This window comes from Erinaceus europaeus, chromosome 12, assembly GCF_950295315.1.
Source record: "Erinaceus europaeus chromosome 12, mEriEur2.1, whole genome shotgun sequence".
In the NCBI taxonomy this organism is placed as follows: domain Eukaryota; kingdom Metazoa; phylum Chordata; class Mammalia; order Eulipotyphla; family Erinaceidae; genus Erinaceus; species Erinaceus europaeus.
In genome coordinates, this window is record NC_080173.1 from 68279277 (window position 1) to 68351365 (window position 72089).

The window sequence follows — 72089 nt, forward strand, 5'->3', positions numbered from 1 at the left end:
CCAAGGAGTGTTTCTAATATGCCCTGAGTATGTGTTCCAGCTGTATAAACTTGGAGGGGGGAGTGGTTCACCTAAATATAGGGCACCCTGAGAACCATTGCCATGAATTTGTAAATATTACTTATCAAATAGGCTGCCCAAACAAGGAACTGAGAGCCACAGCTTACATGAGCTTTCTTTCTACTCCCTCCACCTACCCCTCTTATTTCTCCATCTTTCTGCTAATCCAGGACCAGGACATACAATGAAACCTGAATAAATCTTAGATCAGTCTTAGCCTAGTCTCATAAAAGAAAATAAAACAAAGCCCAAGTGCTTCTTAAAGCACTGATTTGCAACAAAATCTTTACCAGACTCTCTCAGGCAGGCAGCAAGTTGGGAAAAGAATTTATATCACAAAAAAAAAAAAAGAATTTATATCACACAACAGACAGCAAAACACTCCCAAAAATCATTAGCCCTGCCTTTTCTCTAAGTCTCATTGGACACTAGGCTTCTATACCCTTTTTTCCTTTGTCACCTAAAACTCCATCTCTAATTGTCTCTACTATTTTCCAGCTAGACCAATTCTATTCTGATTCAGCTTTTGTTGCTGATAACTTTGTGCTCTTTCTTGAGCAAGAAGAGTTTTTGACTCTGTAACTGTTCCTATCACCCTGCTTAGCACAGGTATGGGAACATGACGGTAGGGGAAGGAGAGGCTGCAGATGTTTACACCTTAATATTTTGGTCTCTGTTCATCAGAAGCTGTCAAGTTCCTCATAGCCTCATAAGGGTAAGAAGAGAGCATATGATTACACCACACCATCATGACAAACTGGCATGGAGTCAAGTCCAGGAAATATGCAAAGGAGCAGTCAGATACCTTCAGCAGGGGAGTACAAGAATGAATGAAATTGGGAGTCTGGCAGTAGCACAGTGGGTTAAGCGCACATGGCACAAAGCTCAAGGACCAGTTTATGAATCCCAGTTCAAGCCCCCAGCTCCCCATCTGCAAGGGAGTCGCTTCACAGGCGGTGAAGCAGGTCTACAGGTGTCTTATCTTTCTCTCCCCCTCTCTGTCTTCCCCTCCTCTCTCCATTTTTCTCTGTCCTATCCAACAACAATGACAACAATAATAACTACAATAATAAAACAACAAGAGCAACAAAAGGGAATAAATAAATAAATATTTTATAAGAAGGAAAAAAAAGAATAATGAAATTGACCCAGCACTTGAAGAATGAATTGACTTCACCTGATAGGAAGATAAACAGGAAACAAGGGGCCTGGTGATGGCACACCCAGTTAAGTGCACATAGTACTAAGCTCAAGGATCAGCACAAGGATCTGGGTTCAAGCTTCTGCTTCTCACCTGCAAGGAGAAATTTTCATGAGCTGTGAAGCAGATCTGCAGGTGTCTCTCTGCCTCTCTCCTGTCTCCCATCCCCTTTTAATTTCTCTCTGTCCTGACCAATAAAATTGGAAAAAAAAAAAAAATACGGCCACCTGGAGCAGTGGATTCATAGTGCTGGCATTGAACCTCAGCAATAATCCTGGAGGGAAAAAAAAGGAAACAGAAAATGGGGGGGGGAGGAAACAGAAAGTAATGAGCAATGATGGCACACATCTTGGCATATTATATCCATCACCCCCCACTTTGATTTTTACTTTATTGGGCAGATTAATGGACTATAGTACAATTGTTGACACATAAGTACAATTTCTTATCTCCCCATGATAAGTGTCTGCAAAACAATCTCACCCCCAATTTAAGTCCTTTCCTATCATCATATACCAGGACCACAAAGCCACACACACATACAACAACCTCCCCAGTCCCCACTTTTCCCAGAGTTCCATCCTTTGGTACAATATACTACTCCCAGTCCAAGTTTTACTTTGTGTTTTTCTTTTCTGTTCTTGTTTCTTAAGTTTCACTTATGAGTGACTATTCATATTACCCAATATTTTTCCGTCTCGTTTTGGCTTACTTCCCTTAGCATGATTCCCTCAAACTCCATCTAGAATAAAATAGCTTTTACCTTTTTTGTTACCTACTCAGTCCCAGTAGTCTTGTGAAATAGATACACATTCATGCTCCCATTTTTTTTTTTCTCCTCCAGGGTTATTGCTGGGCTCAGTGCCTGCACCATGAATCCACTGCTCCTGGAGGCCATTTTTTCCCCTTTTTGTTGCCCTAGTTGTTGCAGCCTCGTTGCCGTCATTATTGCCATTGTTGACGTTGCTTTGTTGTTGGATAGGACAGAGAGAAATGGAGAGAGGAAGGGAAGACAGAGAGAGGGGGAGAGAAAGATAGACACCTGCAGACCTGCTTCACCGCCCGTGAAGCGAGCGACTCCCCTGCAGGTGGGGAGCCGGGGGTTCGAACCAGGATCCTTACGCCGGTCCCTGCGCTTTGTGCCACATGCGCTTAACCCACTGCGCCACCGCCCAACTCCCTCATGCTTCCATTTTTTACTGGCTTGGAGAGTCAACAGAAAAATGAACTTGTCCAGGCCACCCACAGAGTTGCTGGCTTATATAGAACTTGTACTCTGGTCTGTAAAATTTCAAAACCTTTATGGTGGACAGGTAAAGAGATAGGAAGAGATATTCAAATAGCCCCAATATTTTGGGGGTGGGGTGCAAGGAGATATTTTTACTCATACATGCCATATGAAAACAATAGGGTACAGACAGAAACTTGCAGTACACCACCATATGTGGAAAATTCAGGAAAGACCATTTTTGCTTGGTTGTACATAAACAGATGTCTGGAAGAATACCCACAAACCTAGGGGATTGTGTTGCCTTTAGCATAAGAACTAGAAGATGAGACCAGGAGAGCCAGTACTAGAGAACTGTTCTCTGTCTTTTGTGTGTTTTTTTAAACTTGAATCATGTAACTGTTATCTGTTCAAAAAATAGATCATGGGCCTGTGAGATCACATAGCAGTAGTGCACAGGACTTGCAAGCAAGTGGTCCTAGGTTCAATCCCTGATATCACTGATAACCAGAGCTGAACAGTGCTCTAATTAAAAAAACAAATTAAAAAAAAAAAGTTTAAATAAGGCTGGAGGGAGAGATAGCTCACTTGGATAGTGTGATTGCTTTGCCATGTGCACAACTCGGGCTTGAGCCTGTCTTCCGTAACATTGAAGGCAGCTTTGATGGTGTAGTCTCTTTGTCTCTTTCTCTCTAGGCTTGGCTGTTTTTCTATCTGAAAAAGTCACTCTGGAGTAGTGAAGTCCAGTAATAGCAAAATGAATAGTATAAATAAATGTTCTTTAAAAATAAAGAGATGGGGTGCCGGGTGGTAGTACAGTGGGTTAATCACACATGGTGCGAAGTGCAAGGACTGGTGTAAGGATCCAGTTCGAGCCCCCAGCTCCCCACCAGCAGAGGGGTCTCTTCATAAGAGGTGAAGCAGGTCTGCAGGTGTCCGTCTTGCTTTCCACCCTCTGTCTTCCCCTCCTCTCTCTCTGTCCTATCCAAGAACAACAGCAATAACAACAAGGGCAACAAAATGGAAAAAATAGCCCTCAGGAGCAGTGAATTCATAGTGTAGGCACCAAGCCCCAGCGATAACCCTGGAGGCAAAATAATAATAATAATAATAATAATGTCAATATGACCACATAGAGCAGGGTTTATTCCCTCCTCCTATTATCTAAAGCAAAGCCACAACAATCTATGGAAAAGCACACATATAGGGGATCAGGTGGTTACACACCCAGTTAAACACACATAGTACTATGTGCAAAGAAGGACCCATGCAAAGATCCGGGTTTGAGCCCCTGCTCCGCATCAGGGATGAGAAAAGAAAGGAAGGAAGGAAAGAAGGAAGAAAGGGAGGAAGAGAGGGAGGAAGGAAGGAAGGGAAGGAGGAAAGAAGGAAGGGAATAAGAAAGGAAGAAAGGAAGGAAGGAAGGAAGGAAGGAAGGAAGGAAGGAAGGAAGGGAGTTGTTAAAGTTCAGAGGCTCCAGCTGGCCGGACTAGCGTCGCGGTGGTAGACAGAGACAGACTCGAGGACACACAGCTGGGCTGGGAAGCTGTCTATCTTTATTCACGAGCGGGCAAATCACCACACCATGTGCTTCCCCATGTTTCTTCCTCCGCTGGTGCTGCTGGGACTCTGGACGTCCTTAGCATACGGGGCGGGCCATTTCTCTCAGAGGTAGGGGGAAGGGGACCAAACCAACACGAAGAATACCAACAGAAGGAAAAAAGGAAGGAAGGGAGGGAGGGAGGGAGAAAGGAAGGAAGGAAGGAAGGAAGGAAGGAAGGAAGGAAGGAAGGAAAGAAGGAAGGAAGGAAAGAAGGAAGGAAGGAAGGAAGGAAGGAAGGAAGGAAGGAAGGAAGGAAGGAAGGAAAGAATACACATATACAAAGGAAACCTCCAGGGGCTGGGGTATGGCGCACCAGATTAAGCCCACATAGTACTAAACGCAAGGACAAGATCAAGGATCCCGGTTCCCCACTTACAGAGGAGTCACTTCACAAGTGGTAAAGCAGGTCTGCAGGTATCTTCTCTCTCCCTCTCTATCTTCCCCTCCTTTCTCAATTTCTCTCTATCCTATCCAATAAAATGGGGGAAAATAGCCACCAGGGGCAGTGGATTCATAGTGCCTGCTGGCACCGAGCCCCAGTGATAACCTTGGAGGCAAAAGAAAAAAAGAAAGAAAGAAAAGAAGAAGTTGGGAGTCGGGCGGTAGCACAGTAGGTTAAACGCAGGTGGCGCAAAGTGCAAGGACCCGAATAAGGATCCCAGTTCGAGCCCTCGGCTCCCCACATGCAAGGGAGTCGCTTCACAAACAGTGAAGCAGGTCTTCAAGTGTCTTTCTCTCCCTCTCTCTGTCTTCGCTTCCTCTCTCCATTTCTCTCTGCCCTATCTGACAACAAGAATAACTACAACAATAAAAAACAAGGGCAACAAAAGGGAATAAATAAATATAAAAAGAAAAGACAAGAAGAAAAAAGAAAAGAAAATTTTGCACAGCAAGAGACAAACATGATCACAACCCAGGTGACAAGACTCAGAAAGATGCCCTCTCACAAGAAGATATCAGTCTCTCTGGAGAGAGTCAGCAGGTATAGGATCCTAAACTAAGGAGCAAAGGGCAGGCTATACTGAAATCCCATAAACCCAATCCTATTTCTATGATATGATATTGGAGATTAAAAGCTGAAAAACTAGTAGCCCAGCAGGTGACACAATGGCTAAGACACTGGACTTATGAGCATGAGCTCCTGAGTTCAATCCCTGATATACCATGTACCAGAGTGATGCTCTAGTTCTTTCCTTTATCATAAATAAATATACTAAATAACAAACAAACTATAAAAGGGAGAGGGGGAGAGGAATTTGAAGCTACAACCCTACCAATTATATGGAAACATAGCAGCTTTGGGAACAACATATTAGGAATCAGTTTTCACAGTAGAAGACAACGGGGTGAGGCAGATTCCCAGCTGAGAGCCTGTCAGAATGTAGACCCTGTCTGACTCAGAGTGCACACAGCATTGTCACTGCCTAGACTGAGACTTCAATACCTATCAGAACTGAACACCCATGCACAGTTCCTCTTCAATTTCTGTCTCTATGCAACAACAACAACAATAATAATAAATATAAATACAACAAAAATAAAATTTTCCACTAGAGGAAGTAGCTTCATTATGCAGGCACTGAGCCCCAGCAATAAGTTGGTGGCCAAATAAATAAATAAAGGAGTCCGTCCACCAGCAGAAAGACAGAAGTCAAGTATCAAAATGGTCATCTAGAGGATAGTACAGAAGAAACCATAACCAAAAGCCAGCAAATATTTTTTAATTTTATTAGTGATTTAATATTGATTTACCCAATTACAAGACAACAGGGGTACAACTTTGCACCATTCCCACCACCAGAGTTCTTCCATTGTAAGCTACAGCAGTTTTCCTAAGTTTGCAGATACGAGTTAATTGCTATTTCTACAACTGTCTATATTTGTATATATTTGCCCTTTTTTTCCCATGGTCCCATCTTCTCTTTCTTTCCAAGTCACACATACACCTATTAATACATCCAAATGTCCCTCCCTTTTCCCTCTTCTCTCTTGAGGTCCTGACAGAGTTGGAGTTCAGAGCCCTCTGATCATCTCCCCCCTATCATTTCTCCCCCACTGGGATTATGGATCAAAATTCTTTAGGGGTGTAGAAGGTGGGAGTTCTGGCTTCCATAATGCTTCTCCACTAAGCCAGCAAATATTAAAACACAACTCAAATAAATGAAGATAATATAAGAGAGTCGCTGAGCAATTTAAAGAGGAACAACATTTGTATCATGGTGTGCCAGAATGAAAAGAGAAAGGAAGATAATTCTTTTTAAAAAAATATTTTAAAATATTTTAAATATTTTAGCTTTGATCACTATCACATTAATTACTATGTGCCTTGATGAGCTTAGGTTTGGATTTATCTTGTTTGCAACTTTTAGACCTTCCTGAATCTGAAAATCTATCAGCTTCTTCAGTCTGGAGCAATTCTCAGCTAGTGTTACTTCAAATAAGAATTATCTTCATCAGAGGACCTAGTGGGGGTTGTACTGTTAAATGGGAATCTGGGGAATGTTATGCATGTACAAACTATTGTATTTACTGTTGAATGTAAAGCATTAATTCCCCAATAAAGAAATAAATTATTTAAAAAAAAAAAAGAAAGAGACAAAAAAAATATTTATTTTATTTTAATGAGAGTGAGTGAGATGTAGACAGAAAGATACAGAGAAGGAGAGACCAGAACACTGTTCAGCTCTGGCTTATGGTGGTGTTGGGATTGAACCTGTGACTTCAGTGCCTCAAGCATGAGAGTCTTTTGCATAACCATTATGCTGTCTCCCCAGCTCAATTTTTTTCTTTTTTTTAAAATTTCTTTATTGGGGAATTAATGTTTTACATTCAACAGTAAATATAGTAGTTCATACATGCATAACATTTCTCAGTTTTCCATGTAACAATACAACCCCCACTAGGTCCTCTGATGAAGATAATTCTTATTTGAAGTAACACTAGCTGAGAATTGCTCCAGACTGAAGAAGCTGATAGATTTTCAGATTCAGGAAGGTCTAAAAGTTGCAAACAAGATAAATCCAAACCTAAGCTCATCAAGGCACATAGTAATTAATGTGATAGTGATCAAAGCTAAAATAATTATAAAAAGCAGCAAGAGAAAAACAGTCACCTATAAGAAACCCCATAGACTATCAGCTGATTTCTCAACAAAAATTCTAAAGACCATAAAGGACTGGAAGATAACAAACATATGAGAAAATGCTCCAAGTTATTGACTGTCATAGAAATGCATATAAAAACAACAATGAGATATCACTTCACCCTTGTGAGAATGTCATACATCAGAAACAATAACAACAGGTGCTGGAGAGGTTGTGGAGGCAAAGGAACCCTCCTACACTGCTGGTGGGAATGTAATTTGGTCCAACCCCTGTGGAGAGCAGTCTGGAGAACTCTCAGAAGGCTAGAAGTGAACCTACCCTATGACCCCGCAATTCCTTTCCTGGGGATATATCCTAAGGAACCAAACATACCCATCCAAAAAGATCTATATATCCCTATGTTCATAACAGCACAATTTGTACTAGCCAAAACCTGGAAGCAACCTAGGTGTCCAACAACAGAATGGCTGAGTAAGTTGTGATATATATATATATATATATATATATATATCAGCTATTAAAAATGGTGAATTCACCTTCTTCACCTCATCATCTTAGATGGAGCTTGAAGGAATCATGTTAAGTGAGATAAAGCTAGAAAGAGAAGGATGAAAACAGGATGATTCCACTCACAGACAGAAGTTGAAAAATAAGAACAGGAGGGAAAACACAAAACAGAACTTGGACTGGAGTTGGTGTATTGCACCAAAGTAAAGGACTCTGGGGCAAGGGGGTGGGGGAGTGTTCAGGTCCTGAAACATGATGGTAGAGGAGGACCTAGGTGGGAGGTTAGAGTGTTATGTGGAAAACTAAGAAATGCTACACATGTACCAACTACTATCTTTTACTGTTTAAACCACTCATCCCCAATAAAGGAAAATAATAATTTTTAAAAAAATGAAAGAAAGGACTGTCAGAATATATTCAAAGTTTTGAGTGGAAGATATTTCCACTCAAGAGCACTTTATCCAGCTAGGTTATCACTCAGTCTTGAAAGAGTGATGACCAGCTTTCCAGACAAGCAACAGTTAAAGGAATCCACTACCACTAAACTGGCCCTACAAGAAATACTAAAAAGACTTATGAAAACATAAGATAATTTCACCTATATGGGGAAAGGAAGAAATAAAGCAAGGAAAATCAGCAAAGTGAAACTGAGAGACAAACATTTGGATTTGGACTGCAGAACTGAGGTTACCATAAGGGGTTTGGGGAAGGAGGAGAACTGTGTTACAATGACGAAGAGTTTCAATGGACTTCAGTGAAAGGATATTGGCATTTTAGAAGTGAGTGTGGTATAGTAAAGAAGAAGTATAAAATTGTACTTCTAAAATATTATCATCTTGTAAGCCAGTTTACCTCAAAAACAACACTTCAGCCTGCTGCCACCAAGGATGTTCCAGCTCTAGTATGATGGGGGAAGGGCTGTCGGGGGGAGGGGTGACAGGACAGGAACATTTGGGCAGTTGGGGCCGATTTGTTGCCATTTTCACGGGCAGACTTGGGAATTAAGTGCCATGAAATTGAGTACAGACCAGGTTCCCCCCAGAGAAAGGGGCAGCCCTCACCCAAGTGGGGGAGAATGCAGAGAGGGCGGGAGTGGGAGGGGTGGCCAGACCATGCTTGGCTGCTTCTGGGTGCAGATGGAGGGAGAATGGAAGGGGGCTGGGCCGGCCCCTCCTCCGTGGTCCCTCCCTGCTCTCCACTGTCCTTCCAAGACAGAGGGTCTGCCAGACCCCAGTCTGAGTCTGCACTGGGCTCCCATGTGCCCTAGGATCCCTGGCAGTCAAGGCTGCCAAACTAGACCCCGTTCAGGGGCCTCCAGGCCCTTTTACGTATCTCAGAATCCCTCTGATTCCACATTTGTTTAGAATGAGGGCTAATGGGAGGCAGAGAACCTACCCCTGCTTCCTTCCTGGGGAGGGGAGGAAGTTTTTGTGCAGAAGAGAAAGGGGAAGAACATCTACTGGAAAGATAACAGGACACGGGTTCCAGCTGGGTGGACTTGAGTGAGCTAAATGTTCTTTTGTGGGCCTTTATCTCTTTATCTGTAAAATATTAACAGTCATCAGTTTTGTGCCCGACACTGTCCTATGTCTTTTGCATACTTATCTTGTGGCAGTGCATTTGATATCAAAAACACTGCATCAGTAGGTAGTCAAAGATATTCCCATTATACAGATGATAGTATAGATCATGGGTTCAGTAAGTGGTGAATTCTGGATTTTCTCTTTATTATTCTATTGTCACAGAGAGCAGAAGAGAAGACAAAATGATGTATCAACAAGTTTATAGTTTAACACATAGTCTATGTGTACCCTGTCTGTCCACCCTGCCCCACTTCTGCCATAGAGCAAGACAGGAAATTCAAATGCATAGCATTAGAGCTGGAAGAGTCCAAATTACCTCATGTGCTCTCCCATGGGCATGCCTGATAGAAAAGCAGAGACCCAGGAAAGGGAAGTGACTTGCACAAGGTTACACACCAAGATAGTGCAGGGCTAGAACAGAAGAGTCTGTGACCTGAGTCCTTGCTCTTGCTCTTCCCAGTCAGAAGGGCAATCCACTTTCCTTTTCCAGGAGGACAGGCATCCACTTGAAATTGCAATCCCCTTGAGTACTGAGTCCTCCCTCACTGGATGGAATGAGACCTAGCCCCCGACCTAGTGGGGTTGTGAGGACTAGACAGGCTCAGTCTGCCAACCTGGGCACCTCCTCCTGGGCAGAGCTTTACCCTACAATTAGGAAGTCTATGTTTGCCTCAGCACCAGGCCCAACAAGCCCAGGAAAGCTAGGGGGAGCCCTGCAGGTGGCCAAGGGGAGGACAGGCCCCATGGTGCTTAATAGCACCTAATCTCTGCCAGTGTTGTCAGAAATGAAAATGAAAAACAGTCTCAATTTTGTGGTCTAAAAATTAGCATGTGTGCCTACATCATAAGCCCCTGGCCTGCATTACCATACAGATTTATCCCAAACCCAGCACGCGGCCAAAATATGTAATTACACACAGGCTCACGGTAGAAAAGTTGCTCTCTTCTTTGCCATCTATATAATATGGATTTCTTTTTAATAACAGTTAGATGTGGAATTTTGTGAGAAGACTTCTTCATGAGGGATGCTGCCTGTGATGGGCTGGAAAGAGGAAGGGGGTCGGCCCCATTCAGCAGTCCATGGGGGGGGGACACAAACCTCTCAACTTAAGAGTTGTCTCCCTAAGCTGAGAGGGAAGATGGCAGGGAAGGAGGAGTGTTGCTGTAATGTACTAAGAGATCTCCATCCTTCAAGTCCCATTCAATGCTCTCAAATACACTTTCTCCTTTAATTAGCACAAGAAACCCGAAAAGTAAGTATCCTTAACCCCATTAGAAAGATGAGGAAACTGAGGCTGGTATGTGAAGTATAAGATTCAAACTCATGAATACAGTCTGTGCCCTTTCTGATATGCTGCATAGGACCCCTAACTTCATTAGGTTTTCTCCACCTAGGTGATGACCACAGACCTTAGCTGAAGTCTTTAGGAGAGGAAGAAAGGAATAATAAGTGCAGGAGGTCAATGTGCAGATAAGCAGATGGAAGGGGAATCAGGGTCTTCACATGGTGACTGATGGTAGGAAGAGAAAGAAAAACACAGATCTTAATCAAACATTGACATATAGTAGATGTAGCAAATGTGTGGACCAAAGTTCTAAATAAAAATCAGTGTCTTTATTTAGGGTTGCTGGGGCAGGGGTGGTGGTGGTAATGTCCAGGCACTGAGAGAAAAGAATAAATCAGCGTCCCAACATGGGATCAATAATCCAATCCAGGGTTGAACAGGAAAAGAAGCCAAAATTCCATTGTAGGCATCAATACTCCAATGAAGATCCGGTTGAAGTAATGAGTGTCCCATGTGGGAATCAATGTCCCAATACAGAACTGGTTGAGAGAAATCAATGTCTCACCATAGGGATGAGCATGGGAATCCACATCTCAATGAAGAGATCAATGTTCCAAATCAGTTGGTAAGGAGGAATCAATGCCCCAATATGAGGATCAATAGCAGTCAATGATATACAACAATGGGTATTACAGTCAGTGTCCCAATGCAAGATCAATGATGATTGAAGTTCTACTATAGGAATCAATAGGGCTACTTGTCCCAGTATAAGAACGAGCTCATCTGCATGGAGAACAATGAGGGGGAACTCTGTGCTCTCGAGGTATCCCACGGGATTTTTTTTTCTGCTCTTTTTTGCTCTAAAGGAACAGTTTTCAGGCTTCCTGGCCCTTTCGACCCATTGGCTAAGTCCTCCACTGCAGAAAAAGTTGGCCTGAGGTCACTATTCTATCTGCTACATAGCTACATACTATCCACAGCAATTCCTCTTGGAAGAATCCCATCCTCTATCCTGTCTACAAAGTCATCTTGCAAGCGTATCCAGAGAATCCCAGCAGCCTAGAAGATGACGTTTATTTTCCAGGGATACTGTCCTGTGGGAAAACTAGGCCCTGGGCTTCTCCAATTTCAGCCCAAACCAGTAGCTGGTAAGATACTGTCCAAACTAGTTATTTCTTGCCTCATAAACCTAGTACAGACTAAAAGCCAATTATTCATGCTATTTAGCTTTGCATTTGTCATTTGAATGACTGCTTCTCCCCATTTTACAGATGAGAAAGACAAGGCCTGCAAGTGTGAATTAAATGACTGTAGAGAAAGAAGTATCAGGTATAGATCTGGCAGCCTTATTTCTGACTGCCAGTCCATTTCATTCCCTTTCCAGTTGCACCCTATTGATGTGACAGGGTCCCCCCACCTCCACTGACATCACCACCCCTTGACATAAGTCCTTTCTGGGAGTTTATTACATGGCCCGTGGGGTTCAAAGCACCTCTCTCCTAACCCTTCAGCTTCCCCATCACCCTTTCAGTTCCCTGAAGTTGGGGGCGGGGGGCAGGATGAAGACCCCTGTTGCCATCCAGGATTAAAGTTAGAGCTGGAGGATGGGATGAGGAAACCTCCCAGCCTAGGCAGCCTTAGGGGCTGAATGGGGAGGGTGTGATTTTTCTCTTGCGCAGACAAAGGCCAGGCTGTGGCATCTGTCAGCCAACTCTTGTGTCTCGCAGCTGCTCAACAGTCAGACCCAAGGCAGGTGCCAGGGATGGGAGGGAGGGGCACACCCCCCCACTTGCACACTTGCTCTTCTCACACACCCCTACACACACAGTGTTTCCTGTTGCTCACCACAAAAAACCCACCCTTCACCCCTAATACCTTTGGGGGATAGAAGCCCATCCTGTTACCCCACTGCCCTTTCCCCATGTGCTTGACCTGCCAAGCCTGCTGCCCAGCCTACAAGAAAGTGGTGCTGGTAGGACCTGGAGCCCCATGTGCCTCGTGGGATGCCTTGCACTCCAGCTTCTCTTTCTGGGGTCAGGGATTTTCTACTGACCTCCGAAGAGGCTGGGGGAAGCTCCAGGAGGCTCCAAGAGGCACACAAGAAACTCACAGATATTAACAGAGCAGAAAGGGGGAGCTGGAGTGTTATTTGTCTATGTGAATTGGGGAGGAGGTTTTTGGGGAGGGCTCACATTAAAATGCACCCAAATGAACATGGGCCCATATGCGCTTTCTGCATACATGCAATCTCCTACACACACACACACACACACACAGAGAGAGAGAGAGAGAGAGAACAGTGACAAGTTAGAAAAGTGCTACCGGTGCCCAAAATGTCAGAACTCTGTGCTGTCTGTCTGTTTTGAAAATATTGTAGTAGTAGCCTGGGAGGTTGTGCAGTGGGGTAGAGTTTTTGATATGTGAGCATGAAGTTCCAAGTTCAATCCCTGGCATCAAATGTGCCAGAGTGGTACTCTGGTTCTTTCTCTCTGTCTAACACACACACACACACACACATACACACATTCAGAAATGATAAGAATGAATGAATGAATGAATGAATGAATGAATGAATGAATGAATGAATGAGTGAATGAAATTTAAGCTGCCAGAGAGTGCCTTATCTAGGATAGGGATATGACAGTATGAAGCTTTGGTTTAATCCCTGGCATCACAAATGACTGAGAATTCTCTGGTTTCTCTCTCTCTCAAAAAAATATATAATCTTTACAAAATATTCTTCTGACAGATTTGTTTAAATTGCATTACCACTCCACTCCCCCCCACCACCACCACCACCCCTCCAGAAGAAAAATATTAAGGTAACTGAGCTGCTTCCGTTTAGGCAACTAATTGTAAAATCTATTTTATAGCCCGCATGTTTTTGTTTTAATTCTGTGGGAGAAGATAATGTGGTAAGGGTGGGGGACTCAGAAGGGGTGAAATTTGCCTGATTGAGAAGATGATGCAGGAGGAAAGGAACCTTTCAGTGAAAGCTGGTGTGGGAGGGGGCATGTATAAATGTGATATAGGGATACTGTCGAGCCCCTCCCCAGAGCAGGCCTCTTGACCTCTTCCTCCCCACTCCCAGTCCTCTAGCCTCCTCCCACCTCTCTTTTCTGCCTGCCCAGGTCATTCCTTTCCTCCCTCACAATCCTCACCCCTCCCGAGGGCCCCCTCCTCAGATGCAATCCCCCTGCTGTAATTTCTGGGGGAATTGCTTCATCTCGGGTGCAGATATATTTGTGTCAAGGTGCAGCTGCACAGATAGCCTTCCTCTATGCATAGTAAGAGGGTTTCAGAGAGAGAGGTTGTGCCCAGAGCAAGGCCTTATCAGAGCAAGCTGCCTGCCATTTATCTGATTCCCCATCAAATAGGAAAACGGGCCTCAGGCTGCTGCTTCCACTTTCCTTGGGAAAGCCATGGGGGGAATAATAATTTACTCCAATCTTTTTGTTTCCAGCACTCACCTTCAGCCTAAACCAACTCAGGGTCTCTCCACCACCACCCCATGCACCCAGTCACTCCAGCCTGGAGATACAAGGTTGGGCCCCAGACCTCAAGGACCTCAACCCAAGACACCCCCAGAAATGCCCTTGCTGGTTGAATGCACCTTCATAATGAATTGGCACGAACTGGAGTAGATACCCTTTGGCATCAGAGAGTGTAGACACAAGGGCAGGGTGTCAGGGGCCCAGCAGTGAGTGAGGGAGTTGGCCTAGCTGCAGGGGGCCTGGATCCCAGCCCAGCGCCCACACATATGGAGATCCCCCACAAAAACTCCTTGTGACTGTGTGTGTGTGTGTGTGTGTGTGTGTGTGTGTGTGTGTGTGTTGCATGCATGCACCTGTATTTGTCAGGCTCAGCCCCGTGAGCATCCTTGCATGAGGACCTAGCAGTACCTTTATCAGTGTGTGTCTGTCCATCTGTCTATCTGTGTCTGGGGTAGAGATGAATGGAGGGCTGGAGGCGGTTTCTGTTCTATGTCACAAACTCTGACCTCCCATCTCAGTTCACAATCCCAACAGTCAAGAACAAGCGCAAGACAGGATGACAGGGACTGTGTCAAAGGGGGTGACAGTAGGAGAGGGAGGGGTCCGAGTGGGTCTGGCACAGTTGTCTCGCCTCACCCTGCCTGGCGGAACTGCTCCAGGGACAGCAGGCAGCCCATCTGGTGTGGGAGCCATGAGGGGTGGGCGGTGGGGAGGAGACGTTCCCCACAGGCCAGCCATAAATCACAGTTATGTGACCAGGGGGCAGGGGGTGGGTTGGGGCCAGGGGGCAGCCGTGGCAGCACACACAGGATGGGGCAGAGAGGCCAGGGTCAGGTGCGGCTGTAAATCGTCACCTAAATGCTTCCAAGCAAAGGCTAATCAGGGCATAGTGACAAAACACACATGGCCCTTCCTGGTCCCAGTGGGAACACTCACATCCAAGTGAGCACACACACACTCACAGATAGAACTCCCCTGACATGTTTTGCACACAGTACTGCATGTGCAGCAGCATTGCACATATATCATGGAAGTGCAAAGACTGAATGCAGCCCCATAGTAACTCTTGGGGTGTGTCTGTGTGTGTGTTTTACCTGGGGTGTACCCAGGTAACATTTACCCCTTTGTACTCATTTAGACCCAAGAACACCAAACTACACACACACACACACACACACTCATGCACAAGTATACACGATCAGACATACAAAGTGGTGGAAAAACTGTACCACACCTTGAACAAGTATGACTTATGGGACAGCCCTTCCCACCCACCCCCACAGGAAAGAGATGAGAAGTATCAGAGGTAGACATGATAGTGGGGCTGGGCCACCCCCAGTTCTGGTTCCCCAACACCCAGTATCTTCTCCCCGCTGGTCCTTGGCTAGGTCGTCATCCCATTCAATTATCTTTCTTCAGAGGTTCATCTGTCAGAGCCAAAGAGATATATCACTGGGTAGAGCTTTTGCCTTGCCAAGTGCAAAGCCCAGATTCAAGCCCCAGCACCGTATGGGAGAGGTTATGGAACCAGTGGTGTCCCTAATTCTGTCTGTCTCTGAATAAGAAAGTAGCCCAGAGCGATGAAATTGTGCATATAGGAGGTCCCAGTTCTGAAAAAACAAACAAGCAAAAAAAGGTTCATTTGTCTTCTTTCAAGAACTCAATATTGTTTGATCTTTGTCAGGGTAGGGGAGATAGCATGGTTGTCTTAAAAGACTTTTCATGCCTGAGGCTCTGAAGTGCCAGGTTCAATCCCCAGTACCACTACAGGCCAGAGCTGAGCAGTGCTCTGACAAAGAACAAAACCACAACAAAACCTCTCTGCTCTGTGCTGGGGTAAGACCCACTCATTCATTCACCAGCATTCATTAAGCACCTACCCTGCTCCAGGAGTTGTACTAGGCTCTAGCAACAGGACTGCTACCCTCAAACTTAGAGCAGAGGAGAGAAATGAGTAGCCAATCATAGCCTGCAATGAGAGCAGCCAGGTCAGGACAAGAGGAGCACAGAAGAGAGGCTCCTGGTCCAGTGTAGAGAGGAACATGGAGGGCTTTCTAGGAATGCTGAGGCCTGGTGCCAAGCAGGAACCCACCAGGTAGAAGAGTGGAGTAGGGGGAGTCGGGCAGTAGAACAGCGGGTTAAGCGCATGTGGCGTGAAGTGCAAGGACCAGCGTAAGGATCCCGGTTCAAGTCCCCGGCTCCCCACCTGCAGAGAAGTTGCTTCACAAGCGGTGAAGCAGGTCTGCAGGTGTCTATCTTTCTCTCCCCCTCTCTTTCTTCCCCTCCTCTCTCCATTTCTCTCTGTCCTATCTAACAACGATGACAGCAATAACAACAACAATAACTACAACAACAATTAAAATAAGGACAACAAAAGGGAGGGGAGAAGAAGAGTGGAGCAGGAAAGAAAATAACCAAAGAATGTTGGAGGTAGCATCCAAAGCTGGCAGAAAAGTAACAAAACTTGGTCTTTGTGATGGGACACACTACAGAGCTCTCCCCCCTCCTTTGAGTTTTGGTGTAAGCTCTAAGAATAACTCACTGCCTCACCTGGACCCACAGGGACACCAGCTTCACTTCCCAGGTGTCCAAGGTCCTGAAAAGTAACAAAACTTGGTCTTTGTGATGGGACACACTACAGAGCTCTCCCCCCTCCTTTGAGTTTTGGTGTAAGCTCTAAGAATAACTCACTGCCTCACCTGGACCCACAGGGACACCAGCTTCACTTCCCAGGTGTCCAAGGTCCTGAAAAGTAACAAAACTTGGTCTTTGTGATGGGACACACTACAGAGCTCTCCCCCCTCCTTTGAGTTTTGGTGTAAGCTCTAAGAATAACTCACTGCCTCACCTGGACCCACAGGGACACCAGCTTCACTTCCCAGGTGTCCAAGGTCCTGGCACCCTGTGTTCTCTGGGCAAAGACAATCTTTCCTTTTCTGGGAAGGGCTCTGCAGGCTGGACTGAGCCTTCCCAGCAGGTACTCATGAAGAGGTCTGAAGACTGAGGACACAACTCCTAGTCCTCCTCCTTCAGGCCTCCCACTCTGCTCTCACTCTCCACCACAGAGGATTTTATGTGACTTTTTAATGATACAGAGAGAACCAAAGCACCACTGTGACACATACAATGCCAAGGATCAAACTCAAGATCTCATGCTCACACGTCAGATGGTCTACTTGCCATGCCACCTCCTAGGCAAAGCCAAAATAGCATATGATGAATGAATCCTCAAATGTTCTACTACTTAATACCAGGCCAGAAAGACCCCTCCCTGGGAAGGGCATGTGCCTTGCCATGGAAATGACCTGGGTTCAAGCCTCAGGGCCATTTGAGAGTGTCATGAAACCAAGGGAAGCTCTGTCTCCCTTTCCATCTTGCCTGCTGAGGCTTTTTGGAGTACTATTGTAGAAATCACCCCAGGATTTTGCAGATACATAAAAACATCCAAGCCCAATTTTTATTCTATTTTCTTTTGAGAAAGGAGAGGGAGAGACACAAAAGCACCACTCTTTCATCCATGGAGTTCTGTAGGTGCTGTTCATGGCACTCCCAACATTATTACTGGGGGGGGGGGGGAGAGGATAAATGGCTTATAGTCAACAGTAAAATGCAGTAGTTGGTACATGTGTAACATTTCTCAGTTTTCTACATAACACTCTAACCTGCCATCTTTGTCCTCCTCTGCCATCATGTTCCAGGACCTGAACACTGCCCCCAACCCCAGAATCTCACTTAACATTATTCCTTCAAGCTCCATCCAAGATGAGGTGAAGAATGTGAATTCACCATTTTAAAAGCTGAGTAGTATTCCATTGTGTATATATACCACAACTTGCTCAGCCACTCATCTGTTGTTGGACACCTAGGTTGCCCCAGGTTTTGGCTATTATGAATTGTGCTGCTATGAACATAGGGATATACATCTTTTTGGGGATGGGTGTATTTGGTTCCTTAGGATCTATCCCCAGGAGAGGAATTGCAGAGTCATAGGATAAGTCCACTTCTAGTCTTCTGAGAGTTCTCCAGACTGCTCTCCACAGGGGTTGGACCAATTTACATTCCCACCAACAGTTTAGAAGGGTTCCTTTGCCTCCACAACCTCTCCAGCATTTGTTGCTGCTATTGTATCTGATTTATGGCATTCTAGTAAGAGTGAAGTGGTAACTGAGAATGTTTTACAGACATCTGTCATGCCAAGATGGGAATTGTATCCATATGCCAACAACTCTACTGTAAACCATTAGCCTCCCAATAAAAAAAGAAAAGAAGAACATTCTTTGAGTGACTGTAACACAGCAATACATTATCTCATTTAAATTTCCTTTATAAAAATCTGGGAAATGTGGCTTCATTTTTCATGTAAGGAAACTGAGAATCAAAGCTTAAATGGTCTTATCAAAATCATTGTCCCTCTTGGTCCAATCTGAGCCTCCCCTCACAGAATCTGTCTTATGCGCTCTCCCTTGTTCCCTAGAGTGCAGTGGATCAGGGGTCTTCTCCCTCATTCTTGCACCCAGACAAGAGCAGAAGAAGCAGAGTTGGAGGCAGATATCAGTAGCCAGCGGGAATGAATGAGGAACAAGATGCTGTCATTCTCACATGCAGTCTAGCAGGGAGTCCTGGTTGAGGACTGGGGAGCCCCAGGACAGTTGCTAGAGAAAGATGGTGCCCAAGGATCCCATGTTCATAAATAGCCTTACTTAGCCATTGTGACCATTTTTATCAGAGAGCTCTGAGAGACTAGGCCTTAGTGCCTTACAGAAGCAGAACAAGAGAAAGGTGCACAGAAGCCCTGAGCTCTTGACCATGCTTGTGAGCTACCTAGTGCCTCTATTTCTCACCTCTTACATGGGGATGATAATATTATCTGCCCAGAATTTTTGAGAGTCCAGTGTGCCTGCCCACAGTAGGCCCCACAGATGTTGACAGCTTCTTTCTGTCCTGAAACCAAGGGGTGGAATATGTGCTCACTGACTGAAGGAAATGACTGGAGTGATGGTATCACATTTCAGACTTGCTGGGACTACAAAGGACCTCCACACCAGGCTTGGCTTGGGGTTGTAATTCATTTCTCTTCTTCCCTCCACATGGGTTGTTGCCTCAGGAAAGACCAGCCTCCCTCACAGTGCAAATAGACAGAAAGATGGAGAATATTGAGGCCAGCCTTCTCCAGCAGAGCTCGGCTACCTTAAAGTCTGTCTCCCTGTATCAGACTGTTCTTTGCCCACCCCCAAGCCACACAGAGACCTCTGATCCCCCTCACGGGTCACTGAAAGTGGAGCCATTGCTCCCCATCACCAGTACAGATAATGGCCTGATACAGATTGGCAAGGGAAGGTTTGAGCAGTCAATATGGATTAAAAAGAAGGGCCTCCCCTGGCCTGAGGCCCGGGGCTCCCATTGATCATTTTCCTGGCCAGTGGCCAGTGGGCACCCAGGGACAGGACTTGGCCTCAGCAGCCCACCTCATGCAACCAGAGCTTAAAGAGCTGAGCCCTCGCTGCTCCCCAGTGGGGCCATGTAAAGAGAGCAGAAAATCAAAGAGGTAGAAGACCAAGGAGTCAGGCAGCTCAGCCTCTGACCCAGTGAGCTTCATACTCCCACCCCCAGCAGAATGAGCTTGCCTGGTGTTGAGAAAATGGTCAGCAGCTGTCACAGTCCACTGACTCCAAACAGCCCTCTGGAAATGTTGTTGAATTTAAATCCAAACACAGAGATACCCACATACATGGCTGTCACTCCTCCTGCCCCTTCCTTAAGCATAAACACAGTTATCTCGTGGCTACATACACACTGTGTGGGTCAGTGCAATCCCAAAGTATTTATTGAGTACCTATGTGTGCCAGGCATTACAACTACAAACAGTTTTATGTCCTAAAAGAGCATGTATTCTCAGAGTCAAACATGGAAAGGAGTCACTATATGGCAGAGGGACAGGAGCAATTATAGGGCTCCAAAATATGCACAGTTGATATCAGATGGTTTCACCCATGTATGAAATGATATGGAATCTAGAGAGTTGATACACATGAACTTGCAAAAAAAGAAAAACAGAAGCAAAAAAAAAAAAACTGTTTCTAAGACTGTGAGAACTATAGTGGTTATTACCTCTGGACAGAGACGAGAAGGCGTAGAAAGGGAAGGAAGAAGGCAACAGTGAGATGGCTAAGTGAAAGCATCTGAAAGGTGTGATGGGAAGCAAGAAGTGGGTGGGTTGTTGCAGGTTTTCTTGATGATGGCTAGAAGCTAAGGTTACTAGAAACCTTCCCCCAGTATGGCTGAAGGCTGTGGGTGAGTGGTTAGGCATGTGATCGAATCCCCTGAGTTGGATATCTCCACCATCAAGTAAGTTGGGGAGGGGGATTTCAGTCATCAAGGTTTCACTTAAAGGATTATCCTTTCATCAGAGAGACCTATGGTTCCCATTCAGTTGCTGCCATAACATCCTATGTGTCACCTTTTCTAGCACACACATTTGTGTTCATTTTTTGTTCTATGTGGGCAAGAACTCTGCAATAACTAAAGCATTTGAAACTGGGCCTGAGGGAACTGGATGATAGTGCACTGGGTTAAGCACACATAGTACAAAGTGCAAGGGCCCACACAAGGATCCCAGTTCCAGCCCCAGGTCCCCCCACCTTCAGAGGGTTCACTTCACAGGTGGTGAAGCAAGTCTGCAGGTGTCTTTCTCTTCTCTTTATCTCCTCCACCCCTCTTAATTTCTCTCTGTCCTATCCAATGGAAAAGATGGCCTCCAGGAGCAGTAGATTCATAGTGCTGGTATGGAGTCCCAGTGATAACCCTGAAGGGAAAAGAAAAAAGAAAGAGAGGAAGGAAGGAAGAAAAAAAGAAAGAGGAAGGAAGGAAGGGAGAAAGAAAGGAAGGAAGAAAGAGAAAGAGAAAAGAAATTGGGCCTGACATCTTGGTTGGTTGGTGGGTTGGTGGGTTGGTTGGTGGGTTGGTTGATTGGTTAGAAAGATAGGTGAATGAATAAGGGTGGATGGTTGATTTTCTCAGGGAGCTACAAATAAATAAGAAATTATCATTTCAGAGTACAAGGGGATGGAATGATGATGAGAGAATTATGAAAGATGCTGGCAGGGACATAAGCACGGAAGGCCTTGTGAGCCATGTTTTTGTTTGTTCCCTTTTGCTTTTTTTTTTTGGGGGGGGGACAAACGGTTTACAGTAAACAGTAAAATACAGTAGTTGTTACATGTGTAACATTTCTCAGTTTTCCACATAACACTGTAAGCCTCCAACTAGATCCTCCTCTGCCATCATGTCCAGGACCTGAACACTTCCCTACAACCCAGAGTCCTTTACTTTGATGGACTACAACTCCAGTGCAAGTTCTGCTTTGTGTTTTCCCTTCTGTTCTTATTTTTCAACTTCTGTCTATAAGTGGGATCATCTCATATTCATCATTCTCTTTCTGGCTTATCTCATTTAATATGATTCCTTCAAGTGAACCATGTCTTATACCCATTGACACACGGAGTGAAATCTAGCACATCAGCGATACAAGGCCCCCTTAAGATAACACAGTTCTGGGGGTCAGGCGGTAGCAAAGCAGGTTAAGCACGCATGGCGTGAAGTGCAAGGACCAGCATAAGAATCTCTGTTCAAGCCCCCAGCTTCCCACCAACAAAGGGGTTACTTCAGAGGTGGTGAAGCAGGTCTGCAGGTGTCTGTCTTTCTCTCCCCCTCTCTGTCTCCCCTCTTCTCTCAATTTCTCTGTGTCCTATCCAGCAACAACAACAAATACAGCAATGACAACAATAATAACAACAAGGGTAACAACAAAGGTAACAACAAGGGCAACAAAATGGGAAAAATGGCCTCCAAGAGCAGTGGATTCATAGTGAAGGCACTTCTTCTTCTAGCGTTTGCCCTTCTTCCGTAGCCAGTTAACAGCGTCAGGTTGAGCCTGATGTAAAGTTTCGAGACCTCCTTTGAATCTGAAGAGGTGGCAGTCGTTGACTATGTGGGTCATAGTCTGTCTGTAGCCGCAGGGGCAGTTCGGGTCGTCTCTGGCTCCCCAGCTGTGGAACATAGCGGCGCACCGGCCATGGCCTGTTCGATAGCGATTGAGGAGGGCCCAATCATAACGCAATAATTCTGGAAGTAATAGTAATAATAATAATTATTACAGTTCTGCACTCCATTTTATAATCAGAAAGTTGAAGTCCAGAAAAGTGGGGTTTGTTCCATATCACCCAGGGAATGAATCAATGGCACTTCCAGAATGATATCCCTAGACTTTACATCTAGGTCAGCGATCCTTTCCATGGGAACTCAATCTCCTAATTACCTGGAGGAAGTAGGAAGTGATGAGAGGAATCTCCTCCCTCTATGGGTCTCCTGAGTTAGGCTTGACTCTCTGAGTAGGCTGTCAAAGGACAGGTACTATTAAACACACACTTACACTCACACCCAGCATATGTACCCACCAGAGCAGAAGAATTAAGCTTAATCTAGCTTAATCTAAAAGGGCAGATTATTGAGCTGTGTAACTGGGAAGGACCAGTGGGTTGGCCTTTGGGTGCAGTTAAATTAAAGCATGCAAGCAATATTACTAAACCTCTCACCTCAACTTCTGTGTTCCAGCTACATTCTCATCTCCGCCTGAATGGCTTCTACTATGTTGGGTCAGAGAATTGGGTGGGAAGAGTAAGATTATGGTCCTATGGAACTGAGTAAGGATAGAAAAAGGCAAGAGGTGGGAGTCGGGTGGTAGCACAGCGGGTTAAACGCACATGGCGCAAAGCGCAAGGACTGGCATAAGGATCCCAGTTCAAGCCCCCAGCTCCCCACCTGCAGAGGGTTTGCTTCACAGGCGGTGAAGCAGGTCTGCAGGTGTCTATCTTTCTCTCCTCTTCTGTCTTCCCCTCCTCTCTCCATTTCTTTCTGTCCTATCCAACAATGACGACATCAACAAAAATAGCTACAACAGTAAAAAAAAAAAAAAAGAAAGAAAGAAAAAGGCAAGAGGTGTATTGCACCAAAGTAAAAGACTCTGGGGTAGGTGGGCGGGGGGGGGGGAGTACAGGTCCTGGAAAAGGATGACAGAGGGCCTAGTGGGGGTTGTATTGTTATGTGGAAAACTGAGAAATGTTATGCATGTACAAACTATTGTATTTACTGTTGAATGTGAAGCATTAATCCCCCAATAAAGAAATTTAAAATAAAATAAGAAAAAGGCAAGAGTTATTTCTGAGTCTTTCTATAAAATTACACCTTATTGTTCCACCTAAAACTATTTATTCATTTATTTTTGTGAGAGAGAGAGAGAAGGAGAGGAGAGAGAAAGAGATAGGCTAGAACATGTCTCAGCTCTAACAAAGGCGGTACTGGTTAAACCTGGGGTCCCTGAGGCCTCAAGCATGAAACTCTGGTGCTCAAACACTGAGTTGTCACCCCAGCCCAATGAGCTAAATATTCTGATAGTTTCAACTCTGGTTCAGACTGTGTGGCTAATAATGGGGACTGTGAGTAGGCCAGTCTGGATCCCATGCCCACACCAGAGAGGAAGGGGATACAGTACAGGGACTGACTGGTCAAAAGTCTCACAGAAGAAGGGTGCCCTTCTCAGCAGAATAGGGAAGGAATGCTGGATAATGAGAAAGGACAGATGGCCATAGCCCTCCTAGAGTAGTACTGATGACTGGACCTGTTAGAAAGAGTACTTGGGGTCCAGCTGAGCACGCACATTACCATTTGCAAGGACTAAGGTTCAAGCCCCCAATTCCCACCTGCAGGAAGGACACTTCAAAGGCAGTGAAGCAGGTCTGCAGGTTTCTCTCCTCATCTCTCCCTTTCTATCTCCCTATCCCCTCTCAATTTCTCTCTGTCCTATCCAATAAAATAGAAAGGAAAAAAAGTGGGCTTCCTGCAGCAATAGATTTGTAGTGCCAGCACTGACCCCCAGCAATAACCCTGGTGGCAATAAAAAAAATTAGTTGGAAACAATAACAACAACCATAATAGTGATCATCTTTAGAATATGCTATGCACAAACAACATACTGTCTCATTTAATTTTATTTAAACCTGGGATAAGAAGACAGAGGGTTGGGTGCTGGTTAAGCTCACATAGTACTATGCTCAAGGACTCACGCAAGGATCTGGGTTTGATCCCCCACTCCCCACCTATAGCAGGGACACTTCAAAAGTGATAAAGCAGGTCTGAAGGTGTCTATCTTTCTTCTCTCCCTCTCTATATCCTTCTCCCCTCTCGATTTCTCTGTGTCTTATCAAATAAAATGGAGAAAGAAAAAATAGAAAAGGAAAAGTGGCCACCAGGAGCTATGGCTTCCTAAAGCCACCACCAAGCCCCAGCAATAACCCTGGAGGGGAAGGGAAAAAAAAAAAAAGGAAGACCCAGAGTTGAACCCTAGCTCTACCATTTACCAGACCCTGGACCTGTCACTGAACTTTCTGAGGCCCTTTCCCCACATTTAAATAGGGAGGAAGGTACTGCCCATCTGTGGAGAGCTGTTAAAGAGTTTATCTTTAAACTGTGGGTACTGTGTTCAGTATTAGGAGTAGAGAAGAGGTTCACGGATTCCAGGTAGAGACAAGAAACAAGATGATGCTTTCAGCAAACCAAAAGACATTCAAGTCAGAGCAGCAGTGGGTTGGCCTCCTCCAGTATGACTAGCAGGGAGAACAGGGCTTCCAGGGCACAAGAGCCCCCAGCTCAGGGAGCCTCTGGGCTTGGTGCCCAGGTGAAGGGGATGAAGAGAGAGTTAATGGATTACAGGGCCAGGCAGGAAGAAGAGAGGATTTTTCATCTTAAAATGTTCTAAAATAATTCATATTTGCTTTGCAGGACGGCATTGTGCTCTGTCAGCTCTGTAATAACTTCTAGGCCTTTATTTATTGTTTTGCCTTAATGATTTCGTGTTACTCCGGTGTGGAGAATTCAGTGTCTTGTAATACATAATGATAGAGAAGGCCCAGACGGTGGCAGATCTGTGGGAGAAAGTGTGTGTGTGGGGGGAGGTTTGGTCACACTCCCCCACAGACCTTGATGTCCTCCTCCCCAAAAGGAACAGAGCCAGGAGCACTGTGGCAAGCAACAGCAGTCAAACACCCTGCACAACACTTTATTCATCAGAACCAGCCTTCATGGCATCCTATGCAGCCAGACATATGGTCCCATATTACAGAAGTGGAAACTGAGCCTTCAGGAGGTTGCAAGACTTGCCACCTGAATGTGTGTCAGCTAGGACTGAAACAAGGTCTTCTGGAATCTGTATACTGGGAGCTCTTCAACATTGGTCTATGTAGGAATCACTTGGAGAGAATCGTTTTTTTTTCTTTTTTTATATTTATTTATTTATTCCTTTTTGTTGTCCTTGGTCTTTTTATTGTTATAGTTATTATTGTTGTTGTTAGGACAGAGAGAAATGGAGAGAGGAGGGGAAGACAGAGAGGAGGAGAGAAAGATAGACACCTGCAAGACCTGCTTCACCACCTATGAAGCAAGCCCCTGCAGGTGGGGAGCCGGGGGCTCGAACCGGGATCCTTCACCAGTCCTTGTGCTTGCGCCGTGTGCTTAACCCACTGCTCTACAGCCCAACTCCTGGGGAGAATCTTTAAAATGTGGGTTCCTAAGTTCCAGATCTGGGAATCAGGATTTAGGTCTAGGCTAGGTCTAGGTCTAGGGGAGAGTCTGCATCTCTTATATTTAACAAGCTGCCCAGATAAATCACAGTCATGTTTGAGACTCATTTGGTGGCCAAGACCACATGAGTCACATGCTTGGACCTTGTTCCTTAAAAATTTGTTCTCCTGGGAGTCATGCGGTAGCGCAACGGGTTAAGCACACATGGCGCAAAGCACAAGGACCGGCATAAGGAACCCGGTTCGAGCCCCTGGCTCCCCACCTGCAGGGGGTTGCTTCACAGGCAGTGAAGCAGGTCTGCAGGTGTCTATCTTTCTCTCCTCCTCTTTGTCTTCCCCTCCTCTCTCCATTTCTCTCCGTCCTATCCAACAACGACAACAACAATAATAACTACAACAATAAAACAACAAGGGCAACAAAAGGGAATAAATAAAATAAAAATATAAAAAAACATTAAAAAAAAAATAGTGACTTGGCATAAAGATCCCAGTTCAAGCCCTGGCTCCCCACCTGCAGGGGAGTCACTTCACAGGCGGTGAAGCAGGTCTGCAGGTGTTTATCTTTCTCTCCCCCTCTGTCTTCCCCTCCTCTCTCCATTTCTCTCTGTCCTATCCAACAATGACAACATCAACAACAATAATAACTACAACAACAATAAAAACAACAAGGGCAACAAAAAGGAAATAAATAAACAAATATTATTTTTAAAAAAATAGTGACTCTGCCATCAGTCATTTCCCCTCTACAAATGTTCCATCAGTTAGCTCTGTCCCCTGATATTCTCCATCCATGGGATCTGTGACTCCTCCACCAGACCTCTATCCTCTTTGGTGAAGCCAAGAGAAGAAAGGGAGGGGAAAGGGAAAAGGCTTTCTTAGTTGCCATGGTGATTCTCCACCTCCCAGTCTGGGCGGGGGAGGGCAGCTTCATTGTGAACCTCAAGCCAAGGCCTGGAGGGAAGCAAGCTGTCCTGGGCTGGGAGGAGGCAGAGGGGTGCGAAAAGGACTCTAGCCACTGGGGAGAGGGGTGGAAGAGATGGAAGCAGTAGAGTGGGGGGCAGGGGGAGTCAGGGAGCCTGCACCCAGGGCAGTGGGCATGTAGAGCCAGCTCCTGCAGTGGGGCTGCCAGCCTTCAGCTGAGAGGTAGGAGGAGTGTGTGCAGGGGGTGAGGCTGACAGGGCCTGATACTCCCAAAGCCCAGAGCTGGCAGGAGACCCTGGGCAGGTGGCGGCAGAGATGCAGGGACAGCCAAGACAGCCAAAGGCTGAAGCAGGACAGAGTCAGAGCCTGAGGCTGAGACAGACCAGGACCTAGAAAGCAAAGAGAAGATGTAGAAAAACAAAGCAAAGCAAGAGACCCCTTTTCAAACCCCAGGCTGCAGCTGACTCCCACCCCTAGCTAGGCTGGGGCTGGCATGGCCTGGGATCCCAGCCTGCTGGGCTGGGCTGGGCTGGCAAGCCGGATGGCACAGCCTGCAGCAGAGGCAGATGGAGCAGGGAGGGGGCCTGACCCCCAGCCCACCAGGGAATGGCTGAGATTGTCTGTTCTTCAGAGCCCTCCCACTGCTCCCCCCACTCACCCCCATCCTATCTCCATCTCCTACCTCTGGGAGCATGGCTGGGGAAGGGGAAAAGAAGGGAGAAAATAGAAACAAGGTTTTGGAGCCAGTATCTCCACCTCCTCCTGCTCCTTTGGCTTTCTCCCTATGCCAATGGCAAGCATGCCTGCTCCCAGCCTGGTTCTGGCAAAGACCAGCTCACTGGATGTGCCTGTGTGGGGTTTGGAATTGCATGAAGTGAAGGAAAAGAGACCTGAAAGAGACAGCCTGAAAGGAAGTAAAAGGAAGACAAGGAAATAACTCTAGTGGTATCTACCCTTCCCAGGCTCTTGACCATTTTTTTTAAGCACTAACTTTGTTCCGGGTCCCATCATGCATTGTACATGCACTCACTTATTTGCTCCTTACAACCATTCTAATTGCTGGGTGCCATCATCCTGATCCCCATTTTACAGATGAGAAATGAAGATAGAATAAGGTTCAGTGGCAGGACCATGGTCACAAATTAAGTATTGGCAGGGGTGAGATTCAAACATAACCAGGAAAAATTCAGGTTCATAGACATCACACTCTAGTGCCACACACACAGTCCCCAGCTTTTTAGTTTTTAAATTTCTTTCTTTCTTTTCTTTTCTTTCTTGTAATCTGTTCTCAGTATTTTCTAACCAACCTGTATCCCTTCAGGTAGCATGGCCCAGTCTACCTGGGTCCCCACGCCAGCTCTACCACATGAGTGATTGGACAAACACATGTGTGAACACATGGACACTCACATGAAGGGGGCCACACTCATGTGAACACCTCTGCACAGTAAGGCTACCCCTGTGTATGTATGTGCATGTCCACCCACACATGCATCTACTATACACCCCTCATCCTGGATAGGTTTAGAGTGCCCTTACCAACAGGATGTTAACTGTGGCAAAATAATCCCAAACAATGATTGAGCCAAAAAAAAAATCTATTTGGCTTTGTAATAACATGCTGCTTGGCATATGGAGTTTTTGGCAATAGAGATACCTTTCTAGGTTTAACTCGGACTGATGTGGCTTTCTGTATATCTGTGGCTTGGCAGCTCTGACAAGACCCTGTCAGATGCCAGGCTTCAGGCAACACACTTCCCAAACCTTCCATGCAGCCCTCCCACCAGCGCGCCAGGTCTTACTGAATGGTTCCATTTTACAGGTGAAGACCCAGAGACTCAGCCAGCTGTCATTTGGCCAGCCCTACCAAGAGAGTGAGGACTCGAACCCCAGGCTGCTGGGAGGGTCTGTAAAGCCTGAGTACCTGCAGGTGGGTGAGTGAGCCAGACGTGTGATTTCCCAGGCGTGCCTCATCCGTCTGGAATGTGGCTGCCTCACCGTCTGGCCACGTCTGGGCCCCTCTGCTGTGGCCAGGCGGGTGGGCATGGATGAGCTGCAGTGGGTTTGTGCTGAACCACTACAGACAGCCCCACACAGGCATGTGCAACTAGGTATGGAAAGGTCTTTGCCCAGCTATGATGAAGACCATAATGACCATGCAGAGAACACACAACCAGACAGCATTATCATCCATCACCTAAAACTTAGGCATATCTATTCCTTCAGTATTTCTTCAATAACTATTATGTGCTGGCATTTTATTAGACTTGAAGGCAATATAAACAGAAATCAAATAAGAACCCTTCTTCTTCCTTCCTTCCAACGAGGAAAATAATTTCTAGGTATGGAAATAGCTTTAGTAGATTAAAAGAAATTGAAATGCTATAAGAGAGGCAGACATAGGAAGTTAGAGTCAGGGACTGGGTGGTAGCGCGGTGTGTTAAGTGCACATGGCACAAAGCGCAAGGACCAGAGTAAAGATCTTGGTTCAAGCCCCCGGCTCCCCACCTGCAGGGGGGTCACTCCACAAGTGTTGAAGCAGGTCTGCAGGTGTCTATCTTTCTCTCTCCTCCTCTCTGTCTCCCCTCCTCTCTCAATTTCTTTTTTATTTTTTTATCTGTATACATAGCTTTTATTTTTAATTATTTTTATTTATTTCTTTGATGTGGAATTAATGTTTTACATTCGACAGTAAGTACAATAGTTTGTACATGCACAACATTTCCCAGTTTTACATATAGCAATACAACCCCCACTAGGTCCTCTGTCATCCTTTTTTGGGCCTGTATTCTCCCTCCGCCCACCCCAGAGTCTTTTACTTTGGTGCAATACGCCAATTCCAGTTCAGGTTCTACTTGTGTTTTCTCTTCTGATCTTGTTTTTCAACTTCTGCCTGAGAGTGAGATCATCCCATATTCATCCTTCTGTTTCTGACTTATTTCACTTAACATAAAGTTTTTAAGTTCCATCCAAGATCGGCTGAAAACAGTGAATTTATCATTTTTTATAGCTGAGTAGTATTTCATTGTGTATATATACCACAACTTGCTCAGCCACTCATCTGTTGCTGGACACCTGGGTTGCTTCCAGGTTTTGGCTATTACAAATTGTGCTGCTAAGAACATATGTGTACACAGATCTTTTTAGATGGGTGTGTTGGGCTCCTCTGGATATATCCCCAGGAAGAAATTACAGGATCATAGGGTAGGTCCATTTCTAGCCTTCTGAGAGTTCTCCAGATCATACTCCACAGAGGTTGGACCAATTTACATTCCCACCAGTAGTGCAGGAGGGTTCCTTTGACCCCACAACCTCTCCAGTATTTGTTGCTGCTACCTTTTCTGATGTATGACATTCTCACAGGAGTGAGGTGATATTTCATTGTTGCCTTTATTTGCATTTCTCTGACAACCAAAGACTTGGAGCATTTTTTCATGTGTTTCTTGGCCTTTTGGATCTCTTCTGAGGTGAGTATTCTGTTTACGTCCTCTCCCCATTTTTGGATGGGGTCATTTGTTTTCTTGTGGTTGAGTTTGGCAAGCTCTTTATATATTTTGGTTATTAAACTCTTGTTTGATGTATGGCATGTAAAGATGTTCTCCCATTCTGTGAGGGGTCTCTTGGTTTGGGTAGTGGTTTCTTTTGCTGTACAGAAGCTTTTTTTTATCTTTATTATCTTTATTTATTGGATAGAGACAGACAGAAATTGAGAGGAGGGGGAAATAGAGAGACAGAGAGAGACCTGCAGCCCTGTTTTACCACTTGCAAACCTTTCCCACTGCAGGTGGGGACTGGGGGCTTGAACCCGGGTCCATGCGCACTATAACATGTGCGCTCAACAAGGTGCATCACCATCCGGCCCCTGCAGACGTTTTTTAATTTGATGTAGTCCCATAGCTTTATGCTTGCCTTAGTCTTTTTTGAAATTGGATTCATTTCATTGAAGATGTCTTTAATATGAAGAAAAGAGTTCTGCCAATATTTTCCTCTAAGTATCTGATAGTTTCTGGACTAACATCCAAGTGCTTGATCCACTTGGAATTTACTTTTGTATTTGGTGAAATACAGTGATTCAGTTTCATTCTTCTGCATGTTTCAACCCATTTTTTCCAGCACCGTTTGTTGAAGAGACTCCGCTTTCTCCATTTAATAGTCTGGGCACCTTTGTCAAAGATTAGATGTCCATAGGTGTGGGGGCTTACCTCTGGACTCTCAATTCTATTCCACTGGTCAGTGTGTCTGTTCATGTTCCAGTACCAAGAAGTTTTGATGACAATGGCCCTATAATACAGTTTGAGATCTGGCAGTGTGGTGCTTCCAGTTGTGTTCTTTCTTCTCAAGATTGTTTTGGCAACTCTAGGTCTTTCCTGGTTCCAGATAAACATCTGTAGCATTTGTTCTGTTCTCCTAAAAAATGTGGTTGGGATCTTGATGGGGATAGCATTAAATTTGTATATGGCTCTGGGTTCCTCTCTCGATTTCTGTCTGTCCTATCCAACAACAACAACATCAATGGCAACAATAATAATAATGACAACAAGGGCAACAAAATGGGAAAATGGCCTCAGGAGCATTGGATTTGTAGTGCAGGCACTGAGCCCCAGTAATAATCCTGGAGGCCAAAAAAGAAAGGAAGAAAGAAAGAAAGAAAGAAAGAAAGAAAGAAAAGAAAAAGAATAAAAGAAAAAAGCCAACTCCAGCTGGAGACATCACAGAAGTCTTCCTGGAGAAAGAAGTATATAATTGGCCTTGAAGAGTTGTGGTGACTAAATATGGCAATGAGAGAGAAAGCATCTTTAGTTTCTCAAGGAACACAGTTCAAGATAAGGGTACACTGAAAACTTGAGGGCGCCAGGCGGTGGCACAGTGGGTTAAGCACACATGGTGTGAAGCACAAAGACCAATGTAAGAATCCCGGTTCGAGCCCCCCCCACCCCCTGCTCCCCACCTGCAGGAGGGTTGCTTCACAGGTGGTGAAGCAGGTCTGCAGGTGTCTATCTTTTTCTCCTCCTGTCTGTCTTCCCCTCCTCTCTCCATTTCTCTATGTCCTATCCAACAACAATAACAGCAATACTACTAACAACAATAATAAACAAGGGCAAAAGGGGGGGGGAATAGGCTCTAGTAGCAGTGGATTTGTGGTGCAGGCACCGAGCTCCAGAGATAACCTGGAGGCAAATTTTTAAAAAATGGTAGAATCTCTAGTTGGTCTGGTTGTCAGATTTTGTTCTCTCTACTGAATATTTAAAATACATGAACACTTTGATTTGAAGATTTCACCTTTAGAATATATGCTGTAAGTCTACTCACACATGTATATCAGTGGTGACTTTCAACAAGCACTTTTGATCATTTTTTTTCACTCTTCTGTGGCTCCTGGATTGCATATAGCAGATGATCAACAAATATATTTTGAATAAATATATAAATGACATATTTATTTATTTATTCCCTTTTGTTGCCCTTGTTTTATTGTTGTCGTCATTGTTGGATAGGACAGAGAGAAATGGAGAGAGATGGGGGAAGACACAAAGGGGGAAAGAAAGATAGACACCTGCAGACCTGCTTCACCGCTTGTGAAGCAGAGTCCCTGCAGGTGGGGAGCCAGGGCTCCAACCGGGATCCTTACGCCGGTCCTTGCACTTTGTACCACCTGCGCTTAACCCACTGAGCTACAGCCCGACTCCCTAAATGACATATTTTGAAGCTATTCATGGCAAAGCTTTTGGTAAGCATCCAAGAGCAGAAATAATTTGTGTGGAAGTATAATGGGATAGTACACTGCTTTTTGTTGTTGTTGTTATTGCCCCAAGGATTATCACTGGGGCCCAGTGTCTGTATTACAAATCCACCACTCCTGGTTTCCACTTTTTCCTTTTTTTTTTTTCTTTTCTATTTTATTTGAAAGGAAAGAGAGAAATTGAGAGGGGAGGGGAGATAGAGAGGAAGAAAGAAAGACACCTGCAGACCTGCTTCACCGCTTGTGAAATGACCCCCTGTAGGTGGGCAGTTGGGGGCTCAAGCCAGGATCCTTGCGCAGGTGCCAGGATCCTTGCACGGGTCCTTGTGCTTTGTACTATGGATGCTTAACCTGGTGCACCATCGCCGGCCCCCTGATTTTTTTTTTCTTAACGTGGCACCAAAGAACAAACTCAAAGCCTTGCACGTGTGCAATACCACTGAGCAGCCTCTCAGGCTCAATGTTTTCACACATTTTATTTAGAGAGAGAAAACATGGAAAGAAAGAGAGGACAGGCACCTCACCACTGCTCCTAAATTCTGAAAAGCATCCCTGCTGCTATGTATGGTGGTCCCAGGTGGGGCTGGGGCTCAAACCCAGTGCCTTCATTCCAGGGCTTCAAGCACATTATGGTGTATACTCACTCTGTCAGCTCAGCTAAATTCTCTCTCCCACGTCCTTTCATTGCTGTCAACTATCTGATATCCTTAGCTTATTTCTATTAATTTTTGAGTCTTTACATCAATTTATGTATACTCTTTTTTAATATTTATTTTCCTTTTGTTGCCCTTGTTTTTTTATTGTTGTAGTTATTGTTGTTATTGATGTCATCGTTGTTAGATAGGACAGAGAGAAATGGAGAGAGGAGGGGAAGACAGAAAGGGGGGAAGAAAGAGAGACACCTGCAGACCTGCTTCACCACTTGTGAAGTGATTCCCCTGCAGGTGGGGAGCCAGGGGCTCGAACTGGGATCCTTATGCCGATCCTTGAGCTTTGCACCACATGCGCTTAACCCGCTGCACTACCCCCTGACTCCCTGTATACTCTTTTTTAAGAGGTATTTATTTAAATGAGAGAGACACAAAAATAGAAAACCTGAAGCACTTCTCAGCTCTAGTTCACCAGCAGTGTCAGGGACTGAACCTGGGACCTTGCAACCTCAGCTATAGTTGTACTATGCTATAATAAGTTGAGTTATTTCCCCTAGATTCATGCTCATTATATGTTAAGGAAATTAATCCTTTGTGTAAAAATATCTTCCCCACCTCACTTGCCTTCACTATCTGAACTTTACATGCAGTATTTTTTTAAGCAGACGTTTTCAAAATGTAAAATAAAATTCTTCTCATTAGCAGATGTGCCTCCCATAGTGAAATATTTTTTAGAGTTGAAGGAGCTATAGTTATAATGGCATCATCTGGAATTCCATCAATAGAGGCACAGGTTCAAAGCAAAGAAGAGTGGTAGTTCTCTTTTTTTTCTTCGTTGCCCTTTTTTTTATTGTTGTTGTAGTTATTGTTGTTATTGATGTTGTCATTGTTGGATAGGACAGAGAGAAATGAAGAGAGGAGGGGAAAACAGAGGGGGTGAGAGAGACACCTACAGACCTGCTTCACCGCTTGTGAAGCAACTCCCCTGCAGGTGGGGAGCTGGGAGCTCAAACCGGGATCCTTATGCCGGTCCTTGTGCTTTGCGCCACTTGTGCTTAACCCACTGTGCTACCACCAGAACCCCAGAAGAGTGATGGTTCTACTCTGTTCTGGTGCTTCTTCACCATAAGAAATCTTTGGAGGAAGTCAAGCAGTAGTGCACGTGGCGCAAAGCGCAAGGACCGGCAAAAGGATCCCCGTTCCAGCTCCCGGCTTCCCACCTGCAGGGGAGTCGCTTCACAGGTGAAGCAGGTCTACAGGTGTCTATCTTTCTCTCCCCCTCTGTCTTCCCCTCCTCTCTCCATTTCTCTCTGTCCTATCCAACAATGACGACATCAATAACTACAACAATAAAACAAGGGCAACAAAAGGGAAAATAAATAAATAAATATTAAAAAGAGAGAGAGAGAGAGATCTTTGGATAGGATGCCAGGTGGTGGTACAACCAGTTGAGAGCACACATCACCATGTGCAAGGACCAGGGTTTGAGTTCCCACTCCCCACCTGCTAGAGGGTAACTTCACAAGTTATGAAGCAGATCTGAAGGTGTTTTTCTCCCTCTCTACTCCCCAGACCTTCTCAATTTCTCTCTGTCCTATCAAAAAGAAATAAAAGCCTTTACAGTTAACAATATTTCTATATGTCCCCATATTGGGGAGCTACTTTCTTCCAGCTTTCTAGTCCTTTTTCCAACTATGACACTATCTACCCAAACAATAACTTGGGTACCTGCATATTAGATGTCAGGCTCAGGCAAAAAAATAATAAAGTCATGGGACCTCTGGAATATACCTAAAATAAACTGACTAGCTTTTTCCAAAATGGAGACTCCAATCTTCATCTGCAATATTCATGCCTTTAGGTTCATGATTAGTCAACAATTTGTTTTGCATTATATATGAACTCTTTTTCAGCCACCAGGTTCCAGATGCCAACCTGACTTCCCAGGGCAGATGACCCTACCAATGTGTCCTGGAGCCGCACCTCCCCAGATCCCTGCCCCACTAGGAAAAGAGAAAGACAGGCTAGGAGTATGGATTGACCTGTCAATGTCCATGTTCAGCAGGGAAGCAATTATAGAAGCCAGACCTTCCACCTTCTGCACCCCACAATGATCCTGGGTCCATACTCCCAGAGGGATAAAGAATAGGGAAGCTATCAAGGGAGGGGATTGGATATGGAGCTCTGGGGGTGGGCAATGTGTAGAAATGTACCCCTCTTATTCTATGGTCTTCTCAATGTTTCCATTTTATAAATAAAAAAATAATTTTAAAAAGTATTTAAAACAAAAAAAAAAAAGGAAGGAAGGATGAGAAAAATGGTCACTGGGAGTGGCGGATTGATAGTGCTAGCACCAAGCCCCAGCAATAACCCTGGTGGCAATAAAAATAATAGTAATAAAATAAGAGATCTTTGGACAAAGGAGAACAAGTTTAGAGAGTGTATCCAAGAGGGTGATGAAGCTTGAAATCTTGGATTGGGTGTGGTACAATGGCGTAAAGCATTGAAGCTAAGAACTTCAGTGAGTTTGATCCTTGACATCGTATGTGCCTGAGAGATACTCTGGTTAGCTATCTATCTATCTATCTGTTTCTCATTAATAAATAAATATTTAAGCTTGAAATTAAATCATATAGGTATGATGATTGAACTGGTTTTGTTGAGCTTGGAGCATTCCTTTATTCATTTTCTGTGAATATCATTTTGTGCAGTAGGGCAGGTCACATAAATCAAAAACAGGACCTGTGATGGAAGTTCTGGGGAACCAAATGCCGGATATTGAGTCTGACTTTTGTTTTGTTTTGTTTTGTTGTTTGTTTGCAGAAATGTCTGAAAACAGAATGGTCTGCTTTGTGAGAAAATGAATCTCTTGTTATTAGAGATATGTACCTTCTCCTAATCCTAAAAACCCCATTATTCTTTAAGACCACAAAGAATCTTTTTTTTTTCCACTATGCCCTGTAACTCATGTATAAAAGACTTTTTTTTCTTAAAAGCACAATTTTTAAAAATTTCTTTATTAGGGAATTAATGTTTTACATTCAACAGTAAATACAGTAGTTAGTATATGCATAACATTCCCCAGTTTCCCATATAACAATACAACCCCCTCTGTCATCCTTCTTGGACCTGTATTCTCCCCACCCACCCACTCCAGAGTCTTTTACTTTGGTGCGATACACCGATTCCATTTCAGGTTCTACTTGTGTTTTTTTTTTTTTTCTGGTCTTGTTTTTCAACTTCTGCCTGAGAGTGAGATCATCCCATATTCATCCTTCTGTTTCTGACTTATTTTACTTAACATGAATTTTTCAAGCTCCATCCAAGATTGGCTGAAAACAGTGAAGTCACCATTTTTTACAGCTGAGTAGTATTCCATTGTGTATATATACCACAACTTGCTCAGCCACTCATCTGTTGTTGGACACCTGGGTTGCTTCCAGGTTTTGGCTATTACAAATTGTGCTGCTAAGAACATATGTGTACACAGATCTTTTTGGATGGATATGTTGGGTTCCTTAGGATATATCCCCAGGAGAGGAATTGCAGGATCATAGGGTAGGTCCATTTCTAGCCTTCTGTTCTGAGAGTTCTCCAGACTGTTCTCCACAGAGGTTGGACCAATTGACATTCCCACCAGCAGTGTAGGAGGGTTCTTTTGACCCCACAACCTCTCCAGCATTTGCTGCTGTTACCTTTTCTGATGTATGCCATTCTCACAGGAGTGAGGTGGTATCTCATTGCTGTCTTTATATGCATTTCTCTGACAATCAAAGACTTGGAGCATTTTTTTCATGTGACCACACAGAATCTTAAAAGTCCTTATTTTACAGATGAAGAATAAGACTAGGAAATTGATGTGCATGAGCATTCATTTTGTCTCAGTGCTTTGACTCATATGAAATGATTTAAAAGGATGAAAGCCAGAGAGGTTGAGTGATTGACCTGTACAGTCAGAACCGGAACCCAGGTCCTCAAACTACAAATTTAGACCTCTCTCCACTCTCTCCACTGAACCACCTATCCCTGTTTAATAACTAAACACACACGTATTACATGTCTATTGTTTACCCACTCTGAATGGACACTACTATGGCTAATGAGAGTACTTTGTGTGCTGGCCATTACCAATGACACAGGGTCTTGGCTCTGCAGGTTATTGCCTAGAGGGCAAATCCACGTACCATCTTTGCATTGCCAGACTCAGTATGAATGGTGAACTCTGGAGTTGTGCAACATGGCAGTCATGGGTAGACTAATATGAAATATGGGGCGGTTTGTTAAGACTAGTAAAAGTGCATACACAGTGCCACAAGAGCACGGGAGGCTTGATTAATTCTAGCAGGGAAGGAAACCTAAGAAAGTTGATCAGAAGTGGTGACATCTGAGCAGGATTTTAAATGATACATAGAATAAAAATAACAAATGCAAGTCATTTTATATGCATTCAACAAACATTTTTTGTTACTGTTGGCAAGATGTTCATTTTACTTTATTTTTTTTTTAATTAGAAGAGAGTGGTTTACAATACAGTTGTTGATACATTCCACAGGCATTTATTGAGCAGCTCCAGCTTTCCTGAGAGAGAAGAATAACTGACAGCGCAGTAGAGGAAACAGACAAATCACCAATAAGTTGCCATGGAGCATAAACATGATGGTGGAAACCAGCTCATGGTGCAAAAGAGGAATAAAGTGTGGTGGGCAGGGAGTGGTCTGGAGAGACTCCTGGAGAAATAATGCCTGACATTTTTAGAACATAAAATTTCAGGCTGGAAGTCCTTAGTCCTGAAGTAGAGTAGATGTCAGTGCTTCTGCTGCTGCTGCTCATATTAATCCAGAACTGTAGTCAAACATGAGACTGGAAGGAGAGCGAAAGATGCAGAGATCCCAGGGAGAAAGAAGAGGAGGAGAATGGGGAATCAGTGGATCCCCAACAGCAGTAAGAAGACAATGTGAGTAGCTGGAGAAATGCTCAAAGGCTCAGGAGCTACTTGTGATCAGCATGTATTACATGATTACAGACAGTGGAGGACTGCATGGGGTAGGTCTGACTTTTTGTATACAAGTGGCCCACAAACTCCTTAATAACTTGAAGTAAATGTGCAAGCTCCTTTATACCAGCCGTTATCACCTGAACATGAGGATATCCCCTTTATGGTTATGAACATGATATTTGTCTCTTATTTGTGTAACTGTAAATTGTGAACCTCATGGATTTGGGCTTAAAACAAGTAGCTTCTACGTAATTTAGCAATAGTTATGTCTCAATAAAGTCCAGGAGAGGAAGGAAGGAAGGAAGGAAGGAAGGAAGGAAGGAAGGAAGGAAGGAAGGAGGAAGGAAGGAAGAAGGAAGGAGAGAACGAAACAGATAGAAAATTTCTAGGTTGATAATAATGGAGTTGAGAGAAACAGAACAGTTTTCCAGGCAAAGGGAAGGACCTGTGCAAAGTTTCTGAGTCTTGAAAGATCATCCTTCTGCCTCCAGATGCCCTTAGCAGATCTGAAAGGCTCAAGCATAAAATGCTGGGTTGGTGGGCATCCAGGCAGGAGGTGGAAGTGACATACAGGCTTTTAGGCAGGACCTACCAGGTTTCCAGAGGAATGGGGAAACAGCATTGGTGTGCACCAGGATTTAGCAGGTTTAGCAATCTTCCTTCAGAGCCATTCCCCAGATTGAGAACTGGAAAAGGAAAGTGTGGAGCCATAAATCCCCAGCTCCTCTCAATGTGCCCAACACTACAGAGCCTGGAATCTCCACGGCTCTCCAGTCCCACCACTGCGACCCTAGCTAATCCAGCCTCCTGGCCCATCTGACACACACTTCCACTTAACATTTTGTTAGCGACTCTATAAACGAGCTCTCCCTGACCTTCAATCCCTGGCTAATTGCTGGTTTCATGTACAAGACCAGCTTAATTTTACGTGATAATTACCTGAGAGTGGTAATACATATGGCATGGCATGTTTGAAATGTCAGGCCTGGAAAACTACCAAGTGGCAAAGAAAGAGGCAGCTGGGTGGTATGGGACCTTAGAGAAGCAGTCTAGGGACCAGGCCACATGGGAGAAGGTTCCCTGCAGGAAGAGCTCTGGAGAACTGAGGTTACAACCTGCTGAAGTGCCCAGATACATCTTTGGCCTGTCACCCCCAGCCACAGGCCAGAGAAGCAACCTGTGAATTTCACAGTCACACACCTTGTGTACACACACACACACAGCAGAAAAACACAACCAGGTCACAGGCAAAACTCTCAGTTACCCTTTCAGCAGATACTCACCCTGCCCCTACTAATTGCTGGGCAGTGTATGACTTCTTGTACTAGCTTAAAACCCTAATCCCACTCAGGGAAGCTAGAGGCACATATAGGCCATGTTTCACTTGACCTGGTTATTTGGGGAAGAGCTATCAGTAGTCAATAGGCAACCCCTAGGAATGCTCAGTGACTGGAGTTCCTGCATAGCTCCATTTAGTTAGAAATTGTCTACCCCACACACTCCGATGGCACCTCTGTGCACCCACTTGCTGAGAACCCTCACAGTTTAGCTAAGACCTGACCTCTTAGTTTTTACAACTGGAAGGATAATGATGACAGGGGATTATAATGTGTGAGATGTAAATAATGACAGGGGGCTCAGGAAATTTGACAGATGAACCAACAAAATCCAGAGACTATCTCCCTTAGAAAGGTCCATCCTGAGGGGACTGGGTGGTGGCGCATCGGATTGAGTGAACATACTACTGTGCAAAAGGACCTGGGTTCAACCCCACCACCACCCACTTTGGTCCCAAACTGCAAAGAGGAAATTTCACAAGTATTGTTGCAGATGTCTCTCTTTCTCGTTTCCCTCTGATTCTATCCAATAAAATAAAAGTCAATGAAATTTTTAAAGAAAGACATTCTAGGATTAGGAAAATAACATAATTCAGCCTGTAAGAGCATGTTTTAGATCCCAGAGACTGAGGGTTCAATCCCCAGTACCACCATATGCCAGAACTCAGCAGTGCTCTGGTCCTCTCCCTTTCATTCTCCCTCCCATAATAAAATCAAACCCTTTAAGATATATATTCTTTTTTAAATTTTATTTTATTTATTTATTTATTTTCCCTTTTGTTGCTCTTGTTGTTATTGTTGTTATAGTTATTACTGTTGTTATTATTGATGTCGTTGTTAGATAGGACAGAGAGAAATGGAGAGAGGAGGAGAATACAGAGAGGGGGAAAGAAAGACAGATGCCTGAAGACCTGCTTCACCGCCTGTGAAGCAACTCCCCTCCATTTCTCTCTGTCCTATCCTACAACGAAGACATCAATAACAACAACAATAATAACTACAACAATAAAACAACAAGGGCAAAAACAAAGGGAAAATGAATAAATATTTTTTTAAAAAAAAGAACTGGAGGTTGTGCTATGGGAAAGGAAATTGTCGAATAATTTCACTCATATGTGGTATATAACAAACCAAAGGAAAGAGACAAAGTCCAGTGAAAACAAACCCTTGGATTCTGTCAGTAGAACTGAGGTCACAGGGGGAAGAGGCTTGTAAGGCTGAAGGGGGCCCAGCATACTTTGGTGGAAGGAAATTGGTACTTCAATGATGAGCCTAGTGTGGTAACACACATAAGGGAGAAATGTCCTTCTAAAATATATTTCATCTTGCAAACCAACACCACTCCAATAAAATAAAATTTTGTGCCTTCTCCAAAATAAGCCAGATACAGAAAGACAAATACTGTACAACCCCACTTATATGTACCTGGGAGCATCAAACTCATAGAAACTGAAAGCAGAATAGTGGTTGCCAGAGTCTGAGGGAGAGGAGGAAATGGGAAATATTGTTTAATGACTGAGGATATTCCAAGGCTGTATGATGGCTATGATTGTACATCAATGGAATGGACTAAGTGCCAGTGAACTAGATACACTAAACTGGCTAAAGGAGGTGGCTGGTGGTAGCAGATCCAGCTCAGCACACACATTACCATGTACAAGGACCGAAGTTCAAGAACCCAGTCCCTATGTATAGGGAGGAAGCTTCACAAGTAATGAAGCAGTGCAGCAGGTATCTCTCTATCTCTACACTCTTCCTCACAATTTCTCTCTATCCTATCAAATATAAATTAATTAATTAAAAATAAAATATACCTTTAGTGGGGGTAGATAGCATAATGGTTATCCAAAGAGACTCTCATGCCTGAGGCTCTGAAGTCCCAGGTTCAATCCCCTGCATTACCATAAGCCAAAGCTGATCAGTGCTCTGGTTAAAAAAAAAAAATTTCAAATCTAGCTTTAAATTTTTTTTTAATGGCTAAAGCTTGGAAGAACTTCTGTCTTTAAAATCCCAGCCTGGGGAGACTTCTGGAGGTGGCAGCTGTGTTTCTCTCCGCTCCTCTCCTCTCCTCTCCTGGGTCAACTGGGAATACCAGGGGAGTCCACCTGGGACCACAACAGGACAGGACTGGAATGACTTCGGGACCCACCAGATCACTGGTGAGTGCAAACACATGTGGCTCATGGATGGAGAGGAGCCTAGGGAGAGACTGAGTAGCTGATAGCAGTCCAGAAGTTTTCCAATTGAAACACCACCTCCAGTCTGTTTCACCAACAAGGGGATGGCTGAGGGGAGCAGAGGACTCCCCTAGGACTCACCAGGTGAAACTGTGGGTCTCCGTTGTTGCTGCCCTCAGAATCTGGGACAGGTGGGGGGCTGTGCTGACACTAAGAGACAGAGAAATAACTAGGAAACTCAGGAGAAGACCTATACTTCGGTGGCCTAGTGGTGGGGCTGTGAGAGTCTCTTTGCCACTGGATTATCTCTGCCCCACTTTGCTTTATCTCTTGTTCAAGAATCAGTGATTAAGCTAAGAAGACTGCTTATAGTTTAAAAGCCCTCAAGATCCCATAGCCCACAGGGAAGAAAAAAAAGCCTTTAATTACCTTACTTAGACACAACTCAATCCAGGCAAGAGTGATCAGTAATTTGAAAAGTACTGAGAAAGGGACCTCATAACATATTATATAAAATGGTTAAACCAACAAGAAGAAATATTGGAGAAATGAACCAGGACAAGAATCCAGCTAAAAGCCCCCCAAAGGTTGAAGCACAAAGTAATGAGGTCAACATCCAAACACTAGTTAAAAATAATAATAACAAGAGTGAATAAAAAGTTTGAAAGAATTGTTAGAAATGCAGAAACAACAAATGAGACCCTGGTAGAAAACATTAATTATCTCAAGGTTATTAGAGAGCTGAAAGCTGAAATAGCTGAGCTAAGAACACAACTAGCTGAACAAGCTAAAACAGTATCAGAACAGGGTAACAAGATAGATGAACTCCAGAAAACAGTAGAGGGGAGAGAGAACAGAATCGATGAGGCTGAAGACAGAATTAGCAAGATCGAAGACAAATTAGATACAACTAAAAAGAAGTAAGAGATCTCAAAAATAAATTAAGAAATACTGGAAACAACAACAGAGACCTATGGGATGATTTCAAAAGAAACAATATACGCATTATTGGCTTACCAGAGGAAGAAAGAGAGGGAGGGAAAGAAAGCATTCTTCAGGACATAATAGCTGAGAACTTCTCTAGTCTAGACAACATCAAAGACATAAAGCTTCAAGAGGCCCAGAGGGTGCCAAACAGAATTAACCCACACTTAAAGACACCAAAACACATCATATTTAGAATGGAAAGGAATAAGGATAAAGAAAGGATCCTGAAGGCTGCAAGAGAAAAACAGAGTCACCTACAGAGTAAAACTCATAAGATTAGCAGCAGACTTCTCCACACAAACACTATAGGCTAGAAGAGAATGGCAAGATATCTATAGTGTGCTCAATGAGGAAGGCTTTCAGCCAAGACTACTGTATAATGCTAGACTGTCATTCAGACTAGATGGAGGCACAAAAACCTTCTCGGACAAGCAACAGTTGAAGGAATCAACTATCAACAAACCTTCCCTGAAAGAAGTTCTGAAAGGTCTCCTATAAACAGTCAGACCACCATAAATAGGCCATATATCAGAACACTCTAAAACTCTACAAGAATGGCATTAAAATATCTTCAGTCTTTGATATCAATAAATGTCAGTGGCCTGAATTCACCTATTAAAGACACAGAGTAGGAAGATGGATCAGAAAATACAACCCAACAATATGCTGTCTACAGGAAAATCCACATAACTCAACAAGACAAACACAGACTTAAAGTGAAAAGGATGGAAAACTATCATACAAGCCAATGGCCCACAAAAAGGGGCAGGAACAGCTATTCTCATATCTGACACAATAAACTTTAAAATAGATAAGATTAAAAAAGATAGGAATGGACACTACTTAATGCTCAGAGGATCAGTCAATCAAGAGGACTTAACAATTATTAACATCTATGCACCCAATGAGAAGCCATCTAAATACATGAAACATCTACTGAAAGAGCTACAGCAATATATTAACAGCAACACAGTCATAGTAGGGGACTTCAACACCCCACTCTCTCAACCTGACAGATCATCCAGGCAGAAAGTCTATAAAGACATGAGGGAGCTAAATGAGGACATAGATAAACTAGAACTATTGGACATTTTCAGAGTCATTCATCCCAAGAAACTGGAATACACATTTTACTCAAGTCCACATGGGTCATTCTCAAGGATAGACCAAATGTTAGGCCACAAAGACAGCATCATCAAATTCAAGAGCATTGAAATCATCCCAAGCATCTTCTCACACCACAGTGGAATTAAACTAACACTTAACAATCAACAAAATATTAATAATAGTCCCAAAATGTGGAAGCTCTACAGTACACTACTTAACAACTACTGGGTCAAAAAGGAAATAAAGGAAGAAATCAAAATATTTCAAGAGTTCAATGAAAATGAAGACACAAGCTATCAAAATATTTGGGACACAGCTAAGGCAGTACTGAGAGGGAAGTTCATAGCCATACAAGCACACATTAGGAAACAAGAAAAAGCACAAATAAACAGCCTTATCACATATCTTAAGAAGAAGAAGAAGAAGAAGAAGAAGAAGAAGAAGAAGAAGAAGAAGAAGAAGAAGAAGAAGAAGAAGAAGAACGAGAAGAAGAAGGATAAGAAGAAGAAGGAGGAGGAGGAGGAGAAGGAGAAGGAGAAGAAGAAAGGAACCCTAAAGCAACCAGAAGGACAGAAATCACTAAAGTTAGGGCAGAAATAAATAACATTGAAAATAAGAAAACCATACAAAAGATCAATAAAAATAAATGTTGGTTTTTCAAAAGAGTGAACAAAATCAACAAACCTTTAGCCAGACTCACAAAGCAAAAAAGGGAGAAGACTCAAATAAATCGGATCATAAATGAAAGAGGAAAAATCACAACAGACACCGCAAAATTCAGCATTATCATGCGAGACTTCTATAAACAACTATATGCCACCAAGCTAGAGAACCTGGAAGAAAGGGACAGTTTCCTAGATACCTACGAACTTCCATAATTAAGTAAAGAGGAACATGAACAGGCCCATCACAGCTAATGAAATTGAAATAGTTATCAAAAACTTTCCCAAAAATAAAAGTCCTGGACCAGATGGTTTTACAAATGAAGTCTACAAAACCTTCAAAGAAGAATTAATACCTCTACTTTTAAAAGTCTTCCAGAAGGGAGTCGGGTGGTAGCACAGCGGGTTAAGCACATATGGCACAAAGCACAAGGACCCACGTAAGGGTCCCGGTTCGAGCCCCCGGCTCCCCACCTGCAGGGAAGTCCCTACATGTGTTTATCTTTCTCACCCCCTTTCTCCATTTTCTCTCTGTCCTATCCAACAATGACATGAATAAAAGAAAAAGGGAAACAAAAGTGAATAAATAAACAAATAAATATTATTTTTTAAAAAAGTGCAACCTGGGGCCAGGAAGTGACGACCCAGGTAGAGTACACCCAAAAAAAAAAATCTTCCAGAAGACTGAAGATACTGGAATACTCCCTTCCAGCTTCTAAGAAGCCAACATCACTCTAAAAGCAATTTAGTGATAACAAAAGCAGACAGGGACACAACCAAAAAAGAAAACTACAGACCAATATCTCTGATGAATACAGATGCGAAAATATTGAACAAAATACTAACCAATCGGATACAGAAGTATATTAAAAATATTGTTAATCATGACCAAGTGAGGCGTATCCCAGGCATGCAAGGTTGGTTTAGTATACGTAAATCAATTAACATGATCCACCAATAAAAGCAAGACCAAAAAATACACAGTCATATCAATAGATGCAGAGATAGCCTTTGACAAAATACAACATCCATTTATGATCAAAACACTACAAAAAATGGGAATAGATGGAAAATTCCTGAAGATAGTGGAGTCTATATATAGCAAACCTACAGCCAACATCATACTCAATGGTGAAAAACTGGAAGCATTTCCACTCAGATCAGGTACTAGACAGGGCTGCCCACTACTATCACCATTACTATTCAACGTAGTGTTGGAAGTTCTTGCCATAGCAATCAGGCAGGAGCAAGGAATTAAAGGGATACAAATTGGAAGAGGAGAGGTCAAACTCTCCCTATTTGCAGATGACATGATATTATACATAGAAAAACCTAAGGAATCCATCAAGAAGCTTTTGGAAATCATCAAGAAATACAGTAAGATGTCAGGCTACAAAATTAACATTCAAAAGTCAGTGGCATTCTTCTGTGCAAACACTAAGTTAGAAGAAGATGAAATCCAGAAATCAATTTCTTTTACTATCAACAAAAACAATAAAATATCTAGGAGTAAACCTAACCAAAGAAGTGAAAGACTTGTATACTGAAAATTATGAGTCACTATTCAAGGAAATAGAAAAAGACACAAAGAAGTGGAAAGATATTCCATGTTCATGGGTTGGAAAAATTAACATCATCAAAATGAATATACTACCCACAGGCATCTACAAATTTAATGCTATCCCCATCAAGATCCCAACCACGTTTTTTAGGAGAATAGAACAAATGCTACAAATGTTTATCTGGAACCAGAAAAGACCTAGAGTTGCCAAAACAATCTTGAGAAGAAAGAACAGAACCAGAGGCATCACACTGCCAGATCTCAAATTGTATTATAGGGCTATTGTCATCAAAACTGCTTGGTACTGGAACATGAATAGACACACTGACCAGTGAAATAGAATTGAGAGCCCAGAAGTAAGCCCCCACACCTATGGGCATCTAATCTTTAACAAAGGTGCCTAGACTAAATGGGGAAAGCAGAGTCTCTTCAACAAATGGTGTTGGGAAAAAAATGGGTTGAAACATGCAGAAGAATGAAACTGAACCACTGTATTTCACCAAATACAAAAGTACATTCCAAGTGGATCAATAACTTGGAAGTTAGACCAGAAACTATCAGATACTTAGAGGAAAATATTGGCAGAACTCGTTTCTGCATAGATTTTAAAGACATCTTCAATGAAATGAATCCAATTACAAAGAAGACTAAGGCAAGTATAAACCTATGGGACTACATCAAATTTAAAAGCTTCTGCACAAAAGAAACCACTACCCAAACCAAGAGACCCCTCATAGAATGGGAGAACATCTTTACATGCCATACATCAAACAAGAGTTTAATAACCAAAATATATAAAGAGCTTGCCAAACTCAACCACAAGAAAACAAATGACCCTATCCAAAAATGGGGAGAGGACATAGACAGAATACTCACCACAGAAGAGATCCAAAAGGCCTATAAACACATGAAAAAATGCTCCAAGTCTTTGATTGTCAGAGAAATGCATATAAAGACAGCAATGAGATACCACCTCACTCCTGTGAGAATGGCATACATCAGAAAAGGTAGCAGCAACAAATACTGGAGAGGTTGTGGGCTCAAAAGAATCTTCCTGCACTGCTGATGGGAATGTCAATTGGTCCAACCCCTGTGGAGAACAGTCTGGAGAACTCTCAGAACAGAAGGCTAGAAATGGACCTACCCTATGATCCTGCAATTCCTCTCCTGGGGATATATCCTAAGGAACCCAACACACCCATCCAAAAAGATCTGTGTACACATATGTTCTTAGCAGCACAATTTGTAATAGCCAAAACCTGGAAGCAACCCAGGTGTCCAACAACAGATGAGTGGCTGAGCAAGTTGTGGTATATGTACACAATGGAATACTACTCAGCTGTAAAAAAATGGTGACTTCACTGTTTTCAGCCGATCTTGGATGGAGCTTGAAAAATTCATGTTGAGTGAAATAAGTCAGAAACAGAAGGATGAATATGGGATGATCTCACTCTCAGGCAGAAGTTGAAAAACAAGATAAGAAGAGAAAACACAAATAGAATCTGAACTGGAATTGGCATATTGCACCAATGTAAAAGACTATGAGGTGGGGGAGGTGGGAGAATACAGGTCCAAAAAGGATGATAGAGGACCTAGTGGGGGTTATATTGTTATATGGGAAACTGGGGAATGTTATGCATGTGCAAACTATTGTATTTACTGTCGAATGTAAAACAGTAATTTCCCATTAAAAAAAGAAACCCTGGGAGTCGGGCGGTAGCACAGTGGGTTAAGGACATGTGGCACGAAGTGTAAGGACCAGCATAACGATCCCCGATCCCCGTTCGAGCTCCCGGCTCCCCACCTACAGGGGAGTCGCTTCACAAGCGGTGAAGCAGGTCTGTAGGTATCTATCTTTCTCTCCTTCTCTCTGTCTTCCCCTCCTCTCTCCATTTCTCTCTGTCCTATCCAACAACAATGACATCAATAACAACAACAATAATAACTACAAAAAAAAAAGGTCAACAAAAGAGAAAATAAAATAAATTTTTTAAAAAAGAAAGAAAGAAATCCCAGCCTGGATAAATGTGGCAAGGTCACCTCTTCCAAATGTTATGTCCAACAGACAGAATAAGTTACAGTGGGAACTGGGGAGACAGAATGATGGTTATACTAGAAGACATTCATGCTTGAGGCTACAGGGTCTCAGGTTCAATTCATAGCACCACCATAAGCTAGAGATGAGAGTGTTTTAGTATTAAAATATACATATATGTGTCTATGAGGGTGAGTGTCAACAACATGCCCACATGTGAGGACACATATGCCCTATAGAGCATGCCTCAGGTTCATCTTTTCCATTTATTATTCCAGAGGACAGGGCAAGGCAGACAAGGCCCAAGGCCCTGGGGTGGCAAGACAGCCAAGAAGGGAAAAGGTGCCCCAGCCCACAGAAGGGCTGTCCACAAGCTGAGGACCCACCCATCCAAAAGCACACAAACCACAAGATAAAGTCAGCATGACACCCCCAATTAAGGCGAATTCACACCTATAGCCTCCTCACCCATAGAATTGTGGACTCCTGAGCTGTGTTGGAGTAAATTACTTGCTTAATGAGATTTCAATTAACAAAAACAAATTAAAATCACTTTGGTAATTAAGCTGCCGTGAACCTCACCAGCAGTGCTTGCTTAGACCTGGGATTTCCATGGGGAGAAAGCAGATGGGAGTCCACTTAGCAATGCTTTTGAGGCCATGGCAAGGCCAGGGACTCCCTGCCTTGTGAATTCCACCCCCAGGAACTTCAGCTTCTATAACCATTCTGCAGGCACCCAGACAGGTGAATGAACAGGAGCGGGTAGTGTACAGGTGGTAAGATGAAAGCACTAAACTTGAATTCAAATTGTAGCCCTGCCACCTGATGGCTATGTGACCTAGGTTCTCAGTTTCCTCATCTGTGAAATGGGAGTCTGTGAATGTGTGTAAAGAATTTAAAAGCATGCTTAGGGGATGGGTGGTGGCACACCTAGCAGAGTGTACTGAGTTCAAGCCCCAAGTCTCCACTTGCAGGAAGGAAGCTTCACGATCAGTGGAACAGTGCCATAGGAGTCTCTTTCTCTCTCTATCTCCCTTATCTTATCTATCTCTCTTCTTATCTTTTCTCTCAATTTCTGTCTCCATAAAAAAAAAAAAAGAAAGAGAGAAAGAAAGAAAGAAAGAAAGAGAGAAAGAAAGAAAGATAGAAAGAAAGAAAGAAAGAAAGAAAGAAAGAAAGAAAGAAAGAAAGAAAGAAAGAAAGAAAGAAAATGGACTCTAGGAGTGGTGGATTCACCATGCAGTCAACAAGTCACAGCTTTAATCATGGTGGCAATTAAAAATAAGAAAAAAGGGAGGAGTCAGGCTGTAGCGCAGCGGGTTAAGCGCTCCTGACACAAAGGGCTAGGACCGGCTAAAGGATCCCGGTTACAGCCCCCGGCTCCCCACCTGCAGGGGAGTCACTTCACAGGAAGTAAAGCAGGTCTGCAGGTGTCTTTCTCTCCCCCTCTCTGTCTTCTCCTCTTCTCTCCATTTCTCTCTGTCCTATCCAACAATGACGACATCAACAACAATAATAACTACAACAATAAAAACAAGGGAAACAAAAAGGAAATAAATAAATATTTTTTTAAAATAATAATAATAATAAGGACAAGGATAGATAGCACAATGGTTATGCAATAGACTCTCAAGCCTGAGGCTCCAAAGCCCAAGAACTTGTCCCTTGGCTAGGGCTTTTGATCCACTCTCCCCTGTGTGGCACTGAACACTTCACAGAGTGTCCCCCTGCCTTTAAGATTGCATTATCTTGAGTCTCAAAAGCCTCCAGAGTACCCTGGAGTTTGGTGAGCAAGAATCCACCATGCAAACCCCCTTGGAGTGGAAGTTTCTGTCAGATCCCCATCTTTCTTCCTTAGAACAAGTAGCTCAGGTCTGGGAAACAAAACTTTTTCTTTTCAGGTATCCTGGAGAATAAGCACTCCTTTCCTGGGCTACAAAAATCATCTATATTCTCCTACATAAGAGAGAGATAAGAAGAGTTAAATAGTGCTATTTGGCACCACTAGCCCCTTTCCTCAGATGAGAAAGTCAGTTTAATGACTTACCCAGTGGTTGGAGAAAGAAGGAAAAAAAATGACAAGTACTGGTAGGAAGATGGAGAACACACATTCCTATCTATTGTTGTAAATGACTGTACATTAGCACAACCTGCAAATTAGTTCCTGGACGTTAGCAGCTTGCAGCAAAGGTTTTAAAAATAAGTATACCCATTGCTTCAACAATTAGCCCTATAGGAACTGCTCCTAAAGAAATGATCTAAGAAGGATGCAAGGTTTTAAGCACAAATGTTCATCCCAATATTCTTTTTAAAAATATTTATTTATTTCCTTTTTGTTGCCCTTGTTGTTGTAGTTATTGTTGTTGTTATTGATGTCATTGTTGTTGGATAGGACAGAAAAGTGAAGAGAGGAGAGGAAGACAGAGAGGGAGAGAGAAAGACAGACACCTGCAGACCTGCTTCACCGCCTGTGAAGCGACTCCCTTGCAGGTGGGGAGCCGGGGGCTTGACCCTTCTGCCAGAACTTGCGCACCGCCCAACCCCCTCATCCCAATATTCTTTGCAAAAAAAAAAAAAGAGAGAGGGAGTCAGGCGGTAGCGCAGTGATTAAGCGCAAGTGGCAAAAAGTGCAAGGACCTGCGTGAGGATCCTGGTCGAGCCCCGGATCCCCACCTGCAGGGGAGTCGCTTCACAGACAGTGAAGCAGGTCTGCAGGTGTCTTTCTCTCCCCCTCTCTGTCTTCCCTTCCTCTCTCCATTTCTCTCTGTCCTATCCAACAATGATGACAATAATAACTACAACAATAAAAAACAACAAGGACAACAAAAGGGAATGAATAAATAAATATAAAAAAATTTTAAGTAACATTATTGTCCCACAACTATGTTAAAGATATTACAGTGCATCTGTGTTCTGGAACACCATGCAATCCTGTAAAATCATTCTCTGGACATATTCATGGGGAAAAATAAATAGCCTGTTCACAGAGAGTGCTCCAAAAGGCTTTGAGAATTTTAAGCTTTTACATCACTTGTATTTTTTTAACCAGTACACCACTCAGTTCTGGCAGTTGGTGTTGCTGGGAATCTGGCATGCAAATCCTGTATGCTACCACTTTGCTAGCTACCTAGCCTAAGATTTAATAACTTCAGGAGGATAAGTGTCCCAGCTTGAAAAAAAAAATTTTTCACATAGTACTTAAATGTCTGTTGTATATACTAGTCCTGTGAATTTTTAATAATAAAATTTAGCCCTAATTTTTAGCCTTTGTTTGCTACCTTAAATCAGAGGGATTGAAACAGAAACCTCCTGTACTGCTGGTAGGAATGTTAATTGGTCCAACCTCTGTGGAGAACAGTCTGGAGAACTCTCAGAAGGCTAGAAATGGACCTACCCTATGTTCCTGCAATTCCTCTCCTGGGGATATATCCTAAGGAACCCAACACACCCATCCAAAAAGATTTGTGTACACATATGTTCATAGCAGCACAATTTGTAATAGCCAAAACCTGGAAGCAACCCAGGTGTCCAACAACAGATGAGTGGCTGAGCAAGCTGTGGTATATATACACAATGGAATACTACTCAGCTATTAAAAATAGTGATTTCACCATTTTTCAGCCCATCTTGGATGGAGTTTGAAGAAATCATGTTAAGTGAAATAAGTCAGAAACAGAAGGCTGAATATGGGATGATCTCACTCTCAGGTAGAAGTTGAAAAACAAGAAGGGAAAACACAAGTAGAATCTGTACTGGAATTGGCATATTTCACCAAAGTAAAAGACTCTGGGGTGGGTGGGGGGCAGAATACAGGTCCAAAAAGGATGATAGAGGACCTAGTGGGGGTTGTATAGCTATGTAGAAAACTGAGAAATGTTATGCATGTACAAACTATTGTATTTACTGTTATCTGTAAAACATTAATCTCCCAATAAAGAAGTTAAAAATAAATAAATAAAATATATAATAACCTAATTGAAGCTTTTTCAATTTTAAGTTTAAAGCATTTATACTTTTGAAGCAAAAGCTGCACTAAGCCTCTTATGATAGATATTGATAATATACATATGCATGTATATATATATATATATAAATATTTCTCTCTTTTTTTTTGCCTCCAGAGTTATTGCTGGGGCTCAGTGCCTGCACAGTGAATCTACTGCTCCTGGAGGATATTTTTTTTCCCTTTTTGTTGCCCTTGTTGTCTTAGCCTTGTTGTAGTTATCACCATTGTTGTTGATGTTGTTGTTGAATAGGACAGAGAGAAATCGAGAAAGGAGGGGAGACAGAGAGGGGAGAAAAAAATAGACACCTGGGAGTCGGGCGTTAGCGCAGCGGGTTAAGCGCATGTGGTGCAAAGCGCAAGGACCGGTGTAAGGATCCTGGTTTGAGCCCCTGGCTCCCCACCTGCAGGGGAGTCGCTTCACAGGCAGTGAAGCAGGTCTGCAGGTGTCTATCTTTCTCTCCCCCTCTCTGTCTTCTCCTCCTCTCTCCATTTCTCTCTGTCCTATCCAACAACAACGACATCAGTAACAACAATAACTACAACAACAATAAAAAGACAACAAATGCAACAAAAAGGAAAATAAATAAATAAAATTACAAAAAAATATTTTAAAAAAAGAAAAATAGACACCTGCAGACTTGCTTCACCACCCATGAAGTGACTCCCCTGCAGGTGGGGAGCCAGGGGCTCGAACCAGGATCCTTCTGCAGGTTCCTGCACTTTGTGCCACGAGTGCTTAACCTGCTGCACTACCGCCTGACTCCCCATATGTTTATTTCTTAAAAGTATATTTAAACATAAATATATATCTATGTACATACACAAAATGTTTTTTTTCTACACTGGGAGAAATCAGATAGTTTTCGCTTTGTGTGTTTATTCATCTATTTAACAATATTGTTAATTCCCATGAAGTTCCACAATGAACAAGTCAGCCTTGACTCCTGCCTTCAGGAAATGGACAGCCTGGTAGTGAAGATGAGTACTAGACATGAAGCAATGAGGTGAATATTGTAAAAAGAAAGAATGAAATGCAGAGCCTCAGAAAGCTATTCCAGAGAGAGAGAATCCTAGGGAGTGGTGCCCACAATAAACATTTATTTCTTTTGTAATTAGATGAAAACTAAACATTTTTAAACATATTTTAATGGATCCCAAAAGCCCCATAACTAGTTAGTAACAGAACTGAACGTCAACCTAAAAGCCTTCTGGTTCCCATGCAAATGATATTTTTCAGGCTAGCACCATTACCCTCGATAGTTTGAACAGCATTCCAGCCTTGCAAAAACATCTTGAGACAGGCAAAAGTGATGCCTCAGAGAGGTTGTCCCACCATCTACACACCTGTCAGAGGGAGAAGGTCTCCAAATTCATACATCCATGTCAGAGGAGATTGACATTCAATAGAGGAGTGTGTGTGTGTGTGTGTGTGTGTGTGTGTGTGTGTGTGTGTGTGTGTGTGTATGTGTTTTAAAGGGATATCTCACCACCTGTCATCTGCAGAGGCAGATTGATTAGTCTCACTGCCCTGTTTTCTTGGCCAATCTCTCAATCCTACCTGGGAGCCAGGCTAAGGGAAGACATCCCCACACTTAGAATCTCTCAGTCCCTCACCTGTAGTACCCTCAGGAGGGAGAGTGCAGGGTGCCATCCTCCCAAACCTGAATGGGTTGAGGGTTGCTGAAATCTTCATTCCCTGCCTAGACTTCATGTATCATATTTCGTGCTGACTTCAGGCAACCAAGAGGAGGACACAGAGTTGTACTTTCCAAGTAGCTAGAAATCCTTAATCAATGTTAATTGGCTCTAATTAGCATATGTTAATTAATGATATTTACTACAAATTAAAGGTATGAGTGCTCCCAGAGGGTTTCCTGTTCATCCAATTAGTGCCAATTAGTTGCAATTAACACGTGTAAATGAGATTCCATTGAACCCAAAACAAACAGCACAGAATCTCTCAGATTCCCTCTTGCACCTTTTCAGTCAGCCAGGGGAGCCCAGAGTGGAGGGTGGTAAGAGAGAAAGAACCACTCAGGCTGACCTGGAGCAAGATGGCATACCAGCAAGAGAAGAGCCAAGCTGAGCCAAGCAAGAGGCTGGACAAGAGTAGTTACTCCTGGCTGCCCCAGGAAGGTCTCCAGAAAATAGCTGCTGGCCTTGACCATGCTGAGGGGTAGGGGCCATCCCTGAGGCATCCTGTACTTAATACAGAGCATGGTATATAGTAGGTACTCAGTAAAAACTAACTGGCAAATACTTTGGTTCCTTTGTCACAAGGTCCAATAGCATTTTGTTTGTTTATTGCTACCAGATATCTCAGTGCCTGCACAATGAATCCACTGCTCCTGGTCGCCAATTTTGCCTTTCTTCTTCTTTTCCTTCTTCTTCTCCTTCGCCTTCTTTTTCTATTCTTTCCATTTGCTAGGAAATAGAGAAACTGAGGAAGGAGGAGAGAGAAAAGAGAGAGAGAGAAAGAAAGAAACCTACAATACAGCTTCACTGCTCATGAATCTTCACCTGAAAACAGAGACGGGGCTTGAACCTAGATCCCTGCAGGTTTCGTTTGGTTTGATCTGATCTGGTCTGGTCTCATCTCATCTCATCTCATCTCATCTCACCTCATCTCATCTCATTTGGTTTGATTATCATTTCAAGGGCTTCATTGTACTGAGCTGGCTCGTTTTTTCAGATAGAAACAGTAAGACAGCAGTTGAAGGCTCAAGCATGGGATCCTAAGTTTGATTTCTGGCACCATATGTGCCAGAGTGGAGCTCTGGTTCTCTCTCTTTATCATAAATAAATAAATAAATAAATAAATAAATAAATATTAAGAAAAGGAAAATATTTGGAGTAGGGCACCAAAGTAAAAACCCTGGGTTGAGGGTGAGGGTGGATGTTAGGCTTCACAGGGCAGGAGCTGCGGGGGGGTGGGAGGATGGGATGGGACACAGTCTTTTGGTGGTGGGAATAGTGTTTATATACACTCCTATTAATTTGTGGTCATATAAATCACTATTTAATTAATATGAGAGGGGGAAATTGATTGTATGTTTTAAACTTTTTAAACCACAGACTGAGTCTTTTTAATAAATAGGCTGAGTCTTTGATATGTTGACTCTCTTAAAAGCTTAGACCAGGGAGAACAGAAGCAACTGGTGGCATAGCTATATACAAATAATGTCAAAGGACATAAATTATGGTGATGTTGTGTATGATACAGCAAATTCTAACAAAGGGATATTTCAAAATTAACCCAATTGCCAAATAATGTGATTATAGCAATAACTATCTATTGTCTTTTTAAACCCTAAGACATCAGGAACCTCCCACTTCCTCTATAGAGCCTATATTTCCCCCAGTCCTGGAACCTCTAGGGTGGGGCTCACTTTCCCACATGCTTCTCTCAAGTCATACCAAATGATATTGCATCCACTGATCCCAACCTAATCAACACAACGAGTACCACCTCAGCATGCTTCACTTCAGACTGTGTCCAGAGATGTCAGGCATGGTATGTCAACCCTTCACCCTCACTACTCAGGTGAGACCTTTCCTTTCATAGTATTCTCTAATTCCATTCCAGGAGGTTCACTTCCTAACAAAGTCCCAAAGCCTAGATATAGACCAGGTCCCGTGAGATAGAGCATATATTCACATGTATCCATAAATTAGGGCAAAATATATACCTGAAAGCAAAAGGACACAATAGTCTGTAGTGAGTCAGTATAAAGTTCATAATGAAATAGTGTCTACTTAGACCTAGATACCCTCCTCACCTACTTCCTATTACAGTTCTCTCACTCACTCCAAAGCTAACCTTATCAAAACAAGGACTGCAAAAGCTGAATAAGGGCAAGAGACTGGCGGCATACTTTAATGATGACTCTTTAGTCACTATCAGGTCACCCCATCAGCTGGGGCCCTAATTGGGGAGTCCTGAGATTCCCAAACAGACATGATGGGCCTAGACCTCAAATAAATCCCTCTCTCCATTGTTACTGTTTTTTTCTATCAGGAACAACACAACAGACCCCTTTGTGGGCCCCCATAGGGTCTTGCCCTCAACTTGGATCAACAATGGTAGAGAATGTTCTATCCTCCTGTGGGAGGATGGACAACATACTCTATGCTACACCTGAGGAAGATGGGTCGATATTGGGGCAGCTTGGAATGTTCCTATTCATGAACACAGAATGTGAGCTCAGATCTACAAGGATGCAGAGTTCACAAAGGCTCCTAAGCTGAATATGGGCCCCAGACCAAATCAAATCGATGGGGTTTACAGTCAACAATATTTATACCCCTTTCCAATGTTAGTGAGGTACTCTCTTCCCTGATCCAGCTTTCTGTTCCTTTTCCAGCCATGACATCATCTCCCCAGACAATAACTTGGATCCACCTGCATATCGGACTTCAGGCTCAGGGAAAAAAAACTAGTATAGCCTTTGGAATATAACTAAAATATGCCTACTAGCTGTCTACAAAATGGAGGACCACCCCTGCCAACTCTTCATCTGCACTATTCCAGCCTTTAGGTCCATGATTGGTCAACAATTTGTTTGGCTTTGTATGTTAACTCTCTTTTCAACCACCAGGTTCCAGATGCTAGCATGATGCCAACCAAACTTCCCTGGACAGACAGCCCCACCAATGTGTCCTGAAGCCCCACTTCCACAGAACCCTTCCCCACTAGGGAAAGAGAGAAGCAGGCTGGGAGTATAGATCGACCTGTCAATGCCCATGTTCAGTGGGGAAGCAATTACAGAAGCCAGACCTTCCACCTTCTGCATCCCACAATGACCTTGGGTTCATACTCCCAGAGGGTTGAAGAATAGGAAAGCTATCTGGGGAGGGGATGGGGTATGGAGATTGGGTGGTGGGAATTGTGTGGAGTTGTACCCCTCTTATCCTATGGTTTTGTCAATGTTTCCTTTTTATAAATAACCCTGGTGGCAATAAAAAAAATTAAATAAAACCACAGGAGGGGGCCAGGTGGTAGCGCAGCAGGTCAAAAGCAAGTGGCGCGAAGCACATGGACCTGCATAAGGATCCCAGTTGGAGCCTCATGCTCCCCACCTGCAGGGGGGTCGCTTCACAAGCAGTGAAGCAGGTCTGTAGGTGTCTAGCTTTCTCTCCCGCTTTCTGTCTTCCAGTCCTCTCTCGATTTCTTTCTGTCCTATCCAACAACAACAATAACAGTAATAAGAACAACAAGGGCAACAAAAGGGGAAAAAATAGCCTCCAGGAGCAGTGGATTCATAGTGCAGGCACCGGAGCCCTGCAATAACCCTGGAGGCAAAAAAACAAAACAAAAAACCACAGGACCAAAACTTCCTCCAATGCTATGGGACTTGAACCTGGGTTACACACAAGATAAAGCAATACACTATCCAAGTGAGCTATTTTTCCAGCTCTGTGCAATATCATTAGATATAAGTTAGATGTAGGCATTGATAAAAACAAAAAAAAATAGTATTTTTTTTCTTGATACGGTCTTCCCAAGGAGCTAGACAGCATTTGTCTCTGTGACGTTATGTTAACAAAATGTGTATATCCATGGATATTGCATTTTATTGCTATTGTTATCATTCCTTAATTTTCTTTCATTTCACTCAGGGCCTTTCTAAGGTCCGAACTTCTGTAGTAGTGGTAACTACATAGAAAAACAGCCAGAAAGGGGTATTATGTACACTTAAATGAAAAATCATAAACAAACCCTCCGCCATACAGAATCATTGAGGAAACTCTGAGGGGGCCAAACAGTGCTACACCTGGTTAAGTGCACATGTTACTGAAGGACCCCGGTTCCAGTCCCTGCTCCACACCTGCAGGGGGGATGCTTTATGAGCTGTGAAGCAGGTTTACAAGAGTCTATATTTCTCTTTATTTCTCTTTTTTATATTTGTTATTATTTATTATATTTATTATGTATTATATTATTAATATTTTATTATTATTGGGTAGAAACAGCCAGAAATCAAGATGGTAGAAAGAGATAGAGAGGGAGAGAGAATAGTCTGGGAGATGGCACAGTAGATAAAAAGCAGGTGGTCCTGAGTTCAGTCCATGACAGTACATATGCCAGAGTGATGTCTTCTCCTATTTTTCTCATTAATAAATAAGTAAAATATTTTAAGAGAGAGAGAGAGAGACCTGCAGCACTGCTTTACCACTCATGAAGCTTTCCCTCTGTAGATGGGGACTAGGGGCTTGAACCTGGGTCCTTACACATTGTAACATGTGCAGTCTGGGTGGGAGTAGACAGCATAATGATTATGCAAAGAGATTCTCATGCCTGAGGCTCCAAAGTCCCAGGTTCAATCCCCCGTACCACCATAAGCCAGAGCTGAGCAGTGCTCTGATGTTTCTCTGCGTCTCTCTCTCTCCAAAATAATAATAATAGCATGTGCATTTAACCAGGTGTGCCACCACCCAATCCCCTCTCTTTATCTCTTTATCTTCCTTACCTCTCTTAATTTCTGTCTGTCTTATCCAACAAAATAGAAAGAAAAAAGGGGGAGGCCGCTGGGAGTGGTGAATTCACAGTGCTATCACCAAGCCCCAGAGATAATCCTGGTGGCAATAAAAATAAATAAATAAATGGAAAAAGAAAAAAAAAAGAATAGCAAACTATGATGTAAGATCTAATCTCCAATATATTGTGTTATTTTTGTTGGGGTTTTGTTTGTTTTGTTTTTTGCTACCAGGCTTATCTCTTGGGCTTGGTGCCTATGTGGCAAATCTACCACTCTTGAGGGCCAAAATTTCCTTTTTTCTATATAGGATATAAAAGGGGAGGGGTGAGGGGAGATGAATTGGTAGAGAAGAGAGACACCCGCAGCACTGACTGTGAAACTTCCTCACTTCCTCCCTTCCTTCCTCCCTGGAAACCAAGTCTTTGCTCATAGCAGTATGGGCTCAACTGGGTGTACCACCACCCAATCCCAAATAGTTACTGTTGATTGTGCTCCAGTGGCTGAGGTTACAGCAACAAGTAACCCATCATGGAGGTGACACTTCACTCCACCAGGTGTTACTGCCCTCGCTGTTGGGATTTTCTTTTTCTTTCTTTTTCTTTTTGTTTGCCTCCAGGATTACTGTTGAGGCTTCATGCCTGCACTATGAGTCCACTGCTCCTGGAGGCTATTTTTTCCATTCCTCTTGGAATTCTGATATGTCTAGTGGTGAAAGACCTGGATTCATTCCCCAGTTCAACCTCCTAGTAGCTGGAGGTAAGAGTGAATTTAATCTCTCTAGACCTCAGTTTATTTATCTTTAACTTCAATATTGTAATTCATATGTGATTATCCTTTTTAAATACTTATTTATGTGGTCCGGGAGGTGATGCAGTGGCTAAGGCACTGGACTCTCAAGCATGAGGTCCTGAGTTCAATCCCCGGCAGCACATGTACCAGAGTGATGTCTGGTTCTTTCTCTCCTCCTATCTTTCTCAGAAATAAATAAATAAATTCTTTTAAAAAGAAAAAGAAAAAAGATTTATTTACTAATGAGAAAGAGGGAGGAAACAGAACCAAAGCATCACTTTGGTATATACAATGCTGGTGATCAAACTTAGGACCTCATGCTTGAGAATCCAAGACTTTATCCAGAAAGCCACCTAGTAGGTCACTCTATATATTTCTCTTATGGTTCCATTATCAGCTGGATTAAGCTTTCTCTCTTGTCCCATCTTCTGTCAGGGCAAAAATGTAGGATTAAGTCACCAAACAGGTAGGAGAGAGGGGAGTTTAGAACTCAATCTGAGTTCTAAACTCTGATTAAACCATCTCTACATGCAGGCTGGCCACCGAGTCTCTCCCAACTGTGGAGAATTTCAGTTTGCAGATCTGTTTCTCACCCACTCACCCAGCTAAACCTAGTCATCCAGAAGCTGTGTAGAGGAAATGGTACAGGGAAAACCCTGGTTGAGAAAGCGGAAGTGTTTCCTGGGTTGTGCAGTTATTGAAGCTGGAGCCCAGATCTCTGGCTCCTCCAGGCATGTCCTCCTTCATCTGAGACTCTGCATGATGAGTCAGGGGAGGGGTGCAGAGTCATCAAGCTGGCCAGTTGCTGAGGTTGAAACCCCCATGCTGAAGCAAATGTGGCCCAGGGTTGATCTTTGCGCCAGAGCTGCTTAGAGCTTCCAGGGTATAGTATTCCTTCTCTACCACTTCACCTCACCCTGGGCCAGTGGTACATGTTGGGGGCAGGAAACAAATATTTTTAATATTTTTATTTATTTACTATTGGATAGAGAGAAATTGAGAGGTGAGGGGGATACAGAGAGAGAGAGAGACAGAGAGACACCTGCAGTCCTGCTTCACCACTCCTGAAGCTTTCCCCTATAGGGGGGGGCCAGGGACTTGAACCCGGGTCCCTGCACACTTAACCAGGTGCACCACTACCTGAACCAAAAAAAGGGTTGTTTTTTTTTTTTAACTTCCCCCTTCCTTCTAGGAAAAATAAAGCCACCATTACTGAATGTCTACCATAAGCCAGGTACTGTCCAAAGCCATTAACTCTTTCCATTGAGAGGAGATGGTGTTTATACCATTGTTGTCTCCAGGTACCATGGGCATCTCAGATTGAGGCTGACTAGCTTTGGAGTGGATGATCAGTCAAATTTGCCCATGAAAGAAGAGCAGGACAGTAGCAGTAAAAGATGAGCAAAGTGCTGTTTGCACACACACACACACACACTCCTCTTCACTGACTCTATCAGCTGGCAGAGAATAGATTCAAGGCGAGAAGGCTGCCACTATGAAGGCTGAGTGTTAAAGCGAAAGAAGCTGGAGAACAGCGGGGTGTTGGCTCAACTGGTGGAGCACAGGATTTTCTATGCCTGAGGCTCCTGATTCAGTCCCTGGTGCCTATCCTTGGTGCTGCTTGTGCTGAAATGGAAATGGATCTCTCTCTCTTATAACTCAATAGTAAAATGAATCTTTAAAGGGGGTGGGGCTGGGTGATGGCATACTCAGTAAATTGCACACATTGCCATGCATGAGAACCCAAGTTCAAGCCCCCCAGTACCTTCCTCACAGGGAGTAAGCTTCACAAATGGTGGAGCAACATTTCTCCTTCTTTCTCTTTCTCCCCTTTCTCTCCTTGCCTGTCTCTTTTAGTTTCTCACCCTCTATCAAAAAAAAAAAAAGGAAAAAATAGCTGTCAAGGACACTGGTAGGGTCATGTAGGTACTAAGTCCCAGAAGTAACCCTGGTGGTAAAAAAGGGGGGGAAGCATGGGGTGGACATAGCTTACCCAGTAGAACACATATTTTACTATACTTAAGGACCTGGGTTCAAGCCCCCAACCACCACGTGGGAGCACCATGCACAGAGGAGTTGTGCTGTGGTGTCTATCCTCTTTCTTTCTTTTCCTTTCTTTCTCTTAGCCTCTACCTAAAAGAAAGAGGAAGAGAGAGTGTTGGTATGCTTCTAGTTCTGCTTCTGGGATCTAGTTCTGCTTCTGTTACGTTGCTTGACATTGTGGTCTATTTACATGGTCTTTTCTGTTACATTGGTTTGGTCTCGCTCCCCCCCCCCCACCTCCGGGAGATTTGGTTTAGCCCTTGCTAGTTTAGCGCTTCTTTCTTCTTCCCGCCCCCTATCCTAGGTACTTCCTGAGTTCCTGACACTTCCTCGGGAGGAGAAAGATGATGGAGGAGCACATTGTGTGGTGATTAGGTTGTTGGACTGTTTGCCCGCTGATGAATAAAAATTAAACTGCGTTCTCAGCTCAGCCATGTGTCGCTGGTCGTCTGTTACCCACCCGTGAAGCCAGCCCAGAGAAAACAACAAGAGAGAAGGGTGGGAAGGAGGAGAGAGAGAGAGATCCCACCAGAAGCACTGGAATTACGCAAGTGCAGAGTACTGGGGTGGGAAAGGGGCAAAAACCTTCTGAGTGGCTATGTATATACAATTTTTTAGAATTTATTTATTTATTAATGAGAAAGATAGGAGGAGAGAGAGAGAGAGAGAGAAAGAACCAGACATTACTCTGGTACATGCGCGGCCAGGGATTGAACTTGGGACTTAAGAGTCCAGTGCTTAGTCCACTGCGCCATCTCCCTGACCACAATAAATACAATTTCTAAAAGAAGAAGATGAAGAAACTAGGAACACAATGGGGTGATATTTTTTTCCCCACCAGGGTTTACCTCTGGGGCTGTGTGCTTACACAACAACTTCATTGCTCCTGGTTCATTTCCTCTCCTCTGCTCTCCTCTCACCTCTCCTCTCCTCTCCTCTCCCCTCCCCTCCCCTCTCTTCCCTCTCTCCCCTCCCCTCCCCTCCCTCTCTTTCCCTTTCTCTCCTCCCCTCTCCTCTCCCTCTCTCTTTCTTTCTTGTTAGAGACAAAAGAAATAGGGAGGGGAGAGAAAGCGACATCTGCAGCACTGCTCTACCACTCATGAAGATTTCCCCTGCAGGTGGAGACCAGCAGCTTGAGTCCTGGTCCTCAGCCCCCATAATGGAGTGAATTTTCATTCTCAAGTACAAGAAAACTGCCTCCAAACTAATGTCCTAGATACTGAGATGGAGAAAAGAGACACAGGCAGAGTGTCTGTTTTTCATCCCACTAATGCCTCTTGAGAAGTGATATCACTCTAAAGCCAAAGTTCCTGAGAGGAGGCTTAACGTGACGACTTTAGGAAAAAAAACCAACCTCAGCTCCAGGAATGTAACAACAGAAAATAATTAAGGTCTAATAAGGTCAGTGTTCCACCTTAACACCTTTTCAGTTCCAGTTAAAACCTCTACTAATTTGCCAAGGAAAACCAGCCTCACTTGGGTCTTAGTATTTGAATCACGTCTTGTCTCTTAATTTAAAGGAGAGACTCACATAGGATTTTTTTTTTTAAATTATAATGCCGACTTTCTTCCAGTTGATTATGGTATATGACTCTCTGTTGGAAGGCCATTATTTTTTTGCTATGATTTACAAAGCATTTAAAGTGAAATCAATATAATAAATATTGAAGTATTGTAATAGATAATTCCATATATTTAACCGAAGACACCATGCAGCCCTGGTTCAGGCAGTCAGGAGAGGAGCAGAGGAAGAATATGGAGGAGGGTGTGACCTGATTCCCTCTTTTATAAAAAATATTTTATTTATTTATTTATTTATTAGAGAGATACAGAACAAGAGAGACCAGAGCACTGCTCATCTCTGGCCTATGGTGTTGCTGGGGATTGAGCCTGGGACCTCAGAGCCTTAGGCATGAAAGTTTTTTTTTGCATAACCACCACACTGTCTCTCTGGACCTCCGTCTCCCCTCTCAATTTCTCCCTAAGGTCCTGCCCACTAAACTCAGGACTGTGGAGAATTGTGGGATACCCGAGACATATCCTCCAGGTGCCATTGGAGAAATTCCTCCACAATAGCCAACTACAGTAAGAGAGGCCACATGAGGAGTCAGCATCACCACCTGCATAATAAGCAACCCTCTCAGGCAGGAGAATCAGCAAAGGAAAGGATCTAGGTTAGGAAGCAAGTCAACAGAGGCCTTTCTTTCCTAGGCTCTCTTCCTCCCTTCTTCCCCTTCTATCTTCTCTCCCTGGCTGATCTGGCCAAACTCATGGCAGAACAAACAACCCAACCTAGCCCAGCACTTACAGCCCAAAAGTCCCAGGATGGGGAGAGGGGTATGAAAGAGACAGTGCTCCAGTCTCCAGCAGCCTTCTCTGAGTGTGACCTCACATTCACCTCCAGGTACAGACCTTACAACTCAAAGATGTCCTGCACCAGGATCTGCACACAGGGATGGTCAGAATGACAGCATCTTGCACCATCTCTCCAAGGAGCTGTGCTGGAGCTCAGTGTCCACAGTGCAGGCCAAGGTGGCTCCCCTAGACATGCTTGGACCTGCCTTCCCCTGGGTACAGAGCCCCAACTTCAAGATCACCTGTCACCTTTCCTATGCCCCCCACCACCATTCTCAAATTGTAGCCTAGAGTAGGTTCCCATATAACTACTATAGGGCCCCCACTACCCCACAAGGAGAAACCCCTCCTTGTCCTTGAAGCCACTACATAGGGCACATCTTGCCAGATTAAAGCTACTTCTAGATTCTTGGTTTGATTAAAAAAAAAAAAAAAAACTCACACCTGCACTGGAGAGATAGTTCACCAGGTAGGGTGGCTGCCCTGCCAGGCACATGGCCAGGCTTAAGCCATGGCACCACAAGGAAGGAGCTGTGAAACCAGAGGAAGCTCTAGCACTGTGATGTCTTTCCCCCTCTCTATCTCAATGGAAAAAAGTGGCCCAGGTAGTGGCTGACCCAGCAGAGCACACGCATCATCATGCAGAAGGGCCTGGGCTTAAGCTCCTAGTCCCCACTTGCACTGGGATTGAGGGGAAGATTTTTAAGCCATGGAGCTGTCCTGTAGGTATCTCTCTTTCCCTCTCCTTCCTCCACTCCCTCCCACTTCTGTCTCTATTAGAAAATAAAAGAAAAAAAAATAGCCACCAGGACCGGTGGAGTCTCTTCTTATGTAGTGATAAGACCTGGTAGGAGGGAGTCGGGCTGTAGTACAGCGGGTTAAGCGCAGGTGGCGCAAAGCACAAAGACTGGCATAAGGATCCCGGTTTGAACCCCGGCTCCCCACCTGCAGGGGAGTCGTTTCACAGGCGGTGAAGCAGGTCTGCAGGTGTCTATCTCTCTCTCTTCCTCTCTGTCTTCCCCTCTCTCTCTCCATTTCTCTCTGTCCTATCCAACAACAACAACAACAATAATAACTACAACAATAAAACAACAAGGGCAACAAAAAGGGAAAAAATAAATAAAATTTTAAAAAAAAACCTGGTAGGAAAAAAAAAAGTCACACATGCACCAGGTTCTAGGAAAAAAAAAAAAAAAAGGTTCTGAGCTGGGAGATAGCTCACCAAATAGAGCACACACTGCCATGTGTGAAGGCCCAGGTTTAAGCCCCTGGTCACAAGATGAGAAGCTTCACAAGTATGAAAGTAGTGTTGTGTCTCTCCTCCTTCACCCTCCTTCTCTATCTTCCATCCTCTATCTGAAAAATAAATAAATAAATAAATAAATAAGTCTCACCCCTGTTGAGTGAGGCATGCAAGAGGCACCTGTCTATAAGTTGACTCCCTACTAATTTATCTCTAGCATAGACTCTTCCCTGTCTACAAAGTCACTTAAAAAACCTGGACTGGGAGTCGGGCAGTAGCACAGTGGGTTAAGTGCAGCGCAAGTAGTGCAAAGCGCAAGGACCAACGTGAAGATCCCAGTTAGAGCCCCCTGGCTCCCCACCTGCAGGGGAGTCGCTTCACAGGCGGTGAAACAGGTCTGCAGGTGTCTATCTTTCTCTCCTCCTCTCTGTCTTCCCCTCCTCTCTCCATTTCTCTCTGTCCTACCCAACAACGATGACATCAACAACAATAACTACAACAACAATAAAAACAACAAGGGCAACAAAAAGGAATAAATAAATAAATATTTTTTAAAAGAAGCCTAGAGTGACGATAAAGGTCTGAGGACTGTACTCCACAGGCTTGAGATGGGCAAATGTAGTGTACGCACGGGCGCACACACGCACGCACACTCACAAGCACATAATTTCACCCAGCAGTTCTCCGAAGAGGAAGATGGATTGTCCCTTGCCTTCACACCCCAAGTTTGAACTCAAGCACTGAGTCCCTAGCTCTGAACATTTTCCATCATAAATCCCAGGAGGGAGCATGCAAAGGGAAAGAGAGCAGAGAGAGGAAATTTATAGCAAACTTGCTTCCTGACACCTCTTTGGCCCTCTGCATAAAATAACAGTATCACCGGATAAAGCACTGACTCCCAGGGGACCTTACCCCCGTCCTTATGGGGTCTTTGGTGGGAGTCAGTGTGACACTATCAGAGGGTCCCACCCATCTGGGTTCTCTGTGACATCAATCCTATACTGCAGTGGAGGGGAGGGGAGAAAGCTAACCCCTAAATATAAGGGAACAGAGAATGGAATGGGGCTGGGATGGGGGGAACATTAGCTGTCCTCATTCAAAAGAAGCAGAAAGGATTTATTCAGGCCTTTGACAAAACCCAGCTAAAACTCCCAACTGTTTAGTTTTAGATAAATTGTTCAGCTTCTATGGGGTCTCAGTTTACTTCTCTGTAAATGCAATACGTAGACTTTCCACCTGAAAGGGTTTGTGTGTAGGTTTTTTAAGAATAATGTACAGGGACCAGGTGGTGGCATACCCAGTAGAGTTCATATATTACAATGCTCAAGGGCACAAGTTCAAGCCACTGGTCCCCACCTGCAGGGGGAGGTTTCTTGAGCAATGGTCAGTCTCTCTCTCTCTCTCTCTTTCCTTTTTTTCTATCTCCTCCTTCCCTCCCAATTTCTTTGTCTGTATCCAAACAATAAATAAAAGATTAAAAAGAAGAGGAGGAGAAGGAACATTGAAGGAAGATTTGATGCTGCAGTATCTCTCTCTTTCTCTCTCTCTCTCTCTCTCTCTGCCTTTCTATATAAAAAGAAAGAGAAGGGAGTCAAGCGGTAGCGCAGTGAGTTAAGTGCACATAGCTCAAAGCACAAGGACCTGCATAAGGACCCCGGTTCAAGCCCCCAGCTCCCCACCTGCAGGGGAGTCACTTCACAGGCGGTGAAGCAGGTCTGCAGGTGTCTTTCTCTCCTCCTCTCTGTCTTTCCCTCCTCTCTCCATTTCTCTCTGTCTTATCTAACAATGACAGAAATAACAACAAGAATAATAACAACAACAACAAAACACAAGAGCAACAAAAGGGAAAGTAAATAAATAAATATAAAAAAATTAAAAAGAAAGTGAGAAGGGAGGAAAGGAGGAAGGAAGGAAAGAAGGCAGGAAGGAAGGAAGGAAAAGGAAAGGGAAGGAAAAGAAAAAGAAAAAAGGAAAGACTAATGTATGCCAAAGTGTGATGTAGTGGGTACTCAGGATGTGGGAACTACCATAGTCACAAATGTTTCTCCTCATCTAGCATACAAAACATCATGGCTGTGTTCCCAGCAGAAGGGATGGAGTGCCAGTTCTGCTATGGAGAGATGACACACTTGACACACTGCCCCCTTCCTCTCTGGCTGTTGGCTCAGAATCCACCATGTTATGAAAACAAGGTTCATGATTAACTCAGTGTGACTATGGGCAAGTTTCTCCCCCTCTCCAAGTTCCCATTTTCCATCTTTAAAGTGAGGATGGTGGGGGCTAGAAGATAGCTCACCCAGTAGCATGCACAGGGACCAGGGTTCCAGCCCCCAACACCACATGAAATCATCTGCACTAGAGGAAGCTTCATGAACCGTGGGGTGGTATCATAAATGTTTCTCTTTCTCCTCCTATCTCCATCTGAAATTAAAAAAAAATAATAAGTCTTTCAGAGCAGTGGAATGTGCAGGTACAAAGCCACAGTGGTGGGGAGGGGAGAGAATTAAATAAAATGGTTCTGGGGAGACAGCATAATGGAGGTTTTCACACCTGAGGCTCTAAGGTCCCAGGCTCAATCCCCAGCACCACCATAAGCCCCTGGTCCCCATCTGTAGGAGGAAAGCTTCATGAGTGGTGACGCAGGGCTGCAGGTGTCTCTCTGTGTTTCTCCCTCTCTATCACCCCCTTCCCTCTTGATTTCTGGCTGTCTCTATCCAATAAATAAAGATAATTTTAAAAATTTTTTAAAATAAGTAAACACAATTTTTAAAAAAATTATAATTATTTCTTTTCCCTTTGTTGCCCTTATTTTTTTATTATTATTGTTGTAGTTATTATTGTTGTTGTTATTTATGTCATTGCTATATAGGACAGAGGGAAATGGAGAGAAGAGAAGACAGAGAGGAGGAGAGAAAGACAGACACCTACAGACCTGCTTCACTACCTGTGAAGCGACTCCCCTGCAGGTGGGGAGCCAGGGGCTCGAACCAGGATCCTTATGCTAGTTCTTGCAATTCACACCACATGTGCTTAACCTGCTGCGCTACAGCCCGACTCCCAAACACAATTTTTAATTGGTGTATTGCACCAAAGTAAAGAACTCTGGTGGGGTGGGGGGAGTGGGAAGGGGGCTTTCAGGTCTTGGTGTCCTGCAAAGGAACCAAGGGCTTCACAGCCCTGATCACCCCAAGTCAGAGACACCCTGAGAACATCCAGTCTCATTATCACACCTAGAGAGCACTCCTTCTCAATGCTGTCAGTCTCCTCACTCCGCACATCTTCAGCCTTTAAATGTGACTAGCCCCCCAGGAATCCTCCCAGCCTCTGGCCTCTACTCTCCCCCCCTTCATCCTTTCTTTCCTTCCTTCCTTATTATCCTTCTTTCTATCTTCCTCTTATTCTAGATTTCTTCCCCCCCCATGTCTTCTTTCCCCTCTTTTGACTGCCTACTCTCAGTTTTATTCCTCCATCCTCTTCTTCCCCATCTTCATCATTTCTTTTATTTATTTATTTATTTATTTATTTATTCTCCTCCTGGAGTTCCTGCCTGCTCCTTTACCTCCTTCATTTTCTTCTCTCTGGTTTGGGGGTACTGAGGTGGCTCTCTCTTAAGAGGAGGGGAGGCTGAGGCTGGAAGGGGGCACTTTCAGGCATGAGCCACCACCCACCCCCAGGATCTCTGCAGTCAAAGAAGGATCGGGAGTTCACCCGCAGGGCAGCTGTCAGCGGGCAGGGGATGGATGAGTGAAAGTAGAGGGGGTGGGGAGGTAAAGGTGCTGGGGAGGGAGCCATCTTTAAATAGAAATGAGAGGAACGTGGAGGATGAAGTTAAATTATAGAACTGCTTAATAATCTCCACCCGACACCTCTGTTGGGGACCCTCCTTCCTCAGGTCCTGTGTTCCCATCTCCTTCCCTGAAGTTGCCCTCAGCACAGAGACCCCTTAGTGTCTCTGATCCTAATATTCCTGAACAAGTCAGAGAGCCAGAATACCTCCTCCCCCCACATTCCTGGATCCTCAGGCCTCTGCCCCTCCAGCCTTCCCCATCTCCTGCTGAGGGGTGTCTATGATTGGCACCCAGGGCATACTGCTTCAGTGTAATATCTGTGCAGATTAACATCCCAAAGCTGGCAGGCCTATTAGGTGGCCTTTGGTGGGGAAGGTGGGAGAGAAGGGGATTTTTCCATTTTGCAAGCAACTGGATTACACAGTCAGGGGATCAGGGCAGACTCATGGTTTAAGCTGTCTCTTCACAGCCCAGCCTCTGCCCAGGCTCTCAGCCTCCTGCATCCTCAGCAAGGCTCTCAGTAAGTTGTCTGCACTGCTCTCCAGGTGCCTTTATATGTGATATGAGTCAAGCTTGGGGACAAAACCAAGCTTCATCTTCTTGTACCCTTCCAGAGCTGTGGCACCAAAGAGGGGCTCAAAAGGGGTCAGTCAGCTTGCCACCATCTCCACAGGCCCTTGCTTCCATGAAGACCTCCAGTCTGGAGATGAATCCAGAAGAAACATGGCTCAGGAATATGAGGTGACTTGTTCCTAGCTATACAACAAGAAAGGAGCCATCAAGATGGGCTCCTGGATGTGGTCAGGAGATGGGTATTTGTTCACTGAAGAATGAGACAAACCTGTGCCAGGGTCTAGGAGCTCAAGACTGCTGTTTCCCCTCACTGGCAGGAGACTTGCTCTAGAACTTTCCTCAGCCCCCACTTGTAGAAGAAAGAAAGCCCCCTAATCCCACCCTATCTCTTGAGTTACAGGGAAGCATAACAGATGATAAAGGGGAAGGAAGGTAGGAAGGAGATTGGATTTAAAGAAATCAAAATCTTAAGGTCTGAAAACTAATTAGCTGTAGTAGCCCAGGAAGTGATGTAGTGAATAAAACACTGGTCTCTCAAGCATGAGGTAATGAGTTCAGTACCCAGCACTGCATGTGCCAGAGTGATGATCTGGTTCTCTCTCTCTCTCTCTCTCTCTCTCTATATATATATATATATATATATATATATATATTCTCTCAACTTAATAAATAAATGAATCTGGGAGTCAGGTGGTAGCACAGCAGGTTAAAGGCACATGGCGCAAAGCACAAGGACTGGTGGAAGGACCCCAGTTCAAGCCCCCAGCTCCCCACCTGCAGGGCAGTCGCTTCACAGGCAGTGAAGCAGGTCTGCAGGTGTCTATCTTTCTCTCCCCCTCTCTGTCTTCCCCTCCTCTCTCCATTTCTCTCTGTCCTATCTAACAACAATGACATCAATAACAACAATAATAACTACAACAATAAAAGACAACAAGGGCAACAAAAGGGAAAATAAATAAATAAATAATGTTTTTAAAAGCTTAAACAAATAATAAATAAATAAACCTTAAAAAATAAAACTGGGATCAGGTGGTGGCATACCTGGTTAAGCACATGGTTTACCATGTACAAGGACCTCAGTTCGAGTCCCTACTCCCCACCTGCAGGGGAGATGCTGCACAAGCAATGAAGCAGGTCTGCAGGTGTCTCTCTTTCTCTCTCTCTCTCTCTCTCCCCTGCCCCTCTGAATTTTTCTCTGTCCTAGCCAATAAAATAGAAATAAAAAAAGAAAGAAAGAAAAATTGGCTGCTAAGAGCAGTGGATTCATAGTGTTAGCACAGAGCCCCAGCAGAAACCCTGGTGGCAATAAAAAAATAAATAAATAAAGATTAAAAATATTTAAAAAGCTTAATTTCTGCATGATATCGGGTAAACAACCTCCTTTCTCTGAATTCTAGTCACTTTATATACCTTATATGTAAACTGATTCTAAGAGCAGCTCTTATATAATTGTTTTGAAGGTACCAGAAAAGCATCAAGCATAGCACCTGGCTGCTCAGTGGAGCAGAATAGAAGATGACTAACTTCATTTACCCAGAGTTGTACCCATTCCTCAGAACGGACACTCCACTCCACATCCAGGCAGCTGATTCTTCCCACCAGGAGGGCAGATCCATCATGCTCAGCAACTATTGGCCTCCCCCACCTGGTATAAGGTTATTGGGGGGTCATGCCCCTATCCTATGTCGACTTTTTAAAAAGAGGCCCAAGCTCCCTACCCTAGCCCTGTGTGGCACCTAGAGGCCTTTTGCTGACAAAGTGGTCATCTCTGACCCTCCCAATGGCCTATGTTCCTTCCAGCTAGAAAATTCTATGATCCTGTGACCCCTAAAAGCCCTCCCTTGCTAATGGTTTTATGATCTTCCCTATGGAATCCTCTCCTTGCCCTCTCTAACCTCCAATCCCTTTTCAGTGGGTCTTAGTCAAAATAAACAACATTTATGGCCAGAGCAGGATTCAAGGTCCGCATTGCAAACAAATGCAGAGTCCTTTGAAGGTGCCTGGGGAATCCATCATGTCCTGGGGTGTGATGCTCCCCAGGCCCAAGAGGAGGTGGGCCTGGGAAGGGGTGCAGGCATCTCTGGATGTAGACGTAGAATGTGAAGTCCCTGTGCTGTGTCTGAGGCTCTCTCCTCAGCAAGAAGCCCACTCTCCCTGCTTTGGGACTGGGAGGAGTGGGGTAATAGACCCAGCTTGAAATAAGATGTCCGCTATGTGATCAGCAACCTTTCCTGTCCTGTGCACAACTCCCTTAGGAACCAAGACCTGACTTAGTGTGTCTTCAGAAAGGAAGGGGACAAAATGAATAAGAGGGAGGGAAATCAAGAGCAAAATAGCAAGAGAACAAACAAACACAAGTGAATGAAAGGCTTAGAGCCCAAACCACAGAGGACTCAGAGCCCACCACTACCTCCAGTGACCACCTGGGCAATAGTAGCCACAGCACGACACTTCCTAGAGAAATGCAATCCAAAGGCTTCCAAGAGAAAAATCATCCCAACCCAGTTTGCCTAGGTGGCAGACTGCAGAGAGAGAAAGGAGAGTGGGAAAGGAAACCAGACTCCAATGAGTTCCTCCAGGAGGCCCAGAGAATGAGTGGTGGCACCACGGGAGAAGTAGAAGCCCCCTCCATCCAGAATGAGGGTCTCCTCCTCCATCCGCAGTGAAAAGCAGAACCTTATAGTCTACACACACACACACACACACACACACACTCGTAAGCAACCTCACAGATAAAGGGGCCCATGGCAGCAGCCCACATTGTCACATTGCTGCCTTCTGCTTGCCACATGGATGAGATGTCTCAGCTGGGTTCTGCCTCCTCCTCCAGCAGGTGCAGGTGTGAGCAGATGTTTTTGAAGGGGGTGGGGGATGGCTCCATCTGGAAAAGTGTTGTTGGAGAATATTAAGGTAGGATTCCCAAAGGCACAAATCTGAGAGCAGC